The sequence below is a fragment of the Lissotriton vulgaris genome, chromosome 9 (genome assembly GCF_964263255.1).
Source record: "Lissotriton vulgaris chromosome 9, aLisVul1.2, whole genome shotgun sequence".
Lineage (NCBI taxonomy): Eukaryota > Metazoa > Chordata > Amphibia > Caudata > Salamandridae > Lissotriton > Lissotriton vulgaris.
Window position 1 is genome coordinate 402,232,220 of NC_141697.1, and position 72,089 is coordinate 402,304,308.

General features: G+C 45.1%; 1 protein-coding gene across 1 annotated transcript; it reads right to left on the reverse strand.

The window, feature by feature from the left end:
• Positions 1-16,412: 16,412 nt before the first annotated feature.
• Positions 16,413-51,288, reverse strand: LOC147690191 (uncharacterized). The gene is made up of 4 exons (XM_086939466.1): positions 51,255-51,288; positions 19,361-19,450; positions 17,722-17,862; positions 16,413-16,782 (listed from the first exon to the last, which is right to left on the reverse strand). Exons 1-4 carry the CDS (start codon positions 51,286-51,288, stop codon positions 16,418-16,420), a joined length of 630 nt encoding a protein of 209 aa, XP_086795592.1. The 3' UTR covers positions 16,413-16,417.
• Between the last annotated feature and the right edge of the window lie 20,801 nt (positions 51,289-72,089).

The window sequence follows — 72,089 nt, forward strand, 5'->3', positions numbered from 1 at the left end:
GCCTCTTTACACATTTTTTTTTTTAAAGCACAGGTACTCAGCAACTGTATTATTAGGCTACAGAAATACAAGGGATTTCACTGTCCCGGACCCTAGCTCCTCCTGCCATGAGTAAGGCTGCACCAGAGAGATCAGACACAGAGGACACAACTTACAAGTGGCAGCCTTAAGAGTTTACTGGAGGGCCATAAAATATGAATTGAAATTTACAAGTGCAAGTGTTATCCTCCTGTCATGAATAGGCACAGCACAGTTTATGAGCTGGCTGAACCGCCAGGGAGGCTGCTGCCCAGGGCTGAAGCTGAAGACTGCGCTTTTGCAGTGATATTATTGGAGTGCATTGAATGAATGAGAAAACTTAAAGGTCCTTCAGATCAGTATTTCGAAAGGCTTAGTGTCGCCATCTTAGGGGGTCTGTCAAGCAATGCATCTCAAATCGCTGCATTGCGTTACTGTGCCCTGGGAAGGCGTCCCAGGGGTGTTGAGTAACTCTTCCATTGGTGACTTGCTGCTCTGCGCTACGTTGCATTACTTTTTGCTAAATATGCCCCTTAGTTCCATTGCAATTCGGGACCTTCATTTCTAGGCACATCAAGTCACTACACATCTGAAAAAACTTTGCACATTTTGAGTAGATTGATTCCATCCCTGGCCTACCTCATGTGAAGGGGATCATACAGCTGGACTGCTGTGTCGGTACACTCAGGTCCTTCTCTGAATTATTAATTAATGTAACACATAATCTATTGTTTCTTAAAGCAACCTCTGTCAACGTAATTATACCAGTGCCTCTCGACAGTGCCATCTGCATCTCTAGGTTACGGTAGTATCATTGAAAAGCAATGTCAGTTCACACCAACCAAGGTCCCAAAACCCTTTAGGACATACGAAATTAAAGCCCACTCCCATACTCACTTTATTGACAGGGATGGTGTTAACATTGATATAAGATACAGGCATTCTCTTTGGCCACTTAGGTCCTGGGAAGTTATGATGTCCAGCCAATGATGTAGTTTTCAATTGCTTTTATTAATAAACCTCAGGAACAATGAGTAAGACGTTTTGGTACAAGTGCCTGTCCATCTCTGCGTGGTACGTGCTACCGCAACTGGCACGTTTGAGTGTGCTGCCATAGTGGAGGGAGTACATAATTACTGGGTATCTTGCTACAATTGCTAACCACGGACTATTCCTTGCACTTGACATTGAGCGTACTGCCATCCCACCCGAAGGCTGTGCCATGTGCTGAGTGTGCGATACCCCGACTGTGAGGCCCGTGAATAGAGCTGAGCTGCCTGGAATTAGCCCGAGGCTTCTGCTCCGCGATCGCATCACGGTGTGTGCCTGCCTGCTGTTAAACCATATGTTATTAAGCCTAAAAATAGATGCTATGCTTTGTGTATGTTATTTAACTAGTGTACTTCCCTATATTGATTCAATGGTATCCGTTACACATAGGAATCAGAACAGAATTGGCAATGTAAAACCAATCTGCTTGCTTGCTCTGATGCACTAACATCATGTTTGACACCAAACAGCCCTGACTTTTGTGTAACTGTTCTTTCTATTGTGGAATATATAGTTTTGCTTTTCCCATTAATGGAGTGCTTTAAACCCTATCTAACTGTGCAAACTGTTAGTGGTTGAAAGGGCGCCAACACCTGCTAGTTGTCAAACATCCGAACCCCAAGTGTTCTTATTGACAATAAACACACTGCTGCTCCTTGTAAAACAAACCTGCAGACGCCGAAGTGTGTCCATAAAATCACAGCAAATGGAGCGTTACAATTAGATGCATGTATTTGGTTGCATGTCCCAAAAATACGTAATGATTGGTAAACGTATGCATATGAGACACCTGCTTAAGTCCCTTCACTCTACCGAACAAGTCCATTAGTCCAAACATGTTTTGCCTATATATTTCTTTTCCTGTGAGCATATTTTCCCTCTGACAAGATTTCATTTTCTCTGTCTTTATTATGCAGTACATTTGGGTCTGGGTCATATTGATGCCAAAGGTTACGGACTCCAATTAATATAAAGGGTTTAACCAACGATTGACATTTCATGATTCACTTTTTCCTGACTGTTCTTGTGCAGTTCATTTTTCGCTTCTGGCTAAGGAGATTTCCTATCATCCGGCCACTATGAACACTTCATTGCAGAACATTTGTGTGATAGCCTACTGCATTGTGTATACTGTAGTCATGCAATGAGTGCACCAAACCTGCTAGATAGAATTAACACACCTGAAAGCAAAAATGTGCAGGGAAAAGTTTTAGGACTGGAGGACGCATACATAATGACCTTAAGTAAGGTGGTCAACCACCTACTGTGGGCCTAAATGAATATAGCTGGAGAAAATCATTTTTAGCTTGCTATCCACATATGGGTTTCATGTTTTTCATTAAAAGGCAGTTGAAGAAGTTAAGAAAGCCGCTTTTGACATAGCCTGCTCTCCCATAACACTAGTTTTTTCACTTTGTTTTATTCTATAGCAAATCGTGTCATATTTTTCTATACATTCTAAGTTAACTCTACAAAAATATTGCTTTGTGTGAACCTTACATATATCTGACAGTTCTACCTGTGGTTGGCCTTTAATGGTTTCCTCCCTTCAACCACATTCTTTGTTGAGGGGATGTGGGAAACTTTCAAGAGCTGGCGTCCGTGATGAAGTTGATTGCAAATGGACTGGTATAGTGCTCATCTAAAATAGCATATGTTACATAGAGTCTACAACCTCCTCCTTGTGGTCCATCTAGTGGCACCACTTCTCATGTCAGTTTGTATAGTATTCTGCCTAGGTACAAACTCAATGATCAATCACAGACCACCCCTATAAACAGAATCTTTTGTGATAATTCAGTGCATCATAACTGTTGTTTTCAGTGAAGCACTCAGTCATCTGCCCACCTCCCCCAGCCTCTCCTGCTCGAAACCTCTCAGAGGAGCCCCACCTCCACCCTTGACTGCTGCAGGCATCTTGTACCCCACATGGAACCCGTGCTGATGTAAAGCGCTCTAACACATTCGGGACGAGTTTGCGCCATATAAAAAAAACTGCAAAGGACTCCGTTGGAGAACTTATCAAGCGCCCAGAGTAAAGAATGATGCTACGACTGCAAATCAGGCGCTATCAAATACATCATGCCTGGGGTCCAATCAGGCCTTTTAGAACCCACAGTCTGGGGCCAACAGCCTTCTACACCCTTCTACGCCTTCTACGCATGTCTTGAATAATGGCCCCTCACACCTCAGCATGCGCTCTCACTGTATTGGAGCTAAATCCTCTGAAATAACACCACCCCTCCAACATATTTCTGCAGGCTGTCTGCTGGTTTGAGACACTGGTGGGCTTAGGGTGTCCAATTGTCTTCTTTAGACATCTGTCTTCTTCTCAAGTCTTCAATTTCTTTATCCTCCTAAGCCCTATCCAATGGAATGATATAAGGTACGGTAACGGAGACCAAGTAGTAGTAGGCATTCATGGGGTGTACTCTTCCCCCTACAACCAGTGTGGGACCCAAATAAAATGCTGCACTGCAAAGATTCACAGCCTCGACAGTTGTGGAATGGTTGTGAATCGCAAGCAAGGTGGGCACTATGAAAAGGAACAGTGGTGGAAAGAAAAAGCAGCATGCAGAATGACCATAATCTATATTCCAGCGCTCCGCCGTCCTCGCGCTCTCTGAAAGAGGTGGGCCTCTTGCAAGGGAAGCGGACACAGTCTCCAGTACAACCATAGTCACATTGGAGTGCTTAGTGTGGACGTGTCAAGAGTAATGATTGCTTTTGAGAGCTCAATAACTTTATTATGATTTTTACAGAATAATATCATGTATCAGTGGCCATTGCAAAACACTTGATGGTACTAGTGTCTCTACTACTTTTGTATACTTTTAGTGTCTGTGGAGCTGCAGGTCATATTACACCCTGTTGTCCGGGGTGAGGTACATCCTCCCAATGCAAACTCTCCTCTACAAACCCCCTGCAGTGGTGGTTAGGTGGCAAAACCATGAGTGCCCCAGCCTCAAGGACTCCAGTCACAGGTACACACATACTCATGCAACACTCACACAATCACCAAATAAACACACAGGCAGACAGTCACAGTGGGACCCCAGTGGGATGCTCACAGCCCCATTAAAGAAAGGGCAGCGCCATTAAAAATTATCCAGCTTTAACGCCTTAATCGTGGCATTGTGAGATTGAGAACAGATTACTATAGGAATAAGTTCCAATGTTGTGAGTCTTCCTTTTGCACTGGAATGTGAGTCTAAAGAACAGAACAAGCATTGGCATAGCCATCCTACATTTCGCGCCTTTGGGGCCTTATAAATGTTTAGCCATGCAACAGTTGCAGTTGCACCAAGGATATTTTAATGTTTTTCCGAGAGAGAGATCAGAGTTTTGTCTAATGGAAGTTTTGACTCATGGAAAGGTAGCACAGAAGGTTAATGGGTCTGCTGCATAGAACATGTACCTGATGCAGATCACAAAATGCTGTAAATAGGTCAGTGGGTCACTGCATTTGTCAGAGAAATAATTTTGTCACTTGCCGTTCGTAAGTACACAAATGCTAACATACAACTGTGAGCTATTGAAAACTGCAAGGTAAAAATTGTACCGTTATGTTTCCCCCCCAGTCTTTGTTTGATTACCCCAATGTCTGAAAAATAAATTGTTATATTTTTATTTTAAGCACCTGGTAAAGCCTGACAAGTCACAACCTCAACCTTTACCTACATTTTTGGGCAATTTTTGGAGAAAGAACAAGAGGCCCCAACCTCCTTGCTGCTCTTTCATCCCGGCTACGACCCAGCAAACAACCGTGTTCAAGGTAAGGAAACTGATGATATTTTTTCTAGCTTAGAGTTAGGGCTTTGTTTGTGGTTTTGGCCTCTTCGGAGTAGTCTCTACGCCACACCTTTCGTACCTTCTACACAATTGTTTCTGTGTTCTTAAGGTCTCGGAATACCAAGGGGCTGAAGGGGAGGATCTGTTGGGAGAGCATTGTTTAGTCTGGACTAAAGCGAAGGTCGCAGATCCCACCCACTCATTAAATTGAGTAATGGCAATGTTTGGGTCATGTGAGAGGAGAGGTTTGGAGGTGGTCAGGAGTGATTCTAGACTGTCATTATCGATGTCGTTCCAGGCCAGATATGTCTGGCGAGGACTTACACTTGCCTTAAGTGCTCCAGTGTCATGGGTGATAAATGAAGCCATTATGACATAGTGATCTGACCAGGTGATGGGGAGTATTTCAGTAACATGTAGGTCCTCCAAATTAGTAAAAATCCCATCAAGGATATGACCTCCTTCGTGGGTAGGGAACTTTACCAACGAGGAAAGGCCAAAGGTTATCAGGTCTGCCAGGAGAGTAGCTGTATCGTTATCTTCAATTTTATCAAAATGAAAATTGAAGTCACCTAGAATGGTGAATGAGCTATCAAGGGCAGACACTTCCAGAACAGACCCAATGTCGGAAATAAATCCAGACCTATGCCCTGGTGGGCGATAGAGGAGAATACCTTTAAAATTCACCGAAGGGGTCAATTTAATAGAGAATTGAAGAGCCTCACAGGAAAGGAGCGGTATCACATTGGTTCTTACCGCATATGAATCACGAGCAATAATTGCTATCCCACCCCCTTCTTGCGTTGTCTATCCAGTCTATAAATAGAGAAGCCGTGAGGAACAGCAATGACTACGTCCGGATCGGACGCGCTGTCCATCCAGGTCTCTGTCAAGAATAGAAGATCTAGTTTGTTGTCCTCTATAAGTTCGAATATTTCCTGTCGGTGTTTGCCGAGCGATCGAACATTGATAAGGGCAATTGAGTGAGAGCTCCGTGTGTTGTTAAGGTTACACCGAGGGTTTTTCAGATTTAAGGGTATTGATGCAGAGCAATTCGAACAGCAGTGAAGTGAATTGCCAGTAAGAAGGCTAGGATCGAGTATAGTGCAAGCTTGGTCTTGGGGGAGGCACCAGTGTCGAAGCTGATTAGCAGTGTAAGTTTTTCCTAGGGGCAGGGGATGAGAACCAGGGGGACTGGCCCTAGGCCCGGTCCAGGCGCGGACGGGCGCGGACGGGCGCGGACGGGCGCGGACGGGCGCGGACGGGCGCAGACGGGCCCGCCTTTGGCGCGCCTTCGGGGTGCCGCCGGCGAGCCCGCTGTGCCCGCCCGCTGCGCGGACGGGCGGTATGGTGGTTTAAATACATCTCAAGGAGTGGGAGGAGGGTGGGAGGGACGGAGATCTGCAGCGCGAGCCTTCCCCAGCCCAAGATGGCGGCTCAAGTTGCTAGGGGAAGTGACCAGCGCCTAGCGACAGCGGCGCTGTGTCATGCAGTGTAAACAACCTTGGCGAAGTAAGTCTCGCTCCTAGGTAGGGCTACAGTTAAAAATTGGCTATTTAAAATATGTACAATTATTTAAATGAGGAATGATTGTTAAATCAATGCCAGCGCTATTTGATCAGCGTTTTTTAAGAGCAGCGCGCAAGAGAGCGCAGTGTACCCCCGGCTTCAGCCTCAAGGGGGAAAACAGCAAATACCTCAAATGCGGGACTAACCCTGGGCGAAGAACTCCGCTCCGTTCGCGGAGTTTGCGGAGTTTCGGCAACTCCGCGTTCCGCGGAGAACGCGTAGCTGTCGAATACTCCGCGATCCGGTGCGATCCGGTGCGTAGCGTAGTTCTCGCGCACTGAATAACATTATAGCGTGTGCGGCAATGGCTTACCTTGGTTCTGCGTTTGCTTTTTCCCGGTCGCGTGTGCCACCATGTTTGTAAACCCTCCCGCACAATTCCGTGCGACTGTGCGAACGCGATAACGTCATTTGGATGCGCGATAGCGTCATAAGGACGCGCAAGGATGCTTGTTGGTAAGATCGAGTTGCCGAACACGCAGAAACTGCAATCTTGCACAGAATAACTCTCGAGCATGTTAAAACCATAATAAATTACCATTGTGGTTAGCAAAAAAGTGAAAAACCCCTTAAAGTTGTACCTTTGGCTGTATTTTCTGGGGAGAAGGAGTCCTCTTTTTGTTTCTACTCTTTTTTTGAAGTGTAAGGAGGAAGGGCCTTGAGTTTACAACTTCCTGTTCCTGTCCACCAGGCTCCTTCCAGTGCTTTGTCCATGTGGTGCTCACTTTCATTTGGATTTTGAGCTGGAAGGATCACTTTCTGTGTGTGTAGGCTGCATTACTGCTTTTTCTTGGATTTATTGAGGACTTTTGGATTTGGAATTCTCTTTTTCAAGTAAGTTTGAGTAATGTATGAGTGAGTATGATGTAGACTTGTGTTTGTTTGATTTGAGATTTTTTTCTAACTACAGTATTCAATGCTGGATTTAAATTAATGATGGGGGCCTGTACTTTTATGAGGTCCCAACTTGTATTTCTTTTTAAATTTCATCCAGGCTACATAGAGAGGTACCCATGGGTCCAATCATGTTTCTGTGGTCTGTGTTTAAATTTTTATTCCAGTTTGTAAACAAACATCATGGATGGCATTGGATTATGATCATTATGCAATAACAATGTCTGTTGTGGAATTTCTGTTTGTGCAATTTAAATGTTTTTCTTTTTTTTAAGCCAATAGCTGACCCTAGTACTCCGTGTAGTTAGTGTGTAGGCATGCTTGAGTTCATTGTATTAACTTTCTGTGGTTGGCCTGGCCATGTGTTTGCGGCCATTTTATGTTTCCAGCCACTTTGCTCGTGCCATAGGCCTCCCACCAGAGGTACTACTCATAGGGTCATGAAAGTTAATCAACTGTTTTTGTGGTGTACCCTTAATTAGAAAATCATGGATGGCTTGGATTGATTTTGAAAATCTTATTTTTAATTGTGGGGTATTTCAGGTTTTGGGTGTGTTTAACTAATCTGTCAATTTCTGCCATTAGGTAACCCTAGGAATACAGCTTGGGTAGTTTTGGTAACTTCGCACAGTGTGAGAACGTGACCTTACATTTTTTGTCTTGTTCGCGCACTCAATGTACGTGCTCGGGAACTCGATAACGACGTTTGTACAATTCGCGCTGCAGAACACGCCGAATTTGCAATCTCGCGAACAATATGTCCTGAGTTGCATAAAAGTTTCTCGAAAATGTTTAATGTGTTTCTTGTGCTACAAAAAGTCCTCATTTATGTGTCATTTGGTTGTAGTTTTCTCTTATTGGAGCATGGACCACTTCTAGTTTCTGTCCTCTATGTAATGATTTCTTGTTTATGGGTGGGGTGACCAATTTGGGCGGTGGTGTGTCCATTTTGTGAAGCTAAGCATTGTCCCTTTGCCATAGGCATTTATTGTCTGTCTTCTCTTTCTTTTCATGTTGTTGTGGGTGGCCAGGCCATGTGGCAGGGGCCATTTTGTGTGTACTTCCTTTGTGATGATTTTGCCATGTTGTTGTTGGTGGCCGGGCCATGTGGTGGTAGCCATTTTGTGTATGCTTCCTTTGTGATTTTGCCATGTTGTTGTGGGTGGCCAGGTCAAGTGGGGGTGGCCATTTTGTGTGTACTACCTTTGTGATGATTTTGCATGTTGTTGGTGGCCAGGCCATGTGGTGGCGGCCATTTTGTGTATGCTTCCTTTGTGACTGATTTTGCCATGTTGTTGTTGGTGGCCAGGCCATGTGGTGGAGGCCATTTTGTGTATACATCCTTTGTAATTTTTCCATGTTGTTGTTGGTGGCCAGGCCCTATGGTGGCAGCCATTTTGTGTGTCCTTCCTTTGTGCTTTTGCCATAGGCATCCAAGGTTTTTGACTATTCTGGCAGTAGGGCAGAGGTACTACTACTCATAGCCATAGGTGCATTAAAGTTAATCAACTCTTTTTGTGGTGTATCTTTAATTTGTACATCGTGTATGGCTTTGGATTGCTTCAAATTTTTTTTTATGTGGGTATTTTCAGCTTTTGGGTGTGTGTAACTAATATGGCACTCCCTGCTCGTAGGTAACCTTAGGAATACAGCTTGCGTACTTTTGGTAACGTCGCACAGTGTGGACACGCGACATTACATTTTTTGTCTTGTTCGCGGGCTCAATGTACTTGCTCGGGAACGCGATAACGACGTTTCATTCAATTCGCGCTGCCGAACACGCCGATTTTGCAATCTCGCGAACAATATGTCCTGAGTTGCATAAAAGTTTCTTGAAAATGTTGAATGTGTTTCTTGTGCACCCAAACAAACTGGAGTTGTCATTTGGTTGTAGTTTTTGGAGCATGGAACAATTCCTGTGTCTGTCTTCTGGTTTCTGGGTGGGCTGACCATGTGGGCAGTGGTGCAGCTACTTTGTGAAGCAAAGCAAAGCATTGTCCCTTTCCCATAGGCATTTATTGTCTGTCTTCTCTTTTCTCTTTCTTTTCATGTTGCTGTGGGTGGCCAGGCCATGTGGTGGCGGCCATTTTGTAGGTACTTCCTTTGTGCATTTAATCCATTTATCATTGGCCTCCCAGCTTTTGGTCTGATCTGACAGTAGGCCAGAGTCCCAGAGGTAGTAGTTAGCGGGGGTGATTTAAGTAGCTGTTTCTATTCGGTCTATTCAATTAACATCATTAGGGCATGTGTGTATGGCATTGCATTACCAAATGTGTTGTCTGGGCAGGGGTGTAGGTAACTTTTTTGTGTGTGTAATAATTTTATGCCTTTGTATGTGTTTTTGCGGTGTAGGTTTCCAACCTCTTAGCCATGGGGTATTTTTATTCCTTGCATTAACCTGTCATGTGTAGCAGGCATCCTCCTTTTTCTGTCCATATTGGTATATATAGGCCTGCTTGACTTTATTGGTTCTTTCTGGACTTCATGTGGCTGGGAGCTGTGGTGCTGGTAGTATTAGTCTTCTGTTTTGTTTTTTATACATTGGCCTGTGTGTCTTTCAATTGTTCATGTTGGCTTACTGCTTGTTTGACTGATGTTGTTCTGCCTTCTTTGCTTGTAGGTGCACAAAAAAAGACTGAGGAGGTGCTGGTTGTTTTCATCCATCGCCGGTTCTACTGCCAGATGGACGTCCTTCAGTTGTACGCCACGTGTGGTGTGTGACTCATCTGACCAGACATCTCTGCAATTTGTGCTACTGAGTGCTGCTGTGTGCTGACATCAGAAGAAGATGGGCCCTAAGAAAGCAGGTACCAGGTCCTCCACCACCAAGAAAGTTGCTGAGAAGAAGGTACAGAAGAAGGAAGTGTCACTTAAGTCTGGTATGGACCCCAAAACCTTTTTTGGGCCCCCAAAAGGTACGCCTGCAGCAGCGGTGTCCGGGGTGCAAGCTGGGCCAGCACATCCGCATTAGTGGGGGCAAGCCACCAACCCAGGGCCAAGCACATGAGGGTCGAAGAGGTAGCCAGCCTAGTGTTAGAAAGCAGTGAGACTGAGCCTGAACTAAACTTATCGCTGTCTCAAAGTAGTACACAATCCACGCAAGATGGAAGTGCTCAACAACCACCGCCAGCAGTAGATGTTCAACAACCACAACCACTTCCTGCAATAGTTGTTGAACAACCACAACCACCACCCGCAATTGTTGTTCAACAACAACAACAACCAAATCCCACAATAGTAGTTGTTGAAGAACCACAGCCCGCAATAGTACTTCCTCAAGAACAACAACCACCATCTCCGCACGCAATAGTAGTAGTTGTTCCTCCCGAAGTCGGGGCAGTTCAGGAAGTAGAGCCTCATTCCGTGCAAGAAGAAGAGGAAGCCACTTCTGGAGGTGATCTATTATCTTTCAATTCACCAAGGGAAAGGAGGGTTAGTGGCAGTGCATCGAGTTCTTCGCCAAGCATCCCTTCAGATGACCTTGATAAGGATTGGCAGCCACAACTATCTGAGCATTCCAAGGAGAGACATCCCAAGACCAGGCTAGGAAAAAGGAAGGATCCAGCAAGGCTTGAACTTATGGAGGTCGATGTAGGTGAGCAGGATACTGCTGGTGATAAAGACGGGTCTGACACTGTCATCATCACGAGCGTTATTCCTGGTGCAGAGGATGCAGAGACCAACATTTTCACCCTATCCAGAAGGGCTGCGATTAGTGATGAGCAGGTAGCATGTATAACTCCTACACACTCAACACCCAAAGTAACACCAGCTCCCATTTTTTCATCAGCGAAGGCCCGGCAGCGTCCGACATCCAGCACAAGCGCCACCTCAACAGAAGGAGGTAGTGGCAATACTAGAACTGAGCTGTCACATAGGGAAATTCAACAAAAATCCTCCAGTTCATCCGGCATTGGAAGTGGGTCCTCTTCCTATGGCAGGAGACAAAAGTTTACCTCCCCAGTGTGGGACTTCTTTACGGTTCACCCACATCAGGAGAACATTGCTATATGCACCATTTGTCATGTCAATGTTAGTCATGGTAAGATTGGTACAAACTATGGTACTGGAGGCCAAAACGACTCATTTGAAAAAAACACACTTAATCAGGTGGGAGAACCACCTTGCAAGCTTAAAAAATTTAAGCACTGGTGTTGGTGGGGATACAGTACTACAAGGTCCACTCATGGTTGACCAGGAGGTAGAAGAAGAGGGAGACGATGACCTTCTATCTGGGAGTGGTACACAAATGAGCCCTGTCGCCAGCACTGGAGTGGTACAGTCCACATCCTCCGCATCAGCAACTTCTCAGTGGCACCAGAGTCAGCCGGAGACACCAAGGAGTGCAATGTCTGCGATGCAAGGTGGTCCGTCTAGCATAACTTAAAGAAATACCAAGCAGCGTACCATTACTAGCATGTTTAGGCAGGAGGGAAAGTACGAGCGGAACCACCCAATAGCACGTTTGTACAATGCGAAACTTGCAAAAATGTTGGCCCTCGACCTTCTCCCATTTTCATTTGTTGAGGCTGTGGGATTTCGGGAATTAGTGGCAACCCTCTGCCCAAAATGGAACGTTCCCAGTCACTACTATTTTGCAAGAGTTGCTATTCCAGCACTACACCACGACGAGCTGGAATTGATTGGGAAAGCTTTACAACAGAGTGTTGTCCATTGTATCCACCTGACAACAGACATGTGGAGCAGTTGCGAAGCCACAGATTACATGTGCATCACCGCACACTGGATCTCTTTTGCAGGTGTTAAAGACAAGTTAACTTCGGGCCTTGACGTTTCTGGGATTTTTATTGATACTCGCAGACATGCAACTGTAGCCATGTTTGGTATGGAGAAAACTCATACTGCTGAAAACATTTTGTCTGAGTTTAACAGCAACTTCTTTGAATGGCTGCAACCAAGAGGCCTTAAGATTGGTTTTGTTGCCACCGACAATGGCAGTAATGTAGTGAAGGCAATGAGAGAAGGACATTATTTCAGGGTACCCTGTTTGGCACACTGCATTAACTTAGTCGTGCAAGACTTTCTGAAAACTGAAGCCAAAGTCAGTGACATACTGACCATCTGCAGAAGAATATGCACGCATTTTAACCATTCTTTTAAAGCACAGAAGCTGCTACGGGTCATTCAGCCTGAGCATAAATTGCCAGTCAAAGCACTGATCCAGGAGGTCCCAACACGTTGGAACTCTACTTATTTCATGCTTGAGCGTCTCTTTGAGCAGTACATACTACTGAATGCTTATGTCATGTCAAGAAGATTAGGGGATCCTACTGTTAATCTTAAAGCCCTGACCGTTGAGATGTGGCAGTGGGACCTCATTAAATGCTTGACAGAGATGCTACTACCTTTTGAGGTCTTCACACGTGCAGTTAGCAGGGAGGACTGTACTATGGGCCAAGCCATCCCATTGTTGTACATGCTTGAGCAATGTGAAACATACGAAGGTGACGAAGAAAAAGTTGATGCATATACCTTGGCCAAGGCCTTAGCCAACCTCTTATCTCTAAATGTAAGGCTTCAAATGATTGTGTCAGATCAACATTACATAACTGCAACAATGTTGGATCCACGGTACAAATTATTTGTCAGCAGTAGCGCAGTAATTCCTTTTTCAGATGGGGATGTTGCCAAGTTTAAAACTTCCATACTGTGGAAGCTAATGATTTAGAAACTGAACGGCTGTTACGTAAAGGCCTGCCAGTGCCAGCCCAGGACAGTCAAAGTACTCCAGGCCATCCTCCTAAGACAAGTTCTTCAGAGCATGAGAGCGTGCGTCTGCTTCCCAGCAGGCACCAACAGTACCAAAAGCAGCACCTACACGATCTGATTCAGCAGACACAACCAAAAGCATAACTGCTTTTTTCCTACAGAAAGGGATGGGTAAGTCCGTTGCTGTTGCAAAGGGGAAAGAGGACCAGCAAAGCCGAGCACCAATGAACACTGAGCGGATCGTTCAGGCCTATCTGGATGACACAACAGAGGTGTTCGTGGAGCAAAGCCCATTGGTCTATTGGTATGAAAGAAGGAGAAAGTGGCCAGTGCTGAGCAGGCTGGCGATAAAGTATCTGGCTTGTCCTGTAGCCAGTGTCCCTTCTGAGCGGGTTTTCAGTGCTGCTGGTGCCATTGTGACAGCGAAAAGGACCAGTCTCTCCCCCAAAAGCGTGGAGAGGCTGACAATGATAAAAATGAATCAACACTTCATACCACCAGACTATAAACTATGTGAATCAGAGCAGGATGAAGAAAGCGAGTCCAAAGACATCATCACTACTGTGTTACATGACCTACTTCTGTCCGAACCCCCAGAGTTTGAGGACGAGCTCCTCTTCCCTGACAACTAGGCTTTTAAATTGTTACTTTCTCCCTTCCTTTATTTGTGTTATTTATTTTCTTATTAACAATGGCTTTCTGGTGCAAAACTGCTAATAAAAATTAAAAACCACAACCAAATCCATCCCCACCACTGATTCTTTTTATGTACCTACTGGAGTTGCACGCCTGTGCATTTATTTTCACTGTATCTTTTTATTTACCTCCTGGAGTTGCACGCCTGTGGATTTATGTTCCATGTTGACTGCACTCCTCAGAGTCTTGCTCCATCTTCTTGACTCCCACTCAAGTCAATACAAATCCATCTTGCCAGCCATACATTGGCTGTTGTAGATGGAGTATAGTACAATAATGTAGCCTCTAACAGTCCCTCCATAACAAGTGAACCATACATGACTACAGCCATCCTCTATTTCATTTGAAATCTGCAACTCATCACTGTCTTACTCTTAAGGCTACCACCTCTGTCTGCAGGCATTCATAGACGACTCTTCAGTGTAAAAACTTGAGCAGGCATCCACAACTGAAGTCAACTTGTTGTGACTCGTCATTACTTTTAAAAGGCTCGGCAGCATCTGTGATCAATCATCTGACAGTGAAAGAGAAGAGCAAGACAGGTATATTAAATGAATGATGCCATGCATTGCATTGGATGTTTTGCTGACTCTGAGCAAATGTGCATGGAGTTGAAGTATACTAGTTACTTCAGACTCACGTGATAGCCAATTTTTCCATGGTATTTAATAATATAAATTATTTACGCACTTGTGTTCCTACTACTACAGGTGCAGTCAGGACTTAATTTATCATAGTCACTCACTAAAGACTGAGTTGCTGTTGCTGTTGGACTAGACGTGCCACACCTGATAATGATGGTGACCACCATATCTTTGCACGCTGTCAGGCAGTTGGATCTGAGCTGATTGATGTACGATGTTTCTTGGAGTGGAATACAAGGTAAATACAAATAAGAGGCACAGCACAGAAGACCCAGGCTACTACATGTGTGTGCACTGTGCAGTGGTAGAGTACAATAGTGGTATGATTGATGACTGAGAATGACGCATTGATTTTGTTGATTAATTTTGAAAATGCTAGGTTGCTTTTTTATGCCCCTTTCTGTGGCTCAGTGAAATTTTTAGGGAAATGCAGTTTGTGTTACGGGCAACCCTGTGTCGTGGGCCTGTTCTGTGCTGGCTCCTGTCTTTTCTTGTACTTCTAGATTAATAATGATGTGCAACTAGTAGACTTATACATATTGTATCGAAGCCGCCTGAAAGTCCTCTCTTACGACTACTCCTCTTGTATTATTTTTTTGATCTTCACTGTATTACAATTTGTTTAGGTCATTCACATTCTTTTGTATTTGCCTTTTCTTTTTCAGGCTGGACGTTTTTCACCCACTGCTATCATACTATGAGCATTAACTCACCCTTACCACTAATCCTCATCATCAAGCAATTGGATGGCGGGAAACCAAGAATGATATTCAGCATGTCCTTTTCCTACGTTTATTCCTTACATTCATTGGCTAGTGGATCAACATCATAAATCATCGTCTTCATTGTTTTGCTTTTGTTGTCTCCATGCGTACTGTTTTTCTTTCTCAAACCTTTCCCAAAACCCCCGTACCCATCCATTCAACAAACCCTAACCCTCTTCCCCTGGGCTGCGTGGTTTCATTGAGGTGTGATGTTTGTTACATTAAATATACACCAACAATTTGATCACGCGCTTGCTGGGGCAGATGTGGTGAAAGCAACAATAGTGAAATTTCAACAAGGCATGGCCAGGATCTTCTTCTGCTTCCCAACTCAAGCTCTGTGTATAATGCCAAATGATTTACCATTACCATCAAACAACGAATACATCTAATGAATTGGCGTCATTGTTTGGGTTTAAGTCTACAGCATTATGATTTAGAAAAGTTTGACGTTGCCGTGAGTACTACAACTACAGTTGAACTTCTTATCTTCTCTTGCACTTAGTTTCCAGTCCCCAAAACCATTGTTTTGTTTGAGTTCAGCAGTTGCAATATTGTTTTTGGGTCAGTCGTGTAATGTACTGTACTTAATACTTATACTACCCCCACATTGTCTATCACGCAAATGACTGCCTCTTTCTTTTTGTCTCAAAATGCTACTGGCAGGGTCTGTCTACTACTAGTACTATCACAGAATTTCAGAACCACAGATTCTTCTCCATTGTCTTGGGAAACAAATGCAGCCCTTGCAGTAGCACACTTCATCATCAATCATCATCAGCAATCACAGGTAAGATAAATTTGCTGTGAGGTATAACACAAGACAGACTGGTAGTTCTTCTAATACTACAAATATAACTCGGTGAGGGTTTACCGCATCTATCTGTCTGCATGTTAAAGATGTGGCCAATATATTTTTTTATTCAAAAGCACTGTCCGCTGACCTGCATGGCCAATTAAACCTTGCGATGTTGCACAACGTACATTATTTGGTGAAACAGTCCCCCCTCCTCCCCCCAACAAACACAAATGAACTTCAAATGTTTTCTTTTGAACATAACTTTGTGTCTCATTTATTTTACCATAATATAAAGAAAGATGATACAAAAATAAAATATATATTAAATCTTACCCCACAGCTGTCCCTACCCTCCCCTAACCCCAACCAAATTTCCACGCTCAATGTAATGTAAACCCCAACACCCAATTCCCACCCACCAACAAAAGGATTGAAAAAGGGGCAAACAAACAGGGTCCATCTCAAAGCTGGCGGGCTTTCAAGTGTTTGTCCACAATGAGCTTCACCCGCTCCTCTATTTCATCCTCAAGCCTCGCTACCCGGAGGAGAATCTTTGTTTGGAATTGACGGCACCTACATTGGCATGCATGTTGTGGGGGGGTGGCCGATGATGAAAAAATCTGGCGGCGGGCGGCTGCCTGACCACGGCGACGTACTCCTGCAGGCTTGGGGGCCGGGGCATTGGAAGAGGCAGCAGCTGCTGCCGCCGCCTCCTCCTCCTCCTCGGCCTGAGCCACCAGCCGGCGGTAGGCCTCAACGATGGCCTGCAGTTTCCGCTGCCGGGCCCGGACTGCCAACTCCTTTCGTGTTGGTTTTGAAGGAGTAACTATAAAGAAAGAGACAGAATTGTTGTAATCCAAAGTCCCAGCAAATCAAGAACACAAAATGTATTCAACACATAGTGGCACAGTAGCACTAGCAAGCAGGCTGAGTACAAAAAATGGTGTTGTTTCTATCTTGAACATTCTACGGCCTATATAATTAATTTGTTGGACTTTTTGGCACGGCATTATGCCTGCCCTAGTAGCATGGGTGTACTTCAACGGTCACACACATACGAACACCTGTCTTTTTCATATCTCGTTTTATATCATATACTCTGCTTCCGGGAACAGTGACAGTCTCAAAGTAACATTAATTAACAGGGGCCAGCTAGTAGTAAATGTCTAGTAGAGACTATCATTCTTTATATCGCGCAACAAACCTTAGGTGGTTTGTGTTTCGTCAGCAACGACCCGGCATGCATCCAGTCGTCCCCTCCTTCCCTTGCCTTTGGGTTTGACCAAAACACCGCTGCTGAGACTATCCACTACCCACCGATATTGGGTGTGTCTCCCACCCACACAGGCAGCTGTGTTTTCCCCTTTCCATCCTTCCACAACAACCCATGCATCCGACTGCTATCAGCCACCTGCATTGCTGATTCCAAAGTATCCTTCTATATTAGATGATTGGTGCTTTTTCCTTGCTCCTTTCATCATACTTAAAATCGATCTCCTTAGTGTTAATCCATCGCGGTCATGTAATGTTGTGGATAAGACTTTTAATCTGCCACCAACCTTTCACAGCTGAGTTGTAGTCAGATAGAAGAGGCCTGTTATTTTATCAATTCTCGCCGGTGGTAATGCTAAGCTTGGTAATGACAAATAAAGGTGGCGTAATATATTGTCCAGTAGAACTTCAAGTTCATTATAAATCTCAGAGTACAGTGAGGAAGTTTTCCCCTCCCACCAAGTAATGCGGATCACTATTGAATGTAACTTACCATCGCCCACCGTTGTTGGCTCCTCCCTCACTGCTGCTGGTGCTGGTGTAGGTGCCTCTGGTCCTGTCCCCTCCGGGATCGCCTCTGCTGACGCTGAGCCGCTGTCCCCGTCGGCACTGGTGGATGGTACCGGTTCTGCACCTATAAAAATAAGTACACCTTTTTAGATGGATGCACAGCCCCCATTGTACTTGTTCACCAAGAATGGAGTTCTGCGAAACAGTTAAGTAGAACGTAATAATCAGTAGTAGTCCACATTGCCTAGTACAGCAGAGTCACTACACATATTAGCATTCATTTGTTATGGTATGGTACCCAAGCTCATCTCATCTCTACTGCTACTCTAGTCCTTGGAAATTTAGACTGAACCATGTAACAAGTTTGTACATCAATGTGTACAGTTTTGCGCATGCTACCTCGCAGCTTGTTGCGCAGTACGAGAAGACGCCTTTGAGGCCACATGATTGTTCAATGCATACACCTGAAGAGTTTGGAAAATAAAAAGGCCCGTATTTACTTTTTGTATGTGGATTGTGGAATCGAGTTTGCTTACAGGTTACACCTTTTTTTTAGCATGACTGCAAAAAACTTGCTTAAATGTATTTATTTTCATACTGTCTAACATGCACCACTTTTGTCATTACGAAGCAGAGATTTCCAGAGCTTACCATAAAGAGGCATATGTAACCAGTATACGTTCAATGGTGAGGGGTCTCCGACATTTCCCACATTTCCCTATCGTGCACTGGTAGCTGTACAAATGTAGATTACTTTATTCAGCCTTTTTTTAACACTGGATTTTTTCTGGTGGGCCTTGACGTATTTTACGGAAAAACTTAAAAACATTGATGTTACTTACTTAGTTACTTCTAACAAAATAATGCTTTTGAAGTACCACATTGACTCGGAAGTATATTTTCAGTGTCTGTTGTCTTGTAGACTTACACGAGTGAGTGAGCAAAAGAGGGTTACTTAGGTTATGGATTGTGTAATATAAGCATTGGGCATCTTGGTATTGGGGTTCAGGAGTGGGATAATTGAATAATTGACCAATGACTAAGCCCATATAGGTTGTCGTTCAGTGAATTGTGGGTTCCTCAGAGTTCTGTGACTGAGGTGTAAGTAAGTAAGGTCCAACCTGCCTATCACCAACATCCAATTTTCTGGTGCATACATAGTTATGTATGTGACTGCATAGAAGAATACCCACAAGAGTAGTAGTGGTATACTAACGTTTACAAAATACTAGACCAACATCTGGATGCATACTTGGTTGGTGTCAATTGGCAAAGCAGAGACATTACAGAGGAAAAAGCATAAGACAGGAGTGGACCCTGTGCCTACAGCTATTCTATCACAGATTGTTTGAAAAGATTAATACCTTAACTAAAGAGTGGGCAACAGGGCAAGCTTACCTACAGACAGTCTAGTAGTAGCACAGAGAGTCATAGCAGAGGCTCTTTGAAGGAACAGAAAGGCAGGGACTGATACCCAAAATTTTGAAAACATAATGAAAATCAAAAAAGCATTTGTCAAAATGTATTTAGGAATGAAATGTCATTAATCGGTTGGAAAAAAAAGCTCCGTTAGAAAGTTAGGGAAATATCATTGTTCCAAAAGAAAGCACTGTTGGACTTACTGGGAACAGCAGCAGGATCCTCAGTAGAGGAGCTCTGTGCCTGTGGTTCACCCGCCGACTCGGTCCCAGCCTTCTGCTTGCCCCTGGGTTCTGTGGTTCATGTAAGAAATATTAAAGAAAGAGAAAAACATTGAGTGCTGTGAAACATAGACATCATTTCAAAAACCACTGCTAGAACATTAAAAGAAACAAACATTGATCTACCAAATGACTACTGCCTTGCAGGATTCACTGACTGTATACTTGGAGAAAACAAATCAAATGTTCCATAAACATTCTGATTGCAGATTACTAAGTAACACAGAGGCAGTAACACCTGAACAACACCACCGATTCAAGAAAGGGGTAATCAATTATCTGTAAGTAGGCATTTCTTTTTTATTTTTGCCAGCAAAATGCATAGATCACAAGGAGGAGACATGCTTAACTTTGTGCATACTAACACGAAATTGTACGTTCGTTGCATCATATTTTGTTCTGCTACTGACTGAATGCTACTGCTGCTAAGCCTACCCACTCACTAAACGAACTACATCAGTTCTATGGAGGGCTGAGGCAGGGGCGGCTCTAGGCTCATGATGGTCCTGGGCAGGGAGCATAGGTAGGGGGGCCCGGAAGAGGAGGTCGGGGCGGAGCACGGAGGCCAGTAAAGAGGGGGGAGTCAGGGTGTTTGGAAGTGGAACAGAGCCGGAGGCACCAAATCCCTGCCAGGGGCCGCCACGCAAATATGTATCCATCCTCAGAGGATTATTAAATTAAGGATATATATGGTGTGGTGGCCCCTGGTCTTTGGTCGCCCTGTGCAGTTGCACAGCTTGCACATGCCTAAAGCCGGCCCTGGCTGAGGTAAGAAGAACAAAGTAACTTTAGCATTCATTGCCAGAGGAGGATTCATGCAGAAGAGAAGGCCGTGAAAAAATAATGATACAATATGCAAACTACGTACAATTATCCATCCACCGCTATTTCACTGACGGAAAAAGGAAGGACAAGACTCTATTAATAGCATTAACTAACTTCAGTTCTCTACAATAAAGAAAATCTCACATCAATAAACAGCAAAAGCTAGCGCCAAGTTGAAACAACACGCAAGAGTCAGTGAAGAAGCGCAGCACAGACCAGTGTCATACAATTACAGTAGATATAACGGAATACATCGGAAATGTAACTAGGAGCGCCAGTCATCGCGTTACTTATTCAGCCAAGATTTAGAAAGATACAATAACAATACTTATACTACTATAGATATATATATATATATATATATATATATATATATATATATATATATATATATATATATATATATATATATATATACACACACTTTTTTTGGGGGGTAGCCACTCACCAAGACCCACGACCTCAACACCAAGCAGGTCCAACAGGTCCTGCTCCCGGTCCAAAATGTCTGCCCAGCGGTGGGACAGCTGATGGTGGGTACGCCGGATACCGGAGCAGCGGAAGACTGCACGGCGCACCTTCGCCCACCGCCGGAGATGCTCTTCAATCTGGTAGCCGGAGCCGGGCCTGCCGCCTGCTGCCAAGATCAAGGGGAGGTGGCGCTGGATAAAAAAGACCAGGGCAGCCACCTCCTCCTCCCCAAAAAGTTGGCGGGCCGTCACCCCTGGGGGGCGCATTCGGCCGCAAGGCAGCCGGGTTTTTTGGGGCACAGGCGCCTTGCCCTTTAAGCCGCCGCTGCTGCTGGCGCCCTTCACCATGGTTCTGGATGGAGGGGAGAGAAATGTTCAAGACAAAAAGGTAGGGGAAAGAAGAAGCAAGGTAAAAGAAGGAAGTAAAATAAAACAATAGAAAAGTTGTAAAAGTAGAAATAAAATGAAAAATATAAACCTAGGCACAGAGAGAAATAGGTAATAACTAAAGAAAGTTTGAAAAAGTGGGTAAAAAGACAAGGATTAAAGAGATTTCAACAAGATGCAAAAGTAGGCCCAAAACCATAGCCAGAGTGTGTGATCCAAGATGGCTACGCCCATCGCGACCGCGTGGGTAGGTTCGCGCGATATTTAGCGCGATCACGCACTTTTGTAGTGCAAACGAGAAGATGAGTTCCCGAACATGTCTTGCACAGCCCGAACACGTTACTTGTGACCCGGAACAGGAAATAAGGGAACGCAAGTGGGCGGGACAAACCTCTTGGGTAACTTAGCGTGCTAGCCATCCCGAGCATACAGGCAGCGCCCCGAACACGCGCACTGCGCTCCCGAAGAAGAAAAACGGCGCGCGAACGGGTCTAGCAAGCAACTACGCGAACTACGCCCAGGGTTAGCATAGACAAGGAAATGGAAGCACATTCAGCAAGTGCTACAGTCTTTGAGGACACCTCTAAAACGATACAAAATGAACTCCTGGAGTGTATGCTAGAAATTGTAAGAAGCCATATTGTGCAAGAGTTGCAAAACACAGACTTTGTGGCTACTGAGGCTGATGACACCACTGATATGGCCACACAAACGCAGTCCGTATTAGTCTTTCGGTACCTGGACAATGCCTATAATGTTGTGGAGAGGTTCTATGGTTTTACTCATTTAAAAAACTCCACTGCAGAAACCATTACTGCAGCTATACTGCGTCAACTCAACTTCATTTTTCCAGAGCTGCAGCAAAGAAACAAACGTATTGCATAAAGCTATGATGGTGCGTCCGTAATGAGTGGAAGCCATGGTGGCGTTCAGAAAAGAATTAGAGATGTCTACCCGAATGCTGATTATGTGCACTGTCACGCCCACCAACTTAATCTTATTATGCAACAGGCAGTTTCAAAGATCTCCGAGACACAGATTTTCTTTCAGGCTGTAGGAGGCATGGCAGCATTCTTCTCACGTTCTCCAAAAAGAATGGAAGCACTTCAGGAGATTGTGGACAAAAGGAGCCTCAACTCATTGGAACTATAACATACGTACAGTCCAACTAATATTTCAATATAGGGAGGACCTTGTGCAATGTTTTGAAGCCATAGAAGCCAATGAAACCTTTGATTTCAAAAGTCACAGTGAAGCCTGTGGCTTTGCTAGAACACTAAAAGATAGAGAGTTTCAGTTTTTTCTGTTTTTATTTGAAAAGATAATGACAAAAGGTTGAGAATTTATACAATCAGTTGCAAGGACGAGACGTAGATACTGTGTCTGTGAAAAGATATACCACAGAGTTTGTCGCAAGCATAAACATAGTGAGAGATGAGGTTGACAATTTAGAAAGCCAATTCCCAGCAGCTTCAAATTTTTCAAACCACAGGAAAAACATCACCACTCTGGTCCGAAGTGCAAAAGAGATCTGTGACATTGTAATTGTGCAGGCACAAGAGCGTTTTGCTTTCACAAAACATTTGGGGAGTGCCACATTATTGGAAAGTAAATACTTTGAAAAATATAATGAATCCTTCCCTGAGCATGCTCTGCATGAGGCTGTGGAAGCTTATCCGATGCTCAACCAAGAGGACCTCAAAAGTGAGTAGTAATGTACTCAATGCCTGTGTACCAGAAGGCCAAAGATGGCAGGTCTTTGCTGTCTTTAATTCATGAACTTAATATGGAAAAGACATTTACAGAGACTGTAGCTTTACTAAAAATCGTCATTACAACTCCTATGACAACCTCAGAGGCAGAACGATCTTTTTCCGCCTTGAAGAGGATTAAGACATTCCTGAGGAACACCATGCTTCAGGAAAGACTCAATGCGTTGGCAATGCTCTCTATAGAGAGCGAGCTTGTTCAAAATATTGCTGACTTTAATGTTCAAGTAATTGAAAAATTTGCTGCGCTTAAAGACAGACATGCTGAATTTACAAAAAGTAAATATGTTGAATGGGGATAGTTTGTGGCCTCTTTAGTTCGTTCTTTTGTTGTTTGCAGTTTAAGTCAAAAAAGTGGTTTGTTTTGTTGTTTGCAGTTTAAATAAAAACAATCTGTGAGGTTCCCATCATTGTATCTTGAAGTCTGTTATGAAGCTCTGTTGTTATACTGATTAAGCAGCTACCTAGTATGTTATATGACAGCTCTTTAATGATGTAATACCTGCACTTTGACAATTGCTTTATTAACCATCCTGCTTTCTCAAATTTGCTTGGAAATGCGCCATTGTTCCACTATTTTTTCAAAATTTTCTCGGGGGGTAACCCCCCCCCGAACCCTCGCTACGGTGCAGTATGATTATCAGTTTCCACCACACCACTTTCAAATGTCACCAGCCACCACTGCGTAAACTGTTTCCTATGACACTAATTTCCGGGACTCGTAAGCGTTATGTGCATGCAGTCCCCAACCTTCTTTGACATTTCGACCTTAAATCAGATTGCATTCCTTTCAACGTCCTGATGTCTAGTGATGCCCATTAGGCTGTCTCCAGAGCTTGTCTGACGTCCCTTGTGACACTGCGTCTGATAAGAGAACTGAGCTCAATTGCTTCCAAAAGGGCACCCATGTGATAAAATGGCGAAACGACGCTTTCCTCTTTTGAATGCTGATGCCATGAACATGTCAAAGAAGTGAAACATTTCGTTAAGGAAGGAATGTTGTTTTCTTTTTGAGACAGACGATCAGCACTCGCTTTGTGGAAAGTATGAAATATCCAAATAAACACATTGAAGAGGTACCTACAAGTTAGGTAGCATTGGAATAGAGCACGTGACTTACACCATCCTGCTAGTGACTATACTAAAGCCTTTATTATTTTGACCTAAAGGCCTCCTGCCAGTAATTGCCACTCAAAAGTGTCCCTTTAAGATTTATTTACGACCCACTCTTTCTGAAAAAGAGCTGGCAAATAATCGTGTGCGGACATTCGCAACACATATGGTATTTTTATAAATCTCCAACTCAATGTACACCTTTTAACTGGAACATTAGTAGGCCATATATTTAGTAATCGTAACGTTGGCACGCTTGATATCCACGAGTAAACATATAAGACTGACTTGAAGTTTTTAGCAGTGCTCTACACTACCGGATGTAATCTCGGTTGTTCATACATGTGGAAGAATTGAGCCCTGAAATAAAAGCTTTAGGATTCTCTAAATATGATTACCCTAATTCATGTGCTTTACATGAATTGGATTATATGGTACAATACTATATGGATTGCATCAAGATTTGAGATACACATTTTCATGCAATAAACGTAAAATTTCGCAGAATTATTTACTTGCCTGGGTTCTTGGATGATTGAGGGTGTCAAAAGCGGCATAAAACGAAATTCAGTAAAGCCATTAACGTTACCTCTCCTTTTTTATTTCAGACGTTTATTAAATAAAATGGAAGAGCAGCATTTTTTTGTCCGGAATGGACAGGAACCGGAATGAAGTAATGGTCATATAGCGTGGTTCACTGTAAAAGCCTCGTGCCGGGTGAAGTGAGGAAGTACCTCGGAATGCCTTGCCTAGGATAAGCAAGAGATAGTATTTTGTAGCTAATCACACTCTGTACACTGTTTTTGGCTAGGAAGCTTTTCACTGGAGCCTGGTACAGAGAGGTAATGTGTGAGTGGGGTGTGTCCTGTGTTCGGATGGGAGCGTGAGAGAGCATGGAATCTTGTAGTAGGCTCACTGTGCTGTAGCAAGCAAATGGAAATTTAAGGGATCTCAATGATGCAGCCATTCATCTTGTGCTCACTCATCCATGTATTCATTCATGAACTAAGTGAAACATTTGTCAACTGCCATAATCACGCACCCACTTGCTACTCATCTATTTCTCAGCCATCATCATTTATTTATTTATTTTATAGTTTTATAGAGCGCGAACCAGAGCGCTTTACCGGATTTAGGGGTAGTATACAAGCGTAGGGACAGGAGGGATCAAATTGGGAAAGGTAGGGGATACATTGTACAGGAAAAGCATGCTGCACGCTTAAGTCCAAGCTACATGTGATATACGAATTAAAACAGGTAGATACATTATACAAGAAGGCACGCAGTCTCAGTTCTTGGGGGGATGCCCAGGAGTGCAGAATAGGTATCATCCGTAGAGGCCATGGATATTGCCGAGGTGGAGAGTGGGGAATTCATTCACCTATTTATGCAGTGTCACTCTCCTATTCATATTCATACATTTACTTTCTCGTCCATCCACTTATCCATTTGTTTATTTGTTTATCCTCGCAAACACACACATACAGGCATGCGCATATAACTACAACTAATGCAGACACATTTTCACTTCTTAACTAAAGCTAGACCTGTTGATTTTGTAAGTACTTCTTTCTCAATTGGCACCATAGCAACTATGACTTCAATTTCAGTAGTATTTTAAAGATTCTGTAATCCATTAAGGAGAATATGGAACTGTAATATTAAGCCCACTGCAATACTGCAAAGCTTCTTTGTGCTATTGGTTTGTTTCAAGAGACGGTGGCAGCTGGAATTTCACGGCCAACAAGGACAGAGGATGGTGGTTGGAGGAGCAACACAGAAAACGTTTTAGGGCCACACAGACAACTAAGGGTGATCGAAAGAGGCTGGGGCAAGTAGATGGAAAATTCAGAGCTGGAGGGAGGCGCTAGGAGCAAGCACATGGGCAAAGGAAGATGGGACGCAGGTGTTGGGTGGGAGACAGGTGCTGGGGCAAGCAGACAGCAGTGTGTCAGCGGGAGGAAAACTGAGGGAGGGAAGTACACGAAGGAGTCAGCAGATAAACATGCTCTCTTATAGAGTGCCTAAACCAAAAGAAAAAAATAGTGCCTAATAAAATGAGCAATCAAAGGACATATGCAATACGTCCATGCTCCATGGGAGGGACAAGGGAAGAGAAAGGAAGCATGAAACACCTGACCAATGATAGGCAAGAAAATGAGAGTGACAATGAAGCCAATCAATGTTAAGCAATGGGCAGTTTCTAGGCCCACTGTTGAAAACAAAATGTCTAGCTAGAGAGCGTGCATGTGCTGTCTTAGGCAAGACCAAAACATTACAGCAATGAAAAGTAATAGTTGATGTGTATTCATTGATGACAAGACACATGTTCATCGTTTCAATCACAATGTGGCATCCTGTCAAATGGACTTGTAAATGTTAAGCTTCCCTACAAACACATGAATTATTGGAAAAGAAGGATGGGGAAAACCCAGTGTCCTAGCATATAGTAGGTACATATATACAAAAATTCATTGACCTAGTTTGATTATTTAAGGATCATTTACAACTTCAAAGAGCCTCACCGAATGCAACACAGAGTGCCTAATGGCAATCAATGGAAAACAAAATGCATAATCTGTTTTGCATTAGTTGTATTTTTGTAACTCTTGAAATAAATGAAGCAGACTCCACATCAAATATATTTGGGCTAATTTATATGATGGGGTATTAGCACTCCAAAATGTCAACCACAATAATCTTCAATATGTGAATAGTGAAGGATTTAAGATCAAAATAGTAACTCATTCTTTGTCTGTCTTTTTTCATTTCTCTGCAGCACTGGAAGCATTGTGGACTTTGCTAGGTGGTGTTCTGTTGGCCCTATTTCTATTGGGGTGCCATTTTAGTGTGCTTTAAAGTACACTAAAAAGTGATGGATGGAATGCTTGAATAAGTCAGAGCCACTGGTAATTACTTGTGGCAGCATTCCAATACATAATTATTTTGCACACCATGCCACCTCAGTTTGGACCAAGCCATATGCAAATCAGTCCTGACCCTGCTCCAATGAGAACAGTCTAGCCGGAACTGCCAGTCTAGGTCCTCCCTGAACCAAAACACAAACAATCTAGGACCGGTTTCACACTAATTAGGGCTCATCAGCCAGGTATAGCTGGGTTCCAGTGATATAGTGTGCACAGGACCCACATCTGGACATCCCTGTCCCACTTAGGGCGGCACGCTAAAGTATACAAAAAAGTAATGGATCATATGCTTGAATAAATCCCAATCATTGGCAATTTCTGGGGTCACATCCAAATCCATCATTATTTTGCACACCAGTCCATCTCAGTTTGAATCCAGCCATGTGCAAATCAGACTTAATTCTGCATGGGAACTGTCCAGCCCGAACTGCGATGACAGGTCCTCCCTGAAACAGAACACAAGCAACCTAGGACTGGTTGGGGCTCATCAGCAAGGTATCTCCTGGTTCCAGTGACACAGTGTGGCTGTGACCCACGCCTGGGGATACCCATCCCACGTAAGTTTTCTTTATAGTTTGGACACCAACCTGAACACCAGGGTTCTAAAGCTCAGGAAGAGAAAATCATGTTATATAATTGTTTTAAAAACCAAATCCACTCAAGGCTTACATTCTGACAAGAAATTACATGTTCATTTAGAGTGAATCTATGTTTTGCTGTGTAAAGCTTTGTGTCCTAAGTGAAATGTTTTCAATGTTGAGTGACTAATGAGGGAAGCTATGTTTTTAATGGTTCTTTCTCTTTTTAAAATTTTTAGGAGGAGTGGAAGAAACTCTCAAAATCAGGCTTTGCTTCAGTGTTGAGCGTCTGTCTCAGCGTGGACACCCTACCCTACTCTTACTCAGAAGGAATGGTGATTCATAACAGAAGGGTTTTATTATTTGTTAGTTTTTCCACTTTGATCTCACACTCCTATTTCTTGGTATCTACCAAGGAGTGCTTTTCTGGGAGTCTGCCCACTTGGGCAGTGTTTAAATGAAGTACAATGCGCTTTATTTTGTGATTTTTGTGGCTCACCTGACTGGACCTATTATGTTTGATGTAGTTCACACAACCTTGACAACTAGAGTGTTACCCACTGGGGGAATATTGTTTGGCTTGGTCCTTATTCAATTAACAGCTTGACAGTGTTACAACTATTATGCACTGTCCTTAGTTGCCTGGGTTTTAACTTGGCTCATGGTTCAGCCCTGACATTACTGTCCTATTTTACCACTGTGATTTGTCAGGTGCCGCTATTCACACCCACTGTGGGAAAATACTGCTGCTTAAAGATATTTGTACATCACTCATTTGGAGGTGGGTTATGTGTAAATCCCAAAGTATAGAGTGCTACTGTATCACTGTCTGTGGGTGATATCCGTTTTTTAGCAATGGTGTGATTATTTGGTACAACTGATTGACAAGTTATCTCATAATTTCCATATATATATATTTATTACCTACTGGCGGTCGCCAGTAGGTAGTTATAGTTAGGATTTTTTTCAATGTTAAATCTCAAAATTCTATTTGGAATAACTTTGGCGCCGGTTGACGAATCTGCATGCAAATTTCCTCAAAATGGCCTCTTTGAGCTCCGGTCCTTCCCTGAAAGTTTGGGGGGGATGCGTCAAGCGGGTGCCGAGATAAAAGGGGGGTCCCAAAACGCGTTTTCCCAATGTTAATTTCCATAGGGAGGTCGACCTCACTTTTAGCCCGAACGGCTGAATGGATTTCCACCAATCTTGGCAAAATTATAGGGACTGGTAGCCCGATGTGCCTTTGCTATGTCTCAAGACATGTGCTCCAGTGGATTTTGAGTAATTTAGGTTAAAAAAATATATATATCTGTAAGCGTGCCCCGATACGCGCTCAGGGGAGCTCTCCGGGCGCGCTATGCGACTTGCGTACGGAAAGCTGATTGGCTTTCGGGTGTCTGTAAACATTCCAAACGGTCCGGAGCGGCCGCCATCTTGTGTCTCGGTATGATCGAGACACAAGAGGTGGCCAAAACAAAGGGGGAAAAGACCATTAGGGGGCAGAGTAGACCCCCCTGACCCCCTAGGTTTCATGTAGGAGCTATAAAAGGGCCCCGCGGGGCAAAAAAAAATAATATTTTTTTTTCAATTTGCGCGGGGGAGCGCCCGGTACGGGCACCGGGGAGCGCACCAGGGAGAAAAGAGAATGGCAGAGTTTTAAAATTTAAGTCATTTTATATAAATGGGAGGTAGTTCTGAAAAGAACTGTTTTTTTTATTCTTTTTGTTGTTTTATATTTTTTGGGGAGGTTTTAAACATTTTTTTCTTTTTTTGGTTTTTCTGAACATTTTTTGTTTTTTTTGTATTTTTTAAGGGGAGAAACAAAAAACAGGCATTTCAAAAGGGCTCAACAGGAGAAAAAAAAAGTGCAACAAATTAATATTTCCTTTGGCACTTGTGGTTTTCCCAAGCACGATTAATAAGTGTGATGCATTGCTCACCATAGCAAATTGTTTGACCACAAAATTTACAAACCATTTTAAAATTTGAAAAGTTGGTTTGTATGATGGAGCATGTCTCCCTAACTTCCAGTCCTGATGGGGTGGAAACAGTAGTTTGGGAGGTGCTGGCAGAAGATTGGACAGGGTTTTTGGCCAGTTCCCTGACCTCTGCCCTAGAATAGTTATTGGGATGCTTTCTAAGCATATGCCTAATCATTGTGTGGTTGCCGAAGGAGTATTTCTTGTTTGGATTCCCCCTGGACAGCTCCTGATGTGGAAAAAGGGTAGGGCTGATGGCCTTTTTCAAAGTTGCCCGGCGCTAACCGCCTCTATACCATTCTCGTTTATCAAACAAAGAGGCAGGCGCTGGAGACTGGAAGGCAGGAAACAGAAGTTTTATTCCGACGGAGCAGAACACATCAGATCAGACAACAAGGTATCGTTTCGAGGTGCTCTAACAGCCTCTCTGGGGCCTGGCCCTTTATACCCTGGTTTATGACATGTGAGCATTCTTTATTGCATAAAAACTCTTTGAACTTATAAAAAGACATCCCCGTAATCCTCGTGTCAGACCCACCCCGCATGCATCCACAATAGAGGTCCTCACCCTGCTGATAACAGGAGGGGGTTATCACGCAGCTGAGTGTTCCGCCGATTCTTAGGATGTGTGCGCCTGATCGTATCCCAGGGGTCGGGGAGGCCATGATCAATAGAGGGTCCTTTGTAGAGGAGCGGCTCCATACAATAGGGGGCAATAAACTGTATCTCCCGGCTAAGGTGAAGGCCTGGGACCTCGTGCGGCTGATCGGATTCAGAGGAAAGGGTCATCAAAGGAGAGGGAGGTTATCAACAGAGGGGTATTCATGAAAGGAGGGGTGGTGTTGGTCTGGCGCGGGCTCGAATCCCAAGGACAGGGTCATGCGGACTTGTGCATGTGAGGGAGGGGGGCAGCCAGGGTGCGCGGAGGACGCTCGCAGGGTCAGGGAGCGCGCTGGTGATCGATCGCGAACAGGGAGACCATGGTACCCAAAATGGCTGCCGTGCAGGTTATACATGAGTGACAAGCTGGCGCAGATGATGTTCAGTTCGTAAACTTAAAATTCCACAGTCCTCCCTTTTAACATGTCTCGCCAACTTGTCAGTTCGGATTTATCCCCATAAGGCCACATACTTCTACTTCATAGAGGACTCATGCGCTCATTTCTGAAGTCCAAAGTCTTTGGGCGTATATAGTTAGAAACAAGTGCGCACAAGGATGGCAGACATTGAATACCTAAACAACACACACATAGTATCACAACGGGTATCAATACAAAGGAAAACAACCTCCAACCCCAGCCCTTCAAAGTGTCCCAAAACCAGCTCCCAAGGGACCATCCTTCTTGTTCTTGGTGAACCTCTGAGGAAAGTCTGTGGAGGTGTTCAATTGCTTTGTAGACTGAGGGCGAGTTATCTGGCACATGGGTACAACAACTAGATCCGATGATGCGGCATGCTCCTCCTCGATCGGCTAGAACCACATCTAGAACGAGGCGGTTTTGAAGGGCCACAAGGCGGACCGCCTGAAGCTCAGCCGTGTTGTTAGCGAGGATACCAGCCGTGATGTTGATCGTTGTTTCTACTGCCTGGGTCAGGTGTCGGATAGCGCGGCTGTTTGCCATCGGGCCCCACAGAGGAACAAGTCCCTTTGCTGCATCCAGGAATTGTGCTCCAGTGGAGTCGGCTTGTCCAATGTCATTTGCGCGCCTCTGCCGGTGATGGTTAGCAGGGGCTACATAGGTGGGAGGGAGAACGAAGGCGATGTAGCAAGTGCCCTTCCAACCTTTCGGGAGCCAGGTGTAAGCTTTGGTGCCACAAACAAAGTACATATTTGGAGAAGCAACAAAGGAAGGGGGATCAACTGAGTCCAATGTTCTGGTAATGTGGCAGGAACTGTGACCCACCAGCCGTGTTCCCTGGCCTTCGAGGCACACAAGACCTGTGACATTGATAACAGACAGAGCCACAGTCAGGGTGACGGCAGTTTGTTTTCGCAGGTGAGAGAAGGTGGGTCTAGCCGGATTGTGGAGCACTTGCATTTCAACATGTTCTTTGGCTGGGATGTTCTTAAGGAAGGTGGCACCCGAGGGCACAGGACACAGGGGAGCAGAGGTCCTTCCGGTTCTGTTCAGCCAAAACCCAGAGTAGAAGTGCGACACTGTCTGGCTGGAAGTGGCGTTATCCTTGTGGCTCTCTTGCATGAGGATCAACCAGGCGAGGCAAGAGCCGTGAACTGAGAAAGGAGAAGGGATGAAGGGGATGGAGTGTCCAGTGGCGTGCGGGAGCAACCCGCAGATCCAGCAGTTCGTGGCATTTGCAGCAAGGTTGTGTTGGTGCAACAGTTGCACGAAGGAATTGTTCCAGAACTCCCTACGCCTTTCTCTGAGCTGAGGTGACAGGGAGATCAAGTGATGCTCTCTCGCAGGGGTTGGCTGAGCAGTGGGCAGCAATACCTGGCGAGCGGGTGCGCTTTCCTCCAGGATCCAGAAGGAGGTCATGAGGAGGAGGCAAAAGAGGAAGACAATGAAGAAGGCGATTGTCTTTGATTTGTGCAGATTGTCAGTCTTTGGGTTCCTGTAGTGGGTATTTCCGGTTGCTTCCATCATCTTCTTATCTGGCGCTTCCATCATCTTCTTATCTGGCGCTTCCATCATCTTCAAGGTGCTCGGTAATGGGCAGAACCACAGACTTTGTTTAGCTTCTCTCCCGGTAACCCTTGGTTGTGTTTAGATCACCGTTCCGAGATTTAACTTAGTCCGTGGCCTACTTAGCCGAAGCTCCCTCCTTTCGACGCAGGGAATACCCTTCTTTGGATGGCACAGTGGGATCAGAGAATTTTGCAAGTTCAAGTGCCTCAGTATCGGGATAGCAGTCCAGTGCTGGCCGGTCCTTGTTCAGGAGCTCTTCTTGGGTGTTGACGTTATCTGTCGTGGCCAGGGTCGAGGAGACCTTCCTGCAGTGGTGTGCGTGCAGCCAGTGCCGCTTCCCCTCCACTCGAAGCGCCGTCCGGGTGGTGATCAGCACTTGCCAGGGGCCCGTCCACCGGGGTTCCAGACTCTTGGCCCGTTGAAAGTTTCGGACTAATACATAGTCCCCCGGTTGGATGTCGTGGCCTGGGCCCCTGGAAGCATCGGGGATGGCCTGCGGCACCTGTTGATGAATTACAGACAATGTTTTAGTTAACTTGCACAAATAATCAGACAGCCGGACGTCCGGGACGTCATGAATGGAGGTCGGTTTGGGGGCAGTCCAGAGGTTCATCGATCACCCGAATACAACCTCGTAGGGGGTCAAATGGTGTTTGGTGGGAGTGGAGCGCATCGACAGCAAAGCCAGTGGGAGGGCATCTGGCCACTTAAGTCCAGTGGTGGCCACTATTTTTGACAATTTCAACTTTAATGTGGCATTATGTCGCTCCACCAGACCGGCGGATTGGGGGTGGAAGACCGCATGAAACCTCTGCTTCACCCCCAACCCTTTTAAGATTAGTTGGATAACCTCAGCTATGAAGTGGGGGCCATTGTCGCTCCATAAAATTCGGCAAAGGCCATAGCGAGGGAAAAACTCTTTCAGTAGTACTTTGGCAGTGGTCACGGCAGTGTTGTCACGGGTTGGATAGGACTCTACCCATTTGCTGAAGGCACATACAATGACTAGTACATACTTCAAGCCTTGACATCTCTCCAGCTGGATGTCATCCATCTGGAGGACCTCAAAGGGGTGATCGGGGATCCCAAACCCTCCCCGGGGTACCACAGTTCCTTTCCCGGGGTTGTGTTGCAGACAGATAAGGCACTGCTGGACTAGGCATTTGGCTGAGTCGGGGATTTTGTCGTTGTGCGAGACTTTGGAAATGAGTTCGATCATGGGTGCAGATCCTATGTGTGCGGGGGAATGAGCCATAGTCAGTATGGGGATCAGGTATGAGTCAGGCAGCAACCATTTGTTTGCATCTTTTGTCCGCCAGCAGCCCTCATCGTCCTTCAAACCCACCCGCGCCCACTCGGTCAGTTCGTGAGGGGTGCTGGCTGACTGGATGTCTCTAATCATTTCCCTTGCGTCAGTCCATTTCTCTGCTTGTGACCTGGTCACATACATGCGTGTACCCATCCTATTCTCAGCTTAGGTTCGCGCAGTGATGTCGGCCAGTGCGTTCCCTTGTCCGACTAAGTCTGTCACCTTTTTATGTGCCTGGCATTTGATCACTGCTAATCGTTTGGGGAGGAGAACTGCTTCAATCAGGGCAGAAACCAGATCTCCGTGAAGGATGGGTGTGCCGTGGGACGTCAGGAATCCCCTTTCCCTCCACAGGAGCCCAAAATGGTGAACCACCCCGAAGGCATACTGACTGTCTGTGTATATGTTCGCGGTGGTTCCTGTTGCTAAGATGCATGCTTGTGTGAGGGCTATCAGTTCTGCCGCCTGTGCAGATCGTTGTGTGATGCGGGCTGTCTCAACTACTGTTCGGGCTGTCGTTACCGCATAGGCAGCTGAAGTGGTGCCATCTGGGAGTTTGATGCATGAGCCGTCTACCCATAGCTCTCCATCGGGGTCTGTAAAGGCAGTGTCTCGGAGGTCAACTCTACTCCTAGTTTGTTCGTCCGTGAGGGTCACACAATCGTGTATGGGAGGCACGTCGGGGTCATTTTCAGGCAGGGGCAACAGTGTGGCAGGATTCAAAGTCGTGCATCTCTTTAGTGTGATGTGGGGTGCAAGTAGCGTCAATTCGTACCCTGTCAGTCGTGCGCTAGTCAGGTGTTGAGTCTTGGTTTGGTTCAAAAGGGTGTCGACTGCATGGGGTACTAACACGGTGAGGGAGTTTGAAAGTACAATTCCCTCGCTCTGACGGATAGAGACAGCAGCGGCAGCTACTGCTCGAAGGCAGGCAGGCAAAGCTCTGGCTACAGGATCAAGAGTGGCAGAGAAGTAGGCACAAGGGTGCTGCTTGGGACCAATAGACTGAGTTAGGACAGACAATGCGCACCCCTCCCTTTCGTGGGTGAAGAGGAAAAAGGACTTGGAGTAATCCGGTGTTCCCAGGACGGGTGCTGAACAGAGGGCATCCCGTAACTCCTTAAAGGATGCTTGACACTCAGGGGTCCAAGGGAGCGGGAAGGGGGCATCTTTGGTCAACAAGGCAAGTAGGGGTTTTATAATGAGGCTGAAATTTGGTAACCATTGTCTGCAAAAAGAGGTAAGGCCAACCAAAGAGCGGACTTGCTTTTGTGTTTTTGGGATGGGGGTGTCTAAGATGGTTTGGATTCGATCGGGCGTAAGTTTCCTCCCTTCTTTGGACAGGAGATGGCCTAGGTATGTCACTTGTGGCTGGCAGAACTGTAATTTCTTTTTGGAGACTTTGTGGCCATTTTCTGCGAGAAAGTGTAGGAGTTGGACAGTGGCTGTGATTGCGAGTGGGGTGGTGTCGGCCGCCAAAAGGATATCATCGACATATTGGATCAACACCACTCCATCTGGTAGCTGGACGGCGTCCAGCTGTCTTTTAAGGGCCTGGCTGTAAATACTGGGACTTTCAGTGTACCCCTGGGGAGCTCTACAAAATCGATACGAGCGGGACTTTAGGGTGAAGCCGAAGAGATAAAGGCTGTCTGGATGGATGGGGATAGAGAAAAACGCATTCTTAAGATCAATAACAGTGAAGGTGGTGGCAGTGGACGGGATGAGGGTCAGAATGGTGGTGATGTCGGAGACTACTGGGTATTGGGGTACAACCACTTTGTTAATTTCTCGCAGGTTGATGATGAAGCGGTATGCTTTCTCATCTCCTTCGCCTTGCTTCTTAACAATGGGTAGGATTGGGCTGTTGCAGACATTGCTAACTACTTCTTCAACCACCCCCGCATCTACCAGGGACTGAATGATCGCTACCAGTGCCTTCTCGCCCTCGGGCGATATCCGATACTGTGGGAGTTTCGGGAGTATCGCGTCTTGTCTTATCGTTATGTGTATAGGGTCAATCATCATTCGTCCTACATCAGAGTCATTTTTGGCCCATAGGTACGGGGGCAGGGTGTCAAGTAAGGGCAGGTCAGCGTCAGTTATGGAGTACATGTGTCGTGCTGGGCAGGGTTTGGACATGCTCAGGTTGTCGTACAGGATGACTCGGACTCCATCTGGGGAACACCTAATGGTAGCCCAAAAATGCTTTAGTAAATCAATGCCCATAATGGCGTCAGGGGAGTTGGAGGAGAGCAAAAATGTCGTGTCAGTGAGGTTGTTTTCTAGGTCAAAGGAGATAGGTACGGACAGAGGGTTAGTGGAGGGCGTCCCATCGAAACCTATTGATGTAATGTGTGAGCCAGACAAGGGTGCCCTTGGAATCAGTCGTTTGGATAGCACACTACGTGTTGCCCCAGTGTCTACCAAAAATGGAGACTCTGTACCCAGGACCTTAGCAGTGACGTAAGGACCTTGCTGGTCAACACAGAGCTCGACTGGATCCCTCCCTTGCCCCTGGCAGTCCTATGCAAAGTCGGGGGCATTCTCGCTGTCGGATAGTTGATACTGGTTCTGTTGGGGACGGTCAAACGTGTTCGATCTCCCTGGTTTGTCACTGTTGGTGTCATTTGTGTACCCTCGTCCCTGTCCCCTATTTCTCGGTCCACCCGCTACGTCCTTGGGGTCCCTATTTTTGTTCATTTCTAACAGAACCGGACACTGGGATTTCCAATGGCCGAATCCTTTGCAGAAGGCACACTGGTCCTCGCTAATGTCTCTACTTCCAATGTGGGGTGTTGGGGTGTGTTCTTTGGGAGGTGGATTTCTAGGGGTGGTCGATTGGTAGTTCCCCCTGTGGGGTTCCCGTCCGACCGTTATACCTTGTATCTGGGCTATCATCACCCTTTCTTTCAAATCTTTCTTCTTTTTCTCGGATGCTCTATCACTCTCATTCTTCTGGTGCTCGTAATACTGAGCCATCTGAAGGATAGCTGCGGGTTTGGAGGCCCCCCAACTACTCTCACTCGTCTGCAGCTTTTGGGAGACCTCTTGTGATAGACCCTTTACATAATTTTGCACAAACAGGTGTTGTCCGCTTGCGGTGGTCATGTCTTGGCCACTGTAGTCGGAGAACACTGTCTCGAATCGGGAGAAGTATTCCGATACATCTTCCTGGGGTTTCTGACGACTGGCCGTGACTACCGACCAATCTACCTTTTTCTCTGGGATCAGTGTCTTTAGCTTCTGAACTAATTTGTCTGGGAGTTCTAATATGTCCTTTACTGGTTTCCTTCCGGGCTCTCGCCGTCTATCTAGTTCACTAAGTTGCTCCCAGGTATGTCCGAACAGATCCGTGTGGTCAGCCTTCCGGATTTGCTTCCACACGTCAGCTGGCAGGCATAACCCGAAAAACAAGTCAATGTCCGCTAAAGTCATTATCGTCAAACCCAAGGCTGTGCCTAATTCGGTATAGAATGCTGTCGGGTTCTTTCTTAAATCGGGCAGAGTTTGTCTAAAAGTTAAGATATCTTGTCGGTCCCATGGTTGGTAAACCCAATTGTACACAACCCTCCCCTTTGCATCTGCGTGGTTAATATCGTCGTTTGTTCCCTGACCACGTGTCGGAACCCAGTAAGGGGCCGCCTCTCTGATGGGCATCATAGTGTTGGCTACTTCTACTGAGGACTCGGTCGTTTCAGGGACTGTAACCTTGTCTTCTGGTTTCTGTTCCGTGAGGTGGCGGAAGACCTCAAGCATTTGCATGAAGAGGTCCGTCGCATCACGTTCAGTCCCATCTCCAACATCAATCTTTCTATACAGCGTCGTCAGTTTAGCGGGGCCCTTACTCTGATACCTATCCTCATATGCGTTCAGGGTGTGATAGCTGAATCGTAAAATGAAATACCGTCTGTGGCTGTCGGCATGTGAATTATACATGTTCATTGTATATTCTTCATTCTCCTTTCGTTCTACTAGTGTCTTCACTACCTTATCAATCCCATCCCGTTCATCTTTACTCAGTCTGTTTGATCTGACCGGTGGTGGCTCGCTAGCCACGGGGTCACCCGGTGTTGTTGCTAATGTGCCTGGTGCGGAGGCCGCGAGGGCTGGTGCACTAGCGCTAAGGTCGCTCTCGTTTGCACTCAGGGCTTGCAGGTGTTGTTGGCAGGGGGCATATGGAGGGGGCATGTAGATGATTGGGGGACCTAGCAGTAACTCATCGTTCGCCCGTTGTTTGGAGGGCAATTCAGGGTAGAGCGCAGAGGGGGTCCTAACAGGACATTGACCTGTCGACCCTGATCCTTGTTTTTGTGTAGCTTTCTTTCTTTCTTTTATTTCTTCTTCTAGTTGCTTAGCGGCTAGGTGGGCTGCCTTTCGTAATTCTTTCCCTATTTTTGCTTCTTCTCTTTTTCTTCGTTGTTCCGTTTCTTTGCGCCACATGCCGATACTATCGATCATAGTGGGCGTAGTCTTATTTTTCTGGAGCGCTATTTCTAATGTTTTTATTTTATGATCATCAAAGGAACCTATCAGTGGCCACTGACTTTTGAGGTCCTTCTTTGTAGATTTATGCCATAACTTAGTATAGGCTATAGCGACTAGTCCATGCTTAGTGAACATGTCCTTATTAGGGGTGCCCTCCAGTGGAGCTGGATGGTTCATCTCTAATAAGCGGTCCGGGCTAAACAGGCTACCAATCAGTGGGGAGAAGATAGGCATGACGGGTTACAACGGGGACAAAGGTCTGCACTACCTATCTTATCACGGCGGGCAAAGACTAGACAGAATATTTCTATTCTCCGTTGTTTGCAGGCAGTGAATACCTCAAAAGAACCAGTACCGAACACTTAATGTACGGTCAATCAAACAATCAGTGGGGAGAATAAGTAGGTACGACGGGTTAAAAGTCTGCGTTACCCACTTTTTCTCTACCTGCAAAGAGAGACCTTGTTCTTCCCTGTTTGCGGACAGAGAATCTCCAGACAACAATCCACGAACAATAGTTCGGGAAAACAGTGGGGGAGGAAGATAGGCACGACAGATTACAACGGGGACAAAAGTCTGCGTTACCTATCCTTCACTGCTTGCAAAGGGAGAGCCTGTTGTTTCTCCGTTTGCAGACGGTGAATCTCCAGAGGAAACAACAAAAGCGTAATACTAGTATTATCCAGATCAAACAATCATTTCGTAATTTTGTCGCATTTACACGACCTTACCCGGACCGCATGGACAGTTTCCTATCTTCCGAATCCAGCGCCCGATCGTCCTCTATTCTTCGTGATGTTCGCGGCACTCCTGATGGTTCCCAGTCAGGACCGTAGATCACTCGAGAGAGGTCTGTTCAGAACTAGTGAAGTTCAGATGATCGGCTGTCAGACGAGGGTCTATCGGACAGGAGCTCTCCCGATCGTTTGCAGTCGTTCACTCTGTCGTCGGGACCTCTCCCACTGGATCCACATGTCGCTGATGGGCCCCACGCTTTGGGACGCCAATTGTGGAAAAAGGGTAGGGCTGATGGCCTTTTTCAAAGTTGCCCGGCGCTAACCGCCTCTATACCATTCTCGTTTATCAAACAAAGAGGCAGGCGCTGGAGACTGGAAGGCAGGAAACAGAAGTTTTATTCCGACGGAGCAGAACACATCAGATCAGACAACAAGGTATCGTTTCGAGGTGCTCTAACAGCCTCTCTGGGGCCTGGCCCTTTATACCCTGGTTTATGACATGTGAGCATTCTTTATTGCATAAAAACTCTTTGAACTTATAAAAAGACATCCCCGTAATCCTTGTGTCAGACCCACCCCGCATGCATCCACAATAGAGGTCCTCACCCTGCTGATAACAGGAGGGGGTTATCACGCAGCTGAGTGTTCCGCCGATTCTTAGGATGTGTGCGCCTGATCGTATCCCAGGGGTCGGGGAGGCCATGATCAATAGAGGGTCCTTTGTAGACGAGCGGCTCCATACAATAGGGGGCAATAAACTGTATCTCCCGGCTTAGGTGAAGGCCTGGGACCTCGTGCGGACGATCGGATTCAGAGGAAAGGGTCATCAAAGGAGAGGGAGGTTATCAACAGAGGGGTATTCATGAAAGGAGGGGAGGTGTTGGTCAGGCGCGGGCTCGACTCCCAAGGACAGGGTCATGCGAACTTGTGCATGTGAGGGAGGGGGGCAGCCAGGGTGCACGGAGGACGCTCGGAGGGTCAGGGAGCGCGCTGGTGATCGATCGCGAGCAGGGAGACCATGGTACACAAAATGGCTGCCGTGCAGGTTATACATGAGTGACAAGCTGGCGCAGATGATGTTCAGTTCGTAAACTTAAAATTCCACACTGATGACAGATTAGGCAGGTTGCTTTAGGTGCATTTACTTTTTTTTTGTCACTCCGGATAGAAAAAAATTGCCATATGATATGCTCTTTTGGCTTGTAGGTTATGTTGTCCTCTCGGACGAATCTACTCTCCTCTTCGTCCTCATCCTCCTCCTGTTCTTGATATCCACCACTGTGAAGTTGTGGAGGTCCTTGTGGTGGTGGTGGTGGTCCAGAAGATCCAGCAGCTGCAGCTAATGTAGCCATTTTCGACAGATATAAGTACAGGTCTTCCTCTCTCAAAGCAAAAAGGTAGAATAAGAAAAAAAAGGTATGGACTTTCATCATTTCGAAAGAAAAAATATCCTGAACCAATGAAAAGTGTTAATTTTAGGTCACATGACCAGGGGTTTCATCATTATGAAACCAAAACTGTTATGAACCAATGAAAAGTGTTATTTTCAGGTCAAATGACCCGACGCGCTTACGCTACGCGCCCCGGGTCACGTCACGTAAGCGTGTCGGAAGATTACGTTGCGCGATCGTATTGGCTCAAGTGCTTCCGGGTGCGCTTACGCCGCACGTATCACGCGGACGCGGCTACGCGATACGTCACGATCATGTTTTCGTTCGCGAAAATGGCGCTTACGGGACGCTCCCCGGGGCGCGCTCCGGGGCGCTTCATAATAGTACGCTTTCCGTTGCGCTCCCCGGGGAGCGCACCGGGAGCGCTCCGATGCAAAAAAAATAAAGAAAATAAAAATATACAAATAAAAAATTTGCTAAATTGAAGGGACTGGTAGCCCGATGTGCCTTTGCTATGTCTCAAGATATATGCTCAAGTGGTTTTTAAGAAAATTAACTTTAAAAAAATATATATTGGGCCACATTGGGCTATATATATGTTAGAGCCCAAATGTAGCCCAAATGTAGCCCAATATAGCCCAATGTAGACCAATGTACTTATAAAGTGAGACTTATAGTTAGGAATTAGCATTTAAAAAATCTATTAAATTCACTGTAAAAACCATAGGTTTCACACCAGTTATAGTTAGGAATTAGCATTAAAAAAACCTTTGAAATTCACTGAAAAAACCATAGGTTTCACACCAGTTATAGTTAGGAATTAGCATTTAAAAAACCTATTAAATTAACTGAAAAAACCATAGGTTTCATACCAGTTATAGTTACCTGGAAATTTTACTGACATAAAACCATTGAAATTCCCACGTTATAGTTAGTTGGACTCACTATAACTTGCGCGTGCAATGCACTGCTGATGACGTCACATATTACATCACTCATGACATGGTCAGTGATATCACTCATGACATCACTGATGATACCATCCTTGTGACAGAGTGACAGACCTCCTTTCACTGTAATGTAACCCTTGAAACACATATTCAAAAATACAAACTAAAAGTTTCAAAACAATGGAGATACCCATACCAGTTACAACAACTAAATCTATAATTCCAGCATTTATATACACATCCACTCATTCACTAACAGTTCTATAAAGTCACTCATACATATACTCACTCATCATATGTAGTGATACACCCATACATCCTGTTACACACCAACAGTCATCCAAAAGTTACTTAAACATACTAACACATGCAAATATACTATTGAACATCCATTTATTTGCATATACAACTATACACATACTACCACCTTACTTCTAAGGAAACTTACACATACTTACTCTCTTAAACAATCACTTATAGAAACACATACATATTTAAACAGGAACTCTTACAGTCTCTCACTCTCACATATACTCACTTATATACATCAATACTCACATATACTGGATTAAAACATATGTAGTTACTCATAAAGACACTAGTGAGGCAGGCTTTCACTTACTAACACACACATATACACACTCCTCCACCCATAGAGTCCTGCACATATGCTGTCTTCAAAACACATACAAACAGTGAGTCAGTCATTGATGCATCTATGAGCTCAGTAATACTCCCACCAAACCACACAGACACTCAAACTGATACTAAAAAAACATCTAATAACCCATATACACACACTTGTAGCTACATGTAGATCCATCCCTTAATTAGCGCCGAGACGCCCACGGGTATTCGCCGCGCTCTACAAATGTCAATAAATAAATAAATAAATAAATACTCACCAACCCATGCAGCCACTTATACACAAAGTGAAACACTGATACATATATTTAAGTATTTAAACATTACTCACTAATATATGTATTCACTGAGATACACTTAATTAACCAGTTAACCAATCATTTTTTTTTTTAAAAACAACCTTTTAGACACTTATTTAAATATTTATTCTTCCATCAACCTTTACATATACATATATAAAACATATTTATTTTTCAGAAAGACACACATTCACTGGATGGTGTAATCAGTGATGTCACTGACCATGTCATGAGTAATGTAATATGTGACGTCATCAGCAGTGCATTGCACGCGCAAGTTATAGTGAGTCCAACTAACTATAACGAGGGAATTTCAAAGGCTTTATGTCAGTAAAATTTCCAGGTAACTATAACTGGTATGAAACCTATGGTTTTTTCAGTGAATTTAATAGGTTTTTTAAATGCTAATTCCTAACTATAACTGGTGTGAAACCTATGATTTTTTCAGTGAATATATATATATATATATATATATATATATATATATATATTCACTGAAAAAACCATAGGTTATAGACCATATATAGTTAGGGATTAGCATTTACAAAACCTTATTTTACTCGCACAAAACCATTGAAATTCCATATATAGTTAGTTGCACTAACTATATATCGCGCACCCGCAATCCATTGCTAATGATGTCACATATTACATCATTCATGACATGGTCAGTGACATCACTGATGACATCACTGATGACATCTCAAATGACATCACTGATGACATCACTGACATCTCATTTGACATTACTGATCACATCACTGATGATATCATTTATGTGATAATACAATGAACATCTTCAGACTCTAATATAACCTTAGATACAATCAGTATAAACAGACACTCACAGACTGTCACTTATCCATGGAGTTACTCACACACCTACTCAGTCATGCAAAAGATTAATCACACCTCCATTTCCTCAACTATACAGTTATACACACCTTACTTATTCAAACATATACTAACACATATTTACTCTCTTATACAATCCCTGATACAAGTTCACAATGATCGATACAGCCACTCTCACATTCACTAGCTCTTATGTTCAGTTATTTATATATGTCAACTCTCACATGGACTGTGTTTTACATATGTACTTACTTTGACATGTAGCACTGAGATATCCATTCACTCACCAATACACTCATGCAGTCAGTCGACCGCCCATACAGCTGTTTCCACATGCACTTTTGAACCCATACATTTAGCTAATCAACTGCTCACACATCTATGCACAGAGTCATACACCTCCCAGCCACCCACACACATACTCAGTCTCCCATACAAATACTTGGGCAACCATTCAATAACCCATATAGTTACTCATATAGCTACTGATTTAAACATGCAGCAGTTTACAGAACAACATATATAATGATTGCCAAATTAAGACAGTTTAGTCACTAACCCATGCACTCAGTGAGACACATTTAATCACTCACTCATACAGTCAGTCATGCACCTACTAAATCCTTCATCCAGACACTTATACATCCACTCATTCTTCAATATGTAAGACATATTTTAACTTTACAGAAACATACAGTCACTGGGTGTTGTCATCAGTGATGTCATCAGTGAAGTCATTTGAGATGTCATCAGTGATGTCATCAGTGATGTCATTTGAGATGTCATCAGTGATGTCATCAGTGATGTCACTGACCATGTCATGAATGATGTAATATGTGACATCATTAGCAATGGATTGCGGGTGCGCGATATATAGTTAGTGCAACTAACTATATATGGAATTTCAATGGTTTTGTGCGAGTAAAATAAGGTTTTGTAAATGCTAATCCCTAACTATATATGGTCTATAACCTATGGTTTTTTCAGTGAATTTTCAAGGTTTTGTAAATGCAAATTCCTAACTATATATGGTCTATAACCTATGGTTTTTTCAGTGAATTTCATTGGTTTTTTAAAAGCTAATATCTATAGCTGTAAAATATATTCTTTATTACGTGACGTATCACGTAGCCCGTGAGACGCCTCATGATGCATCGCATAACCGTGACGTATCGTCTCTGCAGCGCAAACCAAACCCGTAACGTAAGCGCGCCAGAGCACGCTTAAAGATATATATATATTTTTTTTACCTTAATTAGACAAAATCCACACGTGCACATATCACAAACGTTCCAAAAACACAATATGTCGGACTCCCATTACGCTGCCAGTTAGCTGCCCGGTTAACGTACCGGAAAGCACCTCTACCGCGAAAAATCGCAATATTTTTTTCTTTTGCCCCGCGGGCAACTTTAATAGCCCCCTCATCAATCCTAGGGGTTCACCTTACCCCTTTCCTTCATTTACACCTTTTTTTTTTCCACCTCTTGTCTCTCGATCTCCAGACTGTTTACAATGTTAACAGCCAATCAGCTACTCCTCAGACTCCCGTTACGCTGCCGGTTAGCTGCCCGGTTAGCTGCCCAGTTAGCTGCTCGGTTCGCGTACCGGGACGCGTCTCTACGGCGAAAAAATCTGAATTTTTTTATAATTTTTTTTTTGCCCCGCGTGGCTCTATAATATCCCCCTCATCAATCCTAGGGGGTCAGAAGGGGTCTACCTTGCCCCCTTTCCTTCATTTCCCCCTTTGTTTTGGCCTCCTCTTGTCTCTCGATCCTACCGAGAGACAAGATGGCGGCCGCTCCGGACTGTTTACAATGTTGACAGCCAATCAGCTACTCCTCAGACTCCCGTTACGCTGCCGGTTAGCTGCCCGGTTAGCTGCCCGGTTAGCTGCCCGGTTCGCGTACCGGGACGCGTCTCTACGGCGAAAAAATCGGAATTTTTTTAAAAATTTGTTTTGCCCCGCGTGGCTCTATAATATCCCCCTCATCAATCCTAGGGGGTCAGAAGGGGTCTACCTTGCCCCCTTTCCTTTATTTCCCCCTTTGTTTTGGCCTCCTCTTGTCTCTCGATCCTACCGAGAGACAAGATGGCGGCCGCTCCGGACTGTTTAGAATGTTGACAGACACCAGAGAGCCAATCAGCTTCGCATCGCAAAGTTCCGATACGCGAAAAGTACGCGAACCGGAGCGCTGCCCGGAGCGCTGTTACAGATATATATCTTGTTTAAAACGTTAATTTCTCAAAATTCACTGAAGCACATATATTGAGACCTAGCAAAGGCACATCGGGCTAACAGTCCCTACAATTTTGCCAAGTTTCGTGCAAATCCATTCAGCCGTTCGGGCTAAAAGTGAGTCCAACCGCCCTATGGAAAAATGAATGGGAAAAACGTGTTTTGGGACCCCCCTTTTTTCTCGGCCCCCCCTTGAAGAACCCCCCCCAAATTTTCAGGGGCTGCTCAGAAACAAAATGTGCCATTTTCCTGAAAATTTCAGCCAATTCCGTCCACAAACGCCAAAGTTATTAGACATAGAATTTTCAGAAATCCCATAGGGAAAAAATCCTAACTATATATACCTACTGGCTATCGCCAGTAGGTAATATATATATATATATATATATATATATATATATATCATAGATCATTTAATCTTGATCTAATCCTGAAACTTGTCAAAAACATGTGGCTTGTCAAATAGGTACAAGGAAAATGTATATGATGTTATGAGAACTAAGCACAAACTACCCCTCCCACAATGCATCCTAATTGTTAAGTGGGCAGAAGGGTATAAATAACTAAAAGTAAAAACGGACTTGTTACTACCGTGATCAAGAACATGTATTGTTCGAAACGCGTAGGTGAGGAAGTTTTACTGAACTGGATTAAACTGCTTTAATCATCCGAGAAGAGTGCGGTGTATTCTTTGAATTGCTCGAAATAATTTACAAGTCTTGTCCTTGACTCGTCACCTGCACCAGCTGGTTGGCCGCTCCTTCTCTAACAAGGGACGTTTGCTTTGAAAAATTGTGTTCACGAGGAGAGAGCCCAGCACCGAACAAACCCGTGTTGAAGGTGAGCCCATAATTCTATCGATGCCCAGGCTGCTGGCGCAAACCGCCTCTTAGTTCCCATTCTGAATAGTTACCAAAATAAAGAGACGGGCGCTGGGAGCAGGAATCAAGAACGGAGTTTATTTCTCATGAGGAGAGCCAGTCATTTCGGACACGAAACACAGTGTCTTTCGGGAGGTGCTCTAACAAGTGAGCGTGAGACTCCGGCTTTTATACATTTGCAGAACATTTGATGATACAATCAGGTCAGTGTGTCGCAAAAGGAAAACATTCCTATAATCCTCGTGATGATCCTACTCCACATACATTCACAATGGGGACCCTTGACCTGCTGATAAGAGGGGAGGGCAATCATGCAGCTGAGTGTGTCGTAGGATGTGTGCGCCTGATCATGGCCCAGGGGGTGGGGTGGCTAGGCATACAATAAGGGCAGTATATGGTATCTCCTGGCTTAGGCGATGGCCTCGGACATGTGTGGTCAGCCGAACTCGGGGGAAGGGGTCATCAAAGGAGTGGTATTCATGCCTGCGTGGACAATCGAGCGCGGAGGGAGGGCTCGTCAATAGAGGGGCATTCATGGAAGGGAAGGAGGTGCTGGTCAGGCGCGGCCATGACTCTCAAGGACAGGGCTCTGCGGAAGAAGAGGGTTTATGGCTTGCTCATATGAGGAGAAGGAGGGGGGGTCAGGGTGCATGCGGGGCCAGAGTCGCGCAGAGAGAGAGAGAGAGAGAGAGAGAGAGAGGGAGAGATCTTATGACCTGTATATGAGAGAACAGGGGCAGTCAGATACAACTGGGGGGCTATGTCAGCTGAGGCGAAGGGTGCCTCTTCAAGAGGAAAAATGGGGGGGGGGGGTGTCTGGGTCAAGCAGGAGGGTTGCCTTTCATGGCAGGGTCGCGCAGAGTGCCGGGTTTCATGGTCTATGCATGTGAGAGTGGGAGAGGGGGGGGGTGTGCTCAAATGCACGCAGGAGGGAAGCCAGTGATTCTAATGAGTGGGCAAGAGGCCAAGGTGCCTAAAATGGCTATCATGTACACATGGGTACAGGCCTTTGCGGGCTGAGGGATGCAGTCAATGCTTTACATTATTTCACGGTGCGTGCAGGGAGGGGAGTGGGAAAAGGGAAATGAACGTTGCCTATGTACATCAATACTTCTTATTTTCTACAGTCGCCCCTTTTTACATAGCAAAGTTCATTTTTGCAGTCGATGAAGGTACATATAAACAGGTGCGATCGAAGAATTTGCATTTGTCAATACTAACATATGTCATATAATCATAGACAGTCGATGTATTTGGCAGAACGCAGCACATAGGGGATGGCATTTGTCGAGTTCCTATCATTTCAAATCACTACATAGCATAAATGTTTCTGACTTAAAAAATGTGACCAATGAACATTTTGACCAAGTAGTCAAGGGAGGAATTCAGTTCAATACGCAAGATCTCTTCGTCACAGTGTCTTTTATCAGTGAGCCATCACTGGTAGGCTCTAGTCCGTGTCCTTTCGTTGGCGCTGTTGAGCACCCGCGGTGGAGCTATAGGTCCAGCTCGGTTCTATCCTTACGCGTTGCAGGGTGCGGTCAGTCCTCTGCTGTTAGACCACAGTCCTGTTCCCTAACCAATCCTTTGAGTGGCGCCTTAAGCTTGGCACCTATATTTCCGTGGTGTAACCCCATTTCCATCTAGATGCCGTTCTTCCTTTCAGCAGAGAGTCGCATGGAAAAGAGGGTGTGCTGTTTCGTTAGTCGATGGGAGTGAGAGGGCGGAGCGGGGGCAGATTTTCCCGGGACACACCAAAGGGACCAAGGGAGCAATGGGTAACAAGCAAGCAGGCCCATCAATCGGGCTTGAAAAGAGGGACGGAGGCTCCAGGCACACGTGGGTTGGCGGACAGAGAGCTTCAGGACAGCCCTTCATTCTTTCTTTTATCGCCTTTGAGAGTGCTGCCTCGTCCCGTTTCTTGTTGTCCTGCGGCTCCACCTTTGGTTGAGGTCGCATGTGTCTCATGATCTGCAGCCACGCTGTGCGTCACATCCGGCCCTTCTCCTCCGGTGATTGAGTATCTTTAAATGGGTAAAAACAAGTTTTAGAGAACTGGCAGGAGAAGAGATTTTTACATATGAATTCCACTCGCAATCCTAGCACCTGGCGTTATGCTCATTGGTCATAGTCAGAAGTCTATTACCATGAAGTAAGTAGGTGGGTATTTCTACTGCGTTCGCACCAAGTCTAATCGGCGTTCGTTCATGACATATATGGACAGAGGTCGGACTCTTATTACCTGCGTATTTCAACAAAAACCCCAAGATTGACAACATTCAGGAGAGACTCGTCCTTCTAATTCGAGCCTTAACAGTCTTACATTTCCCTTTAGAGCTGGCTAACTCTTTAAAACAAAGCGGGGGTGCAATCATTGAAAGACAGAGTCAAACATGTTTTTCTCGAGGGGCGGCAGTTACTCATGGTCATCATATATATATATATATGTCGGGGACAGTAGCTGGGGTCGATCAAGTGGGGCGGGGACGCTTTGGGCATTCGTGCCTGGGGGCAAAGGGGTGGGGCAATCTGGGCATTGGGGGTCAATCTGAACCCTGGTGCTTGTCTCTAACAATAAAAATTAGGATGCCATTGACATATAGTTCCCCTACAAAAAGGCCAAATTGGGGGACCTTAGTCGTCTTACCTGTCCTTTCCTTCTCAGCTAATTCAAGTTCATTCATTTTGCGGAAAGGAGAGGCAGTAACATGGCGAGATACAGTCATTTTAGTTTCGGTCAATTTCGCTGAACACCTTCGTGTTCAATATGTATCGAATCAGACTGGTGCCGGTGGGGCACAAATTTTACCAAAAAGAGGGAGAGAAAATAGAGAGACTCTCCTAGAGAGTGAGAGTCGTCCGCAATCTAAACGAGCCATTCGGTACACGTATGACATGTAGAGAGAGAGAGAGAAAAAAGGGTGGAGAGAGAGAGAGAGACGTGTACGAAAATAGGTCATTTAGTGCGCTCACAACACAGAACAGCAAAGATCGGGTAACATGCAGATATAGACAGAGGGGAGACATATATTCGTACGTTACATTCACACAAACTCGGACAGGGAAGACAGCACATGTATTATACATATACAAGACATTCACAACAAGACAGAAAACAATTGTTAGTCTTACAACATCTGTTTTATATATTTTATCCTACGTATCTTTACTACCCTATTTATTTACGTGCTTAGCTCTTTCTGCCCTTCCCCCCTTTTCCTTCTCGTTTGTCACGCCTGCGAGCGTTCCCAATTACCAATACTCACACCTCGGTTGGTTGATCGGAAATTAACCTGGTCGTGCTAGTTACCCATGGTTGGATCTTAAACCATTTCCTGTTCCCTCCTTTGGTGGGAAGTTCTCCAGGCTGAGGCAACGGCAAGTATTGATCGGGAAAACAGTCGGACAGCTTGGCTATATCTGTAAGAGTGTGAGAAAGGGGGCAGTGCATTTTGAACATCGGCAACATTTCTAACTTCCTAGGCGGGTGGTGCCGTGGCAACCCTTACCCGTACAATTTTTCTTTGTCCTTTCCCTACCTAGTCAAAACGTCCAGTCATTTCATTTAACGCATCCTTTCTAGTCAATTTTGTTTTTGTCATTCAGTACTTGTCCAGTCTCTATGTCAGTCCATCCTCCCGTTGCTATGTTCTAAGGAGGAACAGTCATGTTTAAGTCTACGTCTTTTAAAAACTTTTATTTGTCCTAAGGACCATGCTCACATTCCCCTTCTCCCCCTCTCGTCGGCGGTTCGGTCGTCGTCCATCCATACATCAGCCAGTGTTCCGACGTGACCTGCAGAAGGGAGGAAAAAGAAGGGGTGGGGGGGCAACATTCAAAACCTCATCAACGTGCAGTAATCCGGAAACGCTTTACCTACCACATACTCGACCTATTTTCACGTAGTGCATTTCCCTACCATCACGGCGTTTAAGCCCAGATGGACCAGAAAGGTCAGACAGATAATCATTGACGATCTGTGCGACATGAGCTACTTGGTCGTAACCTCTTTTCATCGGGTACAAGGGTGGCGGTCAGGTGGCATTTCTGTGGTGTCGTTTTTAGGGCTTCTAAAGCACCTTTCCGGCTGCCTGTCACACATAGTGTGGTTGCTAAATATCGGGTCCTTTTTAACCTTTAGCCTTCATCATACTTTCTCGTTGCTCATAGTAGTAATTCATTCAAAACTCATTAATGCAATCCGCTACAACGATGCTTTCGTTTCCAAAATACCTTTAATAAAGAAGGTTGACACATAAATACAGGCCTACAACCCGGTGGGCTAGCCACAGAGCAGATTGGGACTGTACATGGGAAGAACGAAGCTGGTGGCAGTTCATTGCATAAAGTGCGGCAGTGCAATAAAATCATATTAAACTCTCCTACAGAGCAAGCATGATGCATGTCAGTAATTCATTTTTAATACATTCATAAATACATCATCCAATAATCATTCATTACCTTAAATTACACCAATTCATTTTCCAACTCATAATCAGTACCCACCCTTAAGTCAATTCATTGTCCAAGCACATACTCAATATCCTTCATATCTACTTTCATTATCCAAACGTTATATATATCGGGGTAAAAAGCTTGCGCAATCAGGGTGCAACAAAGTTCATTAAAAACGTCACATTTTGTGTCGGCGCCATTTTGGGTGGGGTCAGGCAAGTTCTTAGCACAGTCAGAGTGTCTCTAGTCTCGCAAGGTTGGCCCAGAACTTTCCATTGGCAGTTCAGAAAGTCTCGTGCAATGTGGTTAACAGTCTAACAATATGGACCATGAGTCAAAGAGTGGGAAGGGCGGCAACAATTTTCCTACCGGGTCATTCTGGTGTTCCTCCGGAACTGAACAAGCCTGTGCCGTGGCGGCATCTTAGCCATTTCCGATCCGAGTCTGGTGCCGGCAGGAGTAGCACCGATGTCGTGGTTCCCAGTGAAGGGGGCGGGGGCACCCATGCAGAGGGTCGGGGGCCCCCCGGCTCTTATAGAATCTTCAAGGTCGAGGAGAGGCGATATGGAGCGTGTGCCCGTCCTGGGCAGAAGACCTCTTTTTGATGTTGACCCTTAAGCGAAGAGTGTTGGGGTGTCGCTGGAAGCCTCCACCTGGAGGGAGGTGGGGGAGGGTCGTTCGCGGCACCTCCCCCTTCCAGCGACCCCGCGCCGTTCCCTGCTCCATCGTTTTCGACATTGGTCGTGCCAGCCATTGATGATGGGGGGGGTGGTCGGCGGCTGAGGCAAGACAGCCCCCCCCTTCCCTTGGCGACATGTGGCGGGACTACCTTCAACTCTCCAGGGAGCCCGAAGTGTGGCAGGACCGCCTGTACCTATGAAGGCGGCGGCAGGCGGCGAATTTGGCATCTGGCGGGACTACTTGATTCGCCGCCGTTCTTGCCTTGGCTTCGGCTCAGGACCAGCAGGCGATGGCATGCGGCGAATTTGAAATGTGGCGGGACTACTTGATTCGCCGCCGTTCTCGCCTTGGCGTCGGCCTTTGGCAAAAGCCGGATCGGGTGAGAGAGAGGGGTGGTCGGTGGCCGAGGCAAGACAGCCCCCTCTCTCCCCGCGGCCTGCAGGGCGGCAGAAGGGAGAAGACGGAGAGGTCCTTGTCATCCCTTTTGGACCGCCTGCCCAACATCGTCTCCTTCTGACCGTGGGCAGGCGAGTCCCTCGTGCCTCCAGGCCTCGCCTTCCGGATGGGCGTAACCGCGGACCTGTTGCACTTCGGGAGCTTCCGGAATGGGGGTAGGTACCTATTGAGTTGTTTCTATTTTATGTGACCGTTATTTGGGCGGGGCGGGCAATGAGGCAGACATGTTGGGAACAGGAACAGGCAGTGAAGCCTAGCTACCTCGTGGCTATGTTCTGATATCGAATCTTTCGCCTTTTTACATTTCTTATTACGAACTACTTCTAATGTTTCTTATTTTTGGTGAAGTCAAAAGCTCATCAGGGGGTTACTGACTTAGCCTGATTTCTTTTTATTTTTCTTTCTCTTCCTTAGCGTGTTTCGAGCTAAAGCTTTCTGTTAGTAGGGAACGGTGATCACTTCATATTTTTATGTGTCCTTTTCACTAGGGGGGTACGTTTGGACGGACCAGACGAGTCCCCTCCAATAAATGGTCCGGGGTGGAACGAGATTATCGATCAAAAGGGGAACATATATTCCTTCATTAGGGTATCATCCTGGACGGACCGAGCGATGTACTTCCACTTACTAGGGTAGCCTCCTGGACGGACCAGTCGGTCTATTTCTATTAAATGGCCCATGAGTAGAGAGCATATGTCCTCCATAAGAGTAGTCTCCTGGGCGGACCATGCGAGCTACCCCACAATCACCAACCAGTGGGGAGTGGGTAGGACTGACGAATTCACAAAGGGGCATAACCTACCCTTTTCTACTTGCAAAGACTAGACAGAGTGTTTCTATTTCACGTTGTTTGCAAATAGAAAATACCTCAAACGAAACAATTCCTGGAACAACAATGTCCAGGCAACCAACCAATCAGTGGGGAGAAAAACAGGCATGACGGATTACAACGGGGACAAATGTCTGCATTACCTGCCCTTCGCTATCCATAAAGGAAGACAGAATATTTCTACTCGTCTCAGTTTGTAGACAGGGAAGATCTCAAAGAGCAACAATCGATTATTAATCGACTTCAAACAATCAGTGGGGAGAAAAGTAGGCATGACGGATTACACCGGGGACAAAAGTCTGCATTACCTACCCTTCTCTATCTGCAAAGAGGGACGACGTTCCTATTCGCCGCTGTTTGCAAACAGAGAATGTCTCGTTCTCAAAAGAGAACCAATATGTCAAGTAGCCCTCAAAGCTAAATGAACCAATACCAATAATGCCAGTATACAAATACCGGTTTTCAATACGAACCAATACCAACAATGCCAGTATACAAATACCGGTTTTCAATACGAACCAATACCAACAATGCCAGTATACAAATACCGGTTTTCAATACGAACCAATACCAACAATGCCAGTATACAAATACCGGTTTTCAATACAAACAATCAATCAATCAGGTGGACAGAGCCACCCTACCAATCAGGCGTAAAAACACCCTACTTAATCTTACCCGGACCGGACCATACGGACAGTTCTTCGACTCCCTCCTCCAGCGCCCGATCGTTCTCTTACTCCATGTAGCATTCCTGTGGGATTCCAGTCAGGACAATAGGTCACTCAAGAGAGGTCCGTTCAGAATTGGTGAAGTTCTGTCGATCGGCAGCCGGGCTAGGGCCCTCTCAAGGCAGGTATACTCCGATCATTTTAGACGTTCACTTCTTCGTCTGGATGTCTCTTACCGAACCCTATGTCACTGATGGACCCCGCGTTGGGACGCCAATTGTTGAAGGTGAGCCCATAATTCTATCGATGCCCAGGCTGCTGGCGCAAACCGCCTCTTAGTTCCCATTCTGAATAGTTACCAAAATAAAGAGACGGGCGCTGGGAGCAGGAATCAAGAACGGAGTTTATTTCTCATGAGGAGAGCCAGTCATTTCGGACACGAAACACAGTGTCTTTCGGGAGGTGCTCTAACAAGTGAGCGTGAGACTCCGGCTTTTATACATTTGCAGAACATTTGATGATACAATCAGGTCAGTGTGTCGCAAAAGGAAAACATTCCTATAATCCTCGTGATGATCCTACTCCACATACATTCACAATGGGGACCCTTGACCTGCTGATAAGAGGGGAGGGCAATCATGCAGCTGAGTGTGTCGTAGGATGTGTGCGCCTGATCATGGCCCAGGGGGTGGGGTGGCTAGGCATACAATAAGGGCAGTAAATGGTATCTCCTGGCTTAGGCGATGGCCTCGGACATGTGTGGTCAGCCGAACTCGGGGGAAGGGGTCATCAAAGGAGTGGTATTCATGCCTGCGTGGACAATCGAGCGCGGAGGGAGGGCTCGTCAATAGAGGGGCATTCATGGAAGGGAAGGAGGTGCTGGTCAGGCGCGGCCATGACTCTCAAGGACAGGGCTCTGCGGAAGAAGAGGGTTTATGGCTTGCTCATATGAGGAGAAGGAGGGGGGGTCAGGGTGCATGCGGGGCCAGAGTCGCGCAGAGAGAGAGAGAGAGAGAGAGAGAGAGAGGGAGAGATCTTATGACCTGTATATGAGAGAACAGGGGCAGTCAGATACAACTGGGGGGCTATGTCAGCTGAGGCGAAGGGTGCCTCTTCAAGAGGAAAAATGGGGGGGGGGGGTGTCTGGGTCAAGCAGGAGGGTTGCCTTTCATGGCAGGGTCGCGCAGAGTGCCGGGTTTCATGGTCTATGCATGTGAGAGTGGGAGAGGGGGGGGGTGTGCTCAAATGCGCGCAGGAGGGAAGCCAGTGATTCTAATGAGTGGGCAAGAGGCCAAGGTGCCTAAAATGGCTATCATGTACACATGGGTACAGGCCTTTGCGGGCTGAGGGATGCAGTCAATGCTTTACATTATTTCACGGTGCGTGCAGGGAGGGGAGTGGGAAAAGGGAAATGAACGTTGCCTATGTACATCAATACTTCTTATTTTCTACACCCGCATACCAAATATCGTTAGTAGCGAGGCAAGCGGAAAAGGTGAAAACTAAACAGACCCGAGGGTGCACAGACCATCTGAAAACAGATGCCCTGAACGAAAGAGTCTCACCGTGATACAGCCGCAAGCCTCGAGGGGAATACCAACAGAGCTACCGGCAGCAAGCAGATCACACCCTCTCGTCACTCGGTCGAGCGCTGACGCGGAGGTGCCGGAGGGCATCCAGCGGAACAGGAGTCTCCCGGGTAAGTGGAAAGCAAGAGGTGTGTGAATGGATAGCCGATAACTAACGGTGCTGCAGCAATTGAAACGGACGAAGTGCCAGACTACGTGTGACTTCGTTGTGCAAGATTGAAAGTTTTCTTTTTCTCGATAAAGCATCCAGCTCACTGAGGCCAAGTGCCCCATAACAACTTTAATTCTTCCTACGCTTTGGCAACAAGTCAATCACAAACGGCAGCAAAAAAATAAACATCCAAGCATAAATATAAGCACGCAAATCACAGTGTTTCTTCATTTTGACTCGATATATCAGAACAAAATGGAAAGAAGGGCAGCTAAGTGCATTAAAAAAGCAGAAAGCATATTCTCGCAATCTGAAAAAGCTTCTACGACCTCAGACCCCAAGGCTACTACTTCTAAAAATACTCAAACAACGTTGAAACAACTATTCCAACAACTTGAAAAATTATTGCAAAAAGAGATCTCACGATCCTGGGAAATAATTACACTTGAAAAATACCTGGAATTGGGACTTGTACCCAGAGGTCTTCGTATCTTTACTCTACCAAACCATCCAGACACAAGTGCAGCGATGCTGGAAGAATGGGGGCGCAACAATATGGATTGCTCCAAGAAAATGATACTGATTATAATCAAACATGCAAAAATAGGAGTAGAGGAACTACATACTAAAATAGAGGATATAGAACAACTAATTAAAGCCTCACAAGAAGGTAATGAGGAAGCAAAAAAACTAAGAACCATAATGGAAAATAATCTGGATAAACACGAAAATGAGATAGAAGAAAGGAAACAACGTAAATTCAGAAGGGATGAATATGACTACGCAAATGGTGCAATCTTCACGTTTGCCAAAAGATTCGATGCTCTAAAACAACAAGGAGCAAATACACAAAAATCAAAGGGGATGACACCCGGAGCAAGCGAAACTGAATCAGACACAAGTGAAGGGAAACAAAGAGGGAGAGCTGAGAAAACAACCGCATACAAGAGATTTTCTTTTTTAGAAGAAATGGAACTGTTATATCAGGATCAACAAACTCCAAAAACACAGGGGAGAGGTTGTGGCAGAGGAAGACAGAGAGGACGAGGGAGAGGTCAATTCACAAACCCAAATCCAAGCGCAAAACCAGAAGAGCAAAACACCCCAAGATACCCATTGCGCAATCGTACTCTTCCAAGAAAATAAAGAACATAAAACCTAACGATCCAGGTCCTGATCTGATTATAAATTTATCAGGCTATACTTTAACAACAACTGAAAAGAATCTACTCAATAAAGGCCTGACATTCAGCCCTGAAAAACACCATGACAGTGTTGAAACTAAAATAGACATGTACAAGTACATCCGAAAGTTAAAATTGAAAAAATTCTTTGCCAAATCATCGAAAAAAACAGGAGAGGATCTGAGCTTTGGCATCAGTCAGGAACAGAAAGGATATACTGTTTCAGACATACCAGCACTGAAGGTAGCCTATGATCTGGCACATGACGAAAATGATACAATAACAACAGAGACACAAGTACTTAGAGAAAAGGAAATTCCTCACAATACGCATCCTAAAACAACTTTTAAAAATCAATCTAAATTCTGTCCGGCATTACATCCAGGCAACAGAATTGATGCGTTTCAAGACTTAATCAATACCGAACTAGACAACATGACAAATAACAACAACCAGAAAAAAGAAAATCTATCCTGGGGAGAACGCCAAGCGCTGAAGTCCTTGAAAGAAAATCTGAAAATCGAAATAAAAATAGCCGACAAAGGCAGAAATATTGTGATACTCAACAAAATAGACTACATAGAAGAGGCTTATCGACAACTGGATGATGTAAACAACTACACAAAATTAAAAGACAATCCTATGGCGACAATGACAATGCACCAGCAAATACAGGGAACTAAACCATACAGCTATGCTGTTGGACATGATACAGACGTGTCTAACCAACAATGTGTTCCTCATTAATAAGGGAATTTATTCTCAGAATCGTGGAACTGCTATGGGAGTTTCCTTCTCTCCAAGCTATGCTAATCTCACTATGGGATGGTGGGAGAAACACATAGCTTGGAGAAAAGAAAACGACCCATATACCACCAAAGTGGTCTTATGGCTGAGATTTATTGACAATCTCTTCCTATTATGGAAAGGTACAAAGGAAGAGTTGCTCCAGTATATAATGATTCTGAACACCAACAATGTGGGACTGTAATTTACATTCAACATCCAAGAAAAAGAAATTGACTTTCTTGACACCAAGGTATATATAAAAGACAACAAAATACATGCCACCCTTTTTCGAAAAAAGACCTCCACCAATAGTATCCTCCATGGTACCAGTTTTCACCCTGTGTCTCTAAAACAAAATGTACCCTATGGGGAATTTTTACATATGAAACGTAACTGTTCGGAACCAATTGAAATGGAAGAAAAATTTGCAGAAACTGCACAACGGTTCTCACAAAGAGGATATAGTATGAAAAGCATCAAAATGGGAGAGACACAAGCACGAAAAAAGACAAGAACTGAAACCTTGATTGAAAAAAAAGAAAGATCCAACAAAAAACACGGAGGACAAACCACGTCTCATCCTGACATACTCCAAGGAAAGTATACAAATCAGAAAAATGGTCACAAAATATTGGAATGTGTTAAAAAAGGATCCGGGCATTGGGAACATGATTGGAGATGCACCGCTAATCTCATTTAGAAAGGCACCATCACTTGGAGACACTTTAGTCAACAGCCATTTTGTAGACAGAAAGGAAGAAACATGGTTGGAGAAAAGACAGAAGGGATTTACCAAATGCATATCATGCAAAGCATGCAAGATTGGGAAAAATCTTAAATCCTTGAATGATCCTAAAGGCCAACTATTTGAAATTAAGAACAGGATAACATGCGAATCTCACTATGTTGTGTACCTACTTGAATGTGACTGTGGCAAACGGTACATTGGTTCCACTATATGTGCTCTTAAAAAACGAATGCTGGAGCACATTAGAGCAATACAAAATAAAGACCAAACATATGCAATGGCCAAACACCTGATGATTCACAAAAACAAAACCTGGCAAAATGTTAGATACTCAGGAATCGCCATGGTGCCCGAAAATGAGAGAGGAGGGAATCGTCTACAAAAACTCTGACGTTTGGAATCAAAATTGATAATAAGATTCAAGACTAAGATTCCGATCGGTTTAAACGGGGACGAAGAACTGTATGTACATTTATAAACAAACTGTGATACCTAGGAAAAACAATAGAATGAAAATATGAATCATGACTTTTCAGCATATCTTCTATCCATTAGAAATATTGGTATATAACATCTACAACAGGCGTGTATGGGACAATAACACAGTGAGAATGATATATGAAATATCTGAGAATGGGACATTTTTGCTCTGACCTAGCGCATCTGATTGGTCTTCGAAGTACATTTTGAACTAAATATAATCAATAAGGGGTCTTAATTGATTTAAAGTATGGTGAATTATTGTTTAATTTTTGCACTGCCCGTAATTGAAAATGTGTATTTCATTAACTTTTTCCTATACCAACAAACAAGCCACTGAACAGACAAGAGTGTTAAGCACTAAGCTACCACTTAAGTATATATACATACATATATACGAAACTTAGAAGAATAATTCCTCTATCCAACAGGGCACTGAGCCCTATATAGATCATTTAATCTTGATCTAATCCAGAAACTTGTCAAAAACATGTGGCTTGTCAAACAGGTACAAGGAAAATGATATATGGTTTTATGAGAATTAAGCACAAACTACCCCTCCCACAATGGGAAACCACCGTTACAACGCAACTATTACAACGCACACCGTTACAACACACACCATTACAACGCAGGATCCTTTACAACGCATGCCTTTACAACGCATGATATTACATAGCAGATGCTATTACAACGCATGCCTTTACAACGTAAGTATAGGTAAGTATATCATTTTATTTAACCTTTTTTTTATTTCAAAAATATTAAAAATAATTAAAATACATTAATTAAAGTAATTTTATATATATAGTTTGGGTTTTGGGGTACAGGGGTATTTTTAGGGTTCAGGGTTGGGTTTGGCTTTTGGGGTACAGGGGTATTTTTAGGGTTCAGGGTTGGGTTTGGGTTTTGGGGTCTAGGGGTATTTTTAGGTTTCAGGGCTGGGTTTGGGTTTTGGGGTACAGGGGTATTTTTTACGTTTCAGGGTTGGGTTTGGGTTTTGGGGTACAGGGGTATTTTTAGAGTTCAGAGTTGGGTTTTGGGGTACAGGGGTATTTTTAGGGTTCAGGGCTGGGTTTTGGGGTACAGGGGTATTTTTAGGGTTCAGGGTTGGGTTTGGGTTTTGGGGTGCAGGGGTATTTTTAGGGTTCAGGGTTGGGTTTGGGTTTTGGGGTACAGGGGTATTTTTAGGGTTTAGGGCTGGGTTTGGGTTTTGGGGTACAGGGGTATTTTTACATTTCAGGGTTGGGTTTGGGTTTTGGGGTACAAGGATATTTTTAGGGTTCAGGGTTGGGTTTGGGTTTTGGGGTACAGGGGTATTTTTAGGTTTCAGGGCTGGGTTTGGGTTTTGATGTACAGGGGAATTTTTAGGTTTCAGGGTTGGGTTTGGGTTTTGGGGTACAGGGGTATTTTTAGGGTTCAGGGCTGGGTTTGGGTTTTGGGGTACAGGGGTATTTTTAGGGTTCAGGGCTGGGTTTGGGTTTTGGGGTACAGGGGTATTTTTAGGGTTCAGGGTTGGGTTTGAGTTTTGGGGTACTGGGGTATTTTTAGGTTTCAGGGCTGGGTTTGGGTTATGGGGTACAGGGGTATTTTTAGGTTTCAGGGTTGGGTTTGGGTTTTTCGGGTACAGGGGTATTTTTAGGTTTCAGGGTTGGGTTTGGGTTTTGGGGTACAGGGGTATTTTTAGGTTTCAGGGTTGGGTTTTGGGGTACAGGGGTATTTTTAGGGTTCAGGGTTGGGTTTTGGGGTACAGGGGTTTGTTTTGGTTTCAGGGCTGGGTTTGGGTTTTGGGGTACAGGGGTATTTTTAGGTTTCAGGGCTGGGTTTGGGTTTTGAGGTACAGGGGTATTTTTAGGTTTCAGGGTTGGGTTTGGGTTTTGGGGTACAGGGGTATTTTTAGAATTCAGGGTTGGGTTTGGGTTTTGGGGTACAGGGGTATTTTTAGGTTTCAGACTTGGGTTTGGGTTTTGGGGTACAGGGGTATTTTTAGGGTTCAGGGTTGGGTTTGGATTTTGGGGTACAGGGGTATTTTTAGGGTTTTGGGGAACTGGGGTATTTTTAGGGTTCAGTTTCAAAATAAATAATTTAAATTAATTAAAAAAAATAATTTTAATAATTTTATTATTTATTAATAATAGTTCTTTATTAATAATAGTTCAATATATATATATATATATATATATATATATATATATATATATATATATATATATATATATATATGTACAAAATAATTATCTAAAAATAATTTAATTTATAAGTTAATTACATTTTAATTAATTACATTTTTTAATAAAATAATATACTTACCTATACTTACGTTGTAATGGCATGCGTTGTAAAAGCATCTGCTATGTAATGTCATGCGTTGTAAAGGCATTCGTTGTAAATGCATCTGCGTTGTAAAAAATGCGCTGTAACGGTGTGCGTTGTAAAAGTTTGCGATGTAACGTCATACATCCTCCACAATGCATCCTAATTGTTAAGTGGGCAGAAGGGTATAAATAACTAAAAGTAAAAACGGACTTGTTACTAGCGTGATCAAGAACATTTATTGTTCGAAACGCGTAGGTGAGGAAGTTAGATTAGAGTGTGAGGAGGTGCATCGTATTATCACATGAATGATGTCATCAGTGATGTCATTTGAGATGTCATCGGTGATGTCATCAGTGATGTCATTTGAGATGTCATCAGTGATGTCATCAGTGATGTCACTGACCATGTCATGAATGATGTAATATGTGACATAATCAGCAGTGGATTGCGGGCGCGCGAGTTATAGTGAGTCCAACTAACTATAACGTGGGAATTTCAATGGTTTTGTATGAGTAAAATTTCCAGCTAACTATAACTGGTGTGAAACCTTTGGTTTTTTCAGTGAATTTCAAAGGTTTTTTAAATGCTAATTCATAACTATAACGAGTGTTAAACCTATGGTATTTTCAGTGAATTTCAAAGGTTTTTTAAAAGCTAATTCCTTACTATAATGAGTTTGTAACCTACTATTTCTAAAGTGAATTATTATTTTTTTTAATAGTTGTTTTTTATAACTATTAATTATATTATTTTTTATAAAATTATTATTATTTTTTTTTTCTAAAATAAATTTTTCAATGTATTTTTCCTGTTTTTTTTTACCATTTTACCTCGGAGCGCTCTTGGTGCGTGCACCCGTAAACGCACCCATACACGTAGAGAGAGCGCTATATCGGCGTGTGACAAAAAATATAAGTATGTATCTAAAGTAAATAATAATACAAGACATTCAGTGGCATACTTATAAAAGTTGTATTTTTGATTTTAAATACCCGTATTTTAACTTTAAACGCATTTCCTAAAATCTACCAAATTGTCATTCAGGTGCGCCGCGTAAGTGCCCCCGGAAGCGCCTAAGTACGTGTCGCGTAAGCGCCCCTTGGAAGCGATCCGGAGCGCGTAGCGTAAGCGCGTCAAGTCATGTGACCTTAAAATAACACTTTTCATTGGTTGTTAATAGTTTTTTTACAACTAATGAAAACCCCACCCATTTCCTTCACTACCTCTTTCACTTTGGAGAGAGCAAGACCTATTCCCTTCTTCTCTTCAATTCTTTGCAAAGAATGGCTGCAAGACCACCAAGCAGCAGTGATGACTTTGATGATGTTCTCCGGGAGGAACCTCCTCAGCCAAAAGTGAAGCAGCACTTCATCTGGAAGTTTTTTAGCATTCCAGAAGGGGAAAAGAAGGTAAATGCTCCTAAGGTGGAATGTAAGATCTGCAACACTATTCTGTCTCGTGGTGACCCCAGAAAGAATTACAGCTTTGGGAACTCCACCATGATCAGGCATGTTCAAAGAAGGCACCCCCAGAACTATGCCCGGGAGAGTGTCAGGGACCTGGCACGGAGGGCACCAAGAGATGGCGCCTCGACTTCCACCGGAAGAGCAACATCATCAGGGAGAGGAAGAGCAGTCGAGCTGATACCAAACATTCAGCCTGTTTTTACTAACATTACCATTAGGTGTAAGCAGTGTGACAAACTGCTTTGTTATGGGGAGCAGAGTATCCTACTAATTGTTCGAAAAAGAGAAGAACACCGCTGCCCTCCCCAGCCCTAATGTTTCCCCTTTTTTTTGCTCCTGTTGAGCAGTTTGGCATTCCCTAGTTTTTTTTTGTTCTGAAAAAAGAACCAAAAAAATTGAAAACGTTCGGAATAAGTAAAAAAAAAAAAAAACTAAAAAGAAGAAAAAAAACGGTTATTTTTGGAACTACCGCCAATTCTCCAAAAATAGCTATATTCTTTATATATTGTAAAGGAGTGAGTGAAGTGGAGTACAGTGAGAGAGGAAAGGAAAATGAGTGAGCAAGCAAAGAAAGGGACAAGAGGGGAATGGAAGTGAAGTAGGGGGATTGAAAGAAGGTGAGTGTGGGAGGTGAGTGAGGGGAAGGGGAGTGAACATGGGGAATGAGGATAAGTGAGGAAAGCGGAGTAAGGGAATGGGTGTGAGGAAGGGTAAGAGAAGAGCAGTGAGGTTGAGGAAAGAGTGGTGATAGAGAGTGGATAAAGGCAAGTGAGCGTGAGACAAGGGGAGTGAGGGAGTGAGGAGACAGAGGAAGTGAAGGAAAGAGTGAGAGAAGAGGACTGAGTGAGGGAGCAAAGAAAGAGAAGTGAGGGAGTGTAGGTGAGTTATAGGGAGTAAGTGTGACAGAAGAGGAGTGAGAGAGTGAATGGATGGTACAACTAGGGCTCAAGTCCTGAAAAAGGAAGTGGGGGACTTACCAAGGTAGGCAGAATGGGTGCGACAGCACTGTATGTGACATCACATGAAGTGACATCACTGCATGTGACATCACAGAAAGTGACTTCAGATCTTAAGACCTCACATATGTTTAGCAGGTCTATCATGAGTACATTTGAGCACTTTACAATATTTAACAATTTAGATTTGGCATTGGAGTTCAAAAATTTTGACGCAACCCAAATGCAAAATCTGGCCCTCAAATAAAAAAAAAATGTTAAAACCCTGCCACAAAGAAATTCTCAAACAGGAAAAACATGACTGGAAATCTCTTCGGCTTAAATGGTTGCAATGTCTGTATTTTAAAATATCTTATAGGGTTAAGGCACCTGCTGCAGAAATCTGTGTGTGCCAGCCAAATCCCAGGGAATAATAATAATGGTAAAATAACTTTGGAGGATAATGTATTTGCTGTAGAGATGTGTGTTTTGCCTTGTCCCAGTCTGGAATCAGGTGGCTTCTACACCTTGTAACTCTCATGGTCTTATGTAACACATACATTATATTGATGTATGCACATATGATTTATTGTCAATGTACAACCTGTACATGTGATGTAAAGCACTTGACACCCTGTATTGGGAAGAATAGTAACACTACTCATTCCAATGCAGGGTGTCAGACCGCTTTACATCACATGTACACAAATAATAATTTATAATAATAATTTATATACCACTATTTTGTTTTATTTCTTATATAGCATTTTAGCACTACAGTAGTCCTAAATCACTATAAAGGAAAAAACAAAAATAATATTTAATTCGTTATTTGAGTAAATACTGGGGCGACCAGCACATCTGACAATCTTACAGTGTATGCATATCTCTTATATAGAGGGACTGAACAAAGGCAAAAGCATTTTTCTCTTAATTATCTGTGAAAAGATACAATGGGAGCCTTTGTTTCCCCTCTATTGCATCTAGGTGTGAGGCTCCCGATAGCTTCCAGTCAGGATACTCCAACAAAAACAGGCCTAATGTCCCCTTTTGTTGTGGGCAAAGCTGGAATCTGATAAGCACCTGTCCCCGCCTGCATGTTGCTTCTCAGAACAAAAGCATACAACTTGCAGGCGAAATTACACTGGGACGACTTCAGCGTATTTTGGGGAATTCCGTGGGAATTAGAAAGGAAAGTGGCACTCCGCTGAAAGTGGCCAGCTTTGGAGCAAGGTAGACAGCATCTACCCTCTGAAAATAGTGGGTAGACGACATCTACCTGCATCAGCCCTCAACTCGAGCACTGGCTATAACCATGCTCGATATAGTCTGCATAGTGTAGTGCATAATGAACCTGTAGATACAAGTCTGAGTCTGTGTAAGGATTCTGGGGGCTAATGGGGAGCACACTGGGGAAAACCTGCTGAGTTATTAAGAAGGCTATCGGTTTTCCATTTGTATTAGTTTTTACAGATAAATACAGAAGGAAAACAATGTGTTTCCTGTCTGTATTTATTTTTAAAAGCGGAAAAATATTGAAAATGGTGCTTCTTGTGAGAAACACTCCATGCAGTCTTTCATGAATTCTAGGAAACAGTGAGCAGGCAGACAGCATGGAGGGTTAAAATACAGGATGAGATTTTTTTTTATATTTATTTTATTGGCCTTTTCAAAAAAGAAAAAACAAACCAAGAGGAAATTAACATCATCATTGACAATAATCTATGGCTGTAGACATAATAAAAGCAAAACACATGCACATTGGTAGGTTGCACAATAATCATAAATAAAATCACAGCACAGGGAAAGGGGACGGGACAAAGCCCTTGAAAACATCCAAGGCCCATAACACAAGGCAGCTGCGTGATAAGAGGGTCTCCCTAGAGTGTAGACAGGTGCAACCTCTCCCGTGGACAAACGCCAGTGTCTTCACCCTCCCAAGGTATGTCGCTCAGATTCCTACTAAGTCACAGTACAGGTTGTCTCATGAGGCGACTCTGTGCTCCTAACCAAGTCAGCCCCACTCCCCTGGTCAATTTTACTCTCCCCTACCGTAGCGTCCCACATCTGCATTCCATCCAAAACCAAAGACCAGAAATTCTTGGGCCTGTTGCGAGGTGGCATTAATTCACTATAAAGCTCAGATTGCGTGCAGCAGTATGTCAATTCCCTTGACCAGGACTTAAGTGTGGTGGGAGGGCCTCTCATCCAGGCGCGTGCAATGCACCATTTAGCTAGAAGGAAAGCCATGTCTATTAACCACCTATGCGCTGGGCGCAAGGGCTTCCAGCAGCCCAATAAAGCTAAGAGCGGGTCCGGGACCATTGCCAAGCGCGCAATTCTGTTGACCTCCTCATATCCCACGTGCCAAAATAGAGGACAACTGGGCAGGACCAGGCTACATGCAGGAAATCAGCGATCTGGGCACCGCACCTTTCGCAATTCGGGTTATCCACCAACTTGTACCTGTATAACCTCTCAGGAGTGTAAAATGATCTGTTCAGGTACTTAAAGTGAAGAAGTCTTTGATGTCCATTCAGGGATATCTTCCTGGTACTTGTGCAGCAATACTGCCACATCTCCTCCCGCAGCTCAATTTGTAAATCAAGCTGCCATGCTAGTCTCGGTTTAACATATTCCGTCGTTCTCTCAGAAATGGCGATGCGATACAGATTAGTTATGCATTTAACGGGGGACTTGGTATTAACTATATAATCATATGCAGTAACCGTCGGAGACTCCTCCATATCATCACCCAAATGCTCTCTCAGTGCATGTCTCACCCTGTGAAACTGAAAACGTGCCAGCAACGGGAATGGAGCGTCCCCAGATGCAATCCCTTCCCATGTTCGCGCCGTGCCTCCCTCAAACAGGTCCCCCATACTGTGAATATTCAACATACGCATCGCCGATATCACTCCCTTTTCCCTACACGGGGTCAGCCAAGCGCACCAGTCTATTGACGCCGCAGCATACGGGCAAATTAAAATATTCCACGCCACCCTAGGCTGCTTCCCCGCTCATGCAAGTCGAACCATTAGCGCTTGTAACTGGCAAAAAAAGTGGGTTGATAGAACCATAGGGATGGTACTGAACAAGAACAAAAATTGTGGTAGGACGATCATTTTCATGAGCGAAATATGCCCCAGGAGTGATAGCGGAAGAGTGATCCATTTCTCAACATTGTTTACAGATAGCCCTACCATAATTCTCCCGAAGAACGACCTCCAAATCAGTATTAAGGCGAATACCCAGATAGCGCACAGCGTCCGTAGTCCACTGTAGTGGGTACTCCGGGTCAAATTTCTCCGTAGCAGGGGTCAGTGGGAACATAATGGATTTGTTCCAATTAACATGAATGCCCAAGAGGGAGCTAAACAAGACCACTTCGCTGAGAACCGAAGATAGGTGTGTCTCTGGCTCTCGGACATATAAAAGTGTGTCATCCGCGTAGGTGGATACGATCAAATTATAAGTAGGGAAACGAATGCCCCTATGGCTGTGGTATTCCCGTAAAGCACAGGCGAGAGGTTCGGCTGCAAGCGCATATAGGATGGGGGAGAGGGGACAGCCTTGCCTTGTCCCCCTGCCAATCTTGATGGGGTTGGTAATTAGCGAACCAATTTGTATTCGGGCCGTGGGGGAGGTATATAGTACCTGAGTTGCAGAAACAAGTGCCCAGCTCCCATCTGACCCAGGACATGGCGAAGAAAAGGCCACTCACCTGAATCAAAGGCCTTTTCCATGTCCAAGAAAACGGTCACTGCTGGCGCGTATGTTGAAAGGCCGCAAAAACTGTTCTAAGATTGTACGTAAGAATATGAGTGGGAACAAAGCCTGCCTGCTCCGGCGCCACCAGTGTGGTGACCAAAGAATTAAGATGGTTGGAGAGCAGTTTAGCAAATATCTTTGCATCCACGTTCATAAGGGACAAGAGATGGTGCGACGCACATTCTCCTGGGTCTTTACCAGGCTTAAGGATCGCAACAATAATTGCCTCTCTCATTGAGGGTGGCATAATACCTGTATCAGCCATATCATCAAACAAGGAGAGCAAGTGGGGTATCAGGAGGTCCAGAAATACCTTGTGGAAGGCCACCGTGAGGCCATCACTACCCAGCGCACTCCCTCCCTTCATAGTGGAGAGCGCAAGGACTATTTCATCTTGATCAAACGGTCAAACCAGGAATTTGCGGTGCACATTAGAGAGCCATTGAAGCTCAATATGAGAGAGGTAATCGAGAATACTTTCCTCCGGGGCTGGCCCACACGACGCTGTATAATACTCACGAAAGCGCTCCACAACCTGCGTGTTTGATTGAGGTTCCTCCGTCGTCTTGGACCTCAGCACGGTGATGTTCGTTCTGTCCCTGCTCCGTTTAGCAAGTCGCGCAAGAACCAAACCTGGACGCTCTCCCTCACAGTATGACCAAGCAGTGGCGTATTTTCCCAGGTGCTTAATCTCAGCATCCGCCTCCTCATTATACTCCTGCAGTACCCCTGCTATTGCTTGAGTCAGGGCCTCACCGTTAGCCTGGAGTCGCTGGAGCTCCAGATCCCTGAGCTTGGATTCTAAGATTTGAAGTCTGCCCTAATCGATTTTAGCACTCCAGAGTGTTTAGAAATAGTGACACCCCTGCCATATAACTTGATTGCCTCCCAGACAGACTGAAAGGAGTCGACAGAGCCCACATTAGCCTCAAAGAAAGTTTCAATAGCCGTCGCCAGCTCCTCTTTAAAGAGGGGATCCATCAAGGAGAACGGAGGGAAACGCCACGCGAATGGAGCAATACGCCGCGCCGGCATGATTATTGCCAATAAGATCGGTGAGTGGTTCGAATAAGTGTGCGGTAAGACAGTGCAGGACTGGATGTCAGAGATTAATTGGGATGTAACAAACCAATAGTCTATTCTGGTATTTATATTATGTGGAGCAGAGTAGTGTGTGTACCCTCCCAATGCCGGGTACCTGTGCCTCCAGACGTCAAGTAAGTCCAGGTTGGTGAGTTGCGCAGTCAATGCCTAGCCGAGGCCGATGGCAAACAAGTAGGGCCATCAGACCTATCAAGACCTGGGTTCCTTGTCATGTTAAAGTCACCTCCCCAACAAACCAGCCTCTCTGAGTGCGGAACAATCTTAGCTGCTAGTTCTGTATAAAAACCTGGGTGGTCGTAATTAGGACCATAAGTGTTCACTATACACATATCCATGCCCTTGCCACAACAACTAGTGATCGTGTACCTCCCTTCACTGTCCGTCACAAGTGGGGTCAATGTCAGGGAGGCTTTCGGATTGAACCATGTAAGGACGCCTCTGGCGTGTGTCGTGAACACCGCTGCATGTACATTACCCGTGAGACCCCGGTAGCGTAGAATCTGACTGTCTGGGGGAGGTGCATTTCCTGCAATAGAGCTATGTCAACCCTGTGTCTAGCAAAGTATTGCAAGATCTTGCGTACCTTGCGGTGGTTGTTTAGGCCTCGGACGTTCAAAGTTAATAATCTCAGTGTGTCAGGGCCTTCTCCCTCCTTTGTCATCCCGCTCGAAAAGTTCTGTGCATGTCGCCCACCAATAGTGTGCTGATCATTCTCTTACAAATATAGTCTGCCATTGCCATGCATGTAAACTGGTAAAACATTTCTGTACAACACAACTCAACCCCCCTCAATCCCTTGCAGACGCCGTGGCCTCTGATCGCCCCCGCTGCTCACCCACCCACACCTGCCCTTCCCCAACTAGGCCGCATACTCCCCTCCAACCCACAAATCCCACCCTTTCCCCCCCGCCCAACCCTAGTGCTTCAAGGCCCATAACCATAAAACCAGAACCAACCGCCCCTCCCCTCCCCCCCTGCATCAAAACTCAGTGGATATCACATGAGGGCAGAGGTAGCCCGCCAAGACAATCTACAATCAAAGAGGAAGAATACGTTGTATTGCCCTCCGCCACCCCCTTCTCAAAAACAAGTCAGAAGTCGTATAACCTTCAGTTTGGACTAGTTGACCCTCAATGAAAATACAATAGTCCGAAGAGCCCCTTGTGCTACAAAAAAAAAAGAATAAACCTCTGTTGCATTATCTGGCCACCAACACCGACCGGATTGACAGTTATGCCCCGCAGGAGAGGAGGAAGGGGCACCATATCACTTAATAGCATAGCATATATCCAGGCAGCCGCAGCTACCCATGTATTACCATATATTGTCCCCCTGCACAGTGGGCTGCTGCCACCACATTGAACAGAAACCTCCCAAAACTCTCTCTCACTCAGCTTCTCACCAACATTCTCCCCCTCCCCCCACCCATCCGAACAATATGCAGTATAAATCGTGCAGCTTATCTGTATAAAGTCCAGTCAATCTTGCTCATCCAAGGAGCCACCCGCAGCGCCAGCCTCCTCATTCCTGGGCGATCGGCTCTCCCTCTGCCAGTCCTTGAGGGCCCTCAGGAGCACTTTAGGGTCCATGAAAATCATAGATTTTCCCTGCCTGTTGATCCTCAGTTTCGCTGGGTATAGCATCGCGTAGTCCGCCCCCAATTCTTGCAGTTGTCGTTTCATCGGCGCGAACTGCTTCCTGGCTTCCTGCACCCTAGCAGTGAAATCCGGGTATAATGAGAGCACCGAGCCTTCGTACTGTAATGGTTGTTTGTCCTTTGCCAGCTTCAAAGCCACATAACGGTCCCTATAGCTAAGCGGTTTGGCGATTATGGGCCGAGGGGGAGCCCCCGGCTTAGGTCGCAGGCCCAGCGAGCGATGGGCCCTCTCAACCACAAACATGGCAGCGAAAGCTGTGTCACCTAGAAGTTTCTTCAATAGGTTCTCAATAAAAAGCTCCATGTTCCCAGTCTGAGTGCTCTCGGGCAGGCCCGTAATGCGGAGGTTGGAACGCCGAGAACAAGCCTCCAAATCCTCAGTCTTGTCAAGTAGGGACTGCATAGCTCTGCTGAACTGTTTATTCTCAGCGTCCAAAGAGGTCTGCACCTTCTCCACCTCAGTAAGGCAGCGCTCCGACATGTCAATCCGCTCTGCGTGTTTGTCCAGCCTTTCAGCCATACGGTCCATGCTGTAAGTGAGCGCGTCAAGTTTCGTCCCCAGTGTGGCCATCCCTCCCTGGAGGTTCTTCTCCATAGCTCTGAGCAGACCACGTAAGTCTTGCTGTTGGGTATCTTCCGTCATGTCGCGCTCCACATTATCATTGCCTCCCGCGTCGTCTCCGGGCCTGGGCCCCCTGGGGCCGAAGGAGAGCTTAGGCTGTGATCTGTCCGTGCGCCTCATTCCAGCCACAGAGTCACACCTACGAAGTGGGAATCAGCCTAGGGACCACCAGCAGCCGACCACCAAGCCACCCCACTGATGCACCAAGAGCCGTAGTAGCGCCTCATATGCCTCACAACAATGAAGGGGCTAGTGCCGCACGCCCCAGATCCACCTTGTCTCCCTATGGTGTAAATCAACAGAAGGTTGCCAACCAAAAGAGTCCCCCGCGTGGGATCTGCAGGAGATGCACCCAGGCTGCCCGTAGCAGAGCGATCCCAGCACGACAGAGCACCCCCTGTTGTTCCTGTCTATCCGTTTACTCAAGGGGGGGCACTATAGTCCAAGGGGCCAGATAGGGTTACGTATATATAGGACGCGCCCCGAAGTGCGCGCCCGGAGTTTGGGTCCGAGCTGCCCGCCCTGGCCCCCCCCCAGCTATTCCAGGCCTCTCCAACACTGCCTGTGGACACTTCTCCAGGTCAGCCAAAACGGGGGGGTGAGTGTAGCAACACCCGCGAGTCCGCACCGTGGATAAAGGCATCAGGTCAAGCTGCACCCAGAGCGATGACTCCAACCACACAGCTGGGCGCATGTATGTGCTCAAGTTAGGTGCAAAGCAGAACAAAATGGCGGCTCCCACACTCCCAATCTTCGCGGTGTCACTCTTGTCACCACCGCCGCTGCCACAGTAATCCAGGCACTCGGGGATAACACTCTGCTGTCCAGATGAACCGGACTTCCTCCGCTCCAGCTTGTGATGACTAGGGCACCCAGGCACTCCGATGCCCCGGGGGTGCCCCAAATCGACTGGCGTTACCGCGGACCCGGCCGCCTCTTCCCAGCACCCGAGCCCGTCTTCCGGAGGGCGCACCCGAGCCAGCGTGCACACCAGGGGCCCAGGATCACCGATCACGTCGCTAGGGGGCTCCTGTAGTCACCTCGCTCCCCGTAACTTTCTCGGCCTTCGTTGCTCGGCAGGGACTGGCTTGCCCACCGGCGCACCACAGGTGGGATAAAGGGGGGCACTAGGGACGAAGCCCCCTCCACCACAATCCCTCACACCCCCAAGAGACCGCCGCCACTCACCTCAGGCGCGGTGTAGTTCCGCCGGAGCAGCTCCGCTGTCGGACACGCCTCCGAGGGCCGCAGGCAGCAGAGATCCCGTCGCTGGTCTCAGGGCTCCTCCCAATCTAGGCCGCTGCTCGCAAATGCAACTGCGCGCTCCAGGCCCCGACGGACCACACTGCTCCCGCAGGGCAATCCGCCAGGAAAAGTTTGAAAAGATCGTATCCCCAGCAGTACTGCACTCCACGGCGTTGTACTGCAGAAGTGACACAACTCCACAGGTTTAATGTAGGATAATGTAGTGAGACGGGGGAGCTCTTGGCTAAGGCAGCCATCACGTTTGCAAGCTAGCTCTGCCCCCCATACAGGATGAGATTTTCTTAAATACAGGCATATATTAACATATATTTGTTGTGTGATGCTAATATGTACGTGTGAGTGTAGTCTTTTGTTATACGTGGCTGCTTAGTTTGCTAAAACGTGACTGGCATCCATGTTTGAGGTGCACATCGAAGAGTTATATAAACGCATACACATACCATTTTACAGCTACATTTATTCTTGAAAATAAATATAAATACCAATAAGATGGCCAAAAAATAAACATGGATAAATACAGATGGAAAAGTTAAAAAAATGTATATCATAAAACCTTGAGCCCTAGTTTTAGCAGGTCTTTTTGTAATTGTCTATACTGATCTTACCTGTGACAAAGTCAATAGGTGGAACGCAGGCACCGTGGTTCGTTCTTTCCACTTTGTTGGGTCATTAGGGTATACCAATTTGGTCTGTTTTCCAAGAGGCATGTCCCAAACTATTGGAACACTAGTTCTAGTCTGGCCTGCCCCACTGAAGGCAACAGAATGGCAGAAAGCAAAACAATGGCTTGTAGCTGCCATTTTTTCCAACATTCAAATATTTCTCTTTCTATTCCCCTGATAAAATTAAGTCATGCTGCTATGAGAGAAAGCAAATTCCAAATATCAATTTAGCCTTTCTTTCAGGATTATTCCAGTTTTTAAATGCTCTGTGCCTCATTTTAGACCCTCACCTGTGTTTGCAAACATATCTTGAGGAGCATCTACCAATCATT

Excerpts from the sequence above, each read along its gene's own strand:
- LOC147690191 (XM_086939466.1), bottom strand. The coding sequence starts at position 51,288 with ATGCCAAATTCGCCGCCTGCCGCCGCCTTCATAG. Across the intron at positions 19,451-51,254 it reads GCCTGCCGCCGCCTTCATAG|AACCCAGGGGCAAGCAGAAG; the intron begins GTACAGGCGGTC and ends CATGAACCACAG. Across the intron at positions 17,863-19,360 it reads GGATCCTGCTGCTGTTCCCA|GTGCAGAACCGGTACCATCC; the intron begins GTAAGTCCAACA and ends TTATTTTTATAG.